Source organism: Muscardinus avellanarius (genome assembly GCF_963383645.1).
Source record: "Muscardinus avellanarius genome assembly, chromosome: 16".
NCBI classification, from domain to species: domain Eukaryota; kingdom Metazoa; phylum Chordata; class Mammalia; order Rodentia; family Gliridae; genus Muscardinus; species Muscardinus avellanarius.
The window spans coordinates 6307176-6376407 of NC_137802.1; the positions used below are offsets into that span (position 1 = coordinate 6307176).

Below are 69232 nucleotides of genomic sequence, written 5' to 3' on the forward strand. Positions count from 1 at the left end.
AGATGTTTCCAGGCAGGTGAAGGGTAATAGAAATGTAGGTTTCGTCAAAAGATGGAATCCTGTGTGGCAGTCACAAAACAAAACAACAAGGGGGAAAAAATGAGCCACGCACTTTTCTCCCCAAACACATCCTGGGTTGCCTCCTGCTGGCCAAAATCGAACCGGGCCGTGGGCGCCATCATTTGGTGAGTGGTAGACCATGCCGACTGCAGGAGCCAGGCCAGGCTCGCGTCTGAGGCCCGGCTGGGTACACGGGGCAGCTTCCCCAAGGAAATAAATGAAGGTACAGGGGACTCACCTTGGTGCCCTTCCCAGGATGCCTGGCATGGTTCTTTTTATTTATTTATTTATTTATTTATTTGCCGCTCTGGGGATGGGACCCAGGGGCATTCTACCTCCAAGCTACACCCCCAGCCCTATTTTTTTTTAATTTTTTATTTCAAAACAGGGTCTCACTGAGTTGCAAAGGGCCTCACTAAATAGCTGAGGCTGTCCTCGAACCGCGATCCTCCCGTCTCAGCCTCCCAAATGCTGGGACGACAGGCGTGCGCCACCACGCCCGGCTTAAAACAGGTGATATTTTATCAGAAGAAAGCAAGCGAGACCGCGTTACAAATGTGGCAGATGGCAGAGGGATGGAAGGAGAGACGAGGACTTTATGATCAGGGAAATTGCTGGCCTGTAACCGTCAGCTACTTCAGCACAGACACTGAAGGCGTGACTAGACACGTCACAGGACGGCTGGGAGCACCGGGAGAGAAACGCAGGATGGTCTTCCTCCGCCAGCGTCGCCTCCAATGCAGACAGTGGAGAGATGGCCCCCTCCTCTTTTTTTTTTTTTTTTTTCTTTTGGTGGTACTGGGGGTGGAACCCAGAGGCTTTCTACCTCTGTGCTATACTCCCAGACCTATTTTTTAAATATTTATTTATAGGCCAGGCGTGGTGGCGCACGCTTGTAATCCCCGCGCTTGGGAGGCTGACACAGGAGGATCGCACAGGTTTGAAGCCAGCCTCAGCTACTTAGTGAGACCCTGTCTGGGAGTATAGCCTGGAGGTAGAAAGCCTCTGGGTTCCACCCCCAGTGCCACCAAAAATAAATAAATAAATAAATAAATATTTATTTGTTTATTCATTCATTCATTCATTTATTTATTTATTTATTTTGTAGGTCTGGGGGTGGAATCCAGGGGCATTTGGCCTCCGAGCTACAACCCCTGCCCTATTTTTTATTCTTTACTTTGAAACAGGGTCTCACTGAGTCGCAGAGGGCCTCACTAAGTAGCTGAGGCTGTCTGCAAACCGCGATCCTCTGGTCTCAGCCTCCTAGATGCTGGGATTACAAACGTGCACCACCACGCCCGGCATATATATATATATTTATTTATTTATTTATTTATATATTGGTGGTACTGGGGTTCCTGGAAACCCTTCTACCTCCGGGCTACACTCCCAGACACCTATTTTTTATATTTTTATTTGGAAACAGGGTCTCTTAAGCCAGCGAGGCTGGCTTCGAACCTGCGCGATCCTCCTGTCTCCGCCTCCCAAGCGCGGGGATGACAAGCGTGCGCCACCACGCCCAGCCCAGCTTGTATTTTATTTGGAAACTGGGTCTCACTAAGTTGCTGAGAGCCTCACTAAGTAGCTGAGGCTGGCTTCGAACCTGTACGATCCTCCTGTCTCAGCCTCCCAGGTACTGAGGTTACAAGCATGTGCCACCACGCCAGGCGTAGGCCCCTCCTCTTGACGGATGGAGTTCTCTGATCCCATCTTTATGGAAGGCAGTTTGGCAGGATCTATAAAACTGTCACCTTGGAAAACTGCCCAACGAGTCCATTTCCATGTATTTACCCCACAGTGACACTTAGCCAAGAATTTAAAGAAGAGAGTAAGAGCCGGGCGTGGTGGCGCACGCTTGTCATCCCCGCGCTTGGGAGGCGGAGACAGGAGGATCGCGCAGGTTCGAAGCCAGCCTCGGCTACTTAGTGAGGCTCTCAGCAACTCAGTGAGACCCTGTTTCCAAAGAAAGTATAAATTAGGTTTGGGAGTATAGCCCGGAGGTAGAAAAGCCCCTGGATTCCATCCCCAGTACCACAAAAGAAAGAAAGAAAAAGAAAAAGAAAGAAAGAAAGAAAGAAGAGAGTAAAGTATGCTAATCACAATACCCAGAAAGATGACAGTGACTTAGAGACAATGGCCATGTCCTTCTGTTGGGGACTGGCCCAAAATGACAGCCTCAAAGAAGAGTGTGTGTGGTCCGGCTCTGGAGACTGGTAAAGAAACTTGCCCATGAGCAGGGCGCTCTGGTGCACACCTGTAATTCCAGGACTTGGGAGGTGGAGACAGGAGGATCACGCTGGTTCGGAGCCAGCCTCGCTGGCTTAAAAGACCCTGTTTCCAAATAAAAAAGAAATATAAAATAGCTCTGGGAGTGTAGCCCGGAGGTAGAAGGGCTTCCAGAAACCCTGGTACCACCAAAAATAAATAAATAAATTAATTAATTAATTAATTAAAAGTCATGAGGGAAAGTTATCATTCAAATATCTGGGAAATAATTGCTGCAGGGCAAGACACACACACAAGGAGATGCAGGGAGGAGGAGAAACAGAATTTTCTCAGCTGCCAAATATCCTCCCCCACCATCCCAGATATTATCAGTCACAAAGGGAAAAGTAATAACTTGGCAGCGGGGAAACCTGCCAGACGCCATGTTCACCAAGGGGCCGGTGATGACGTCATAGTGTGGTGACACCCGCCAACATCACGTGTCCCCCGGTTTGGAGGACAGACACCTCGCCCCTCTGCCGTGAGTTCACTCAGAGTCCGTCACCGAGAGCCAATGTGAGGAAATACCAGAGAAATTCAAACCCAGCAATGTTTTACAAACCACCGGCCAGTGTTGTCCAGATCTGTCAGCGTCATGAAAGATAAGGAAGGGCCGGCTCCGCGTCAAGCCCCGGGGATCCCAGGACTCAGGAGACCGAGGCAGGAGGTTGGTACATTGTGCAACTCAGCAACTGAGTGAGACCCTGTTTCAACATAAAACCTGAAATTAAAAAAAAAAAATAGGGCTGGAGTGTAGCCCCAAAAGTAAAAGGCCCCTGGGTTTAGTCCCAGTACCAAAAAAAAAAAAAAAAAAAAAAAGGAATGATAGAATGATAGTCTCAGAGATTGATAACTAAAAACAAAACCATCAGTCAGTACTGGGGATGGATCCCAGGGGCATTCTACCTCTGAGCTCCACCCCCTGCCCTAATTTTTATTCTTTACTTTGAAACCGGGTCTCACTGAGTTGCAAAGGGCCTAAGTAGCTGAGGCTGTCTGCAAACCGCCATCCTCCTGTCTCAGCCTCCCGAATGCTAGGATTACAAGCGTGCACCACCATGCCCGGCTTTTATTTTTAATTTAATTAATTAATTTATTTATTTTGGCGGTATTGGGGTTCCTGGAAGCCCTTCTACCTCCGGGCTACACTCCCAGACCTATTTTTATATTTTTTTAAATTTGGAAACAGGGTCTCTTAAGCCAGCGTGCCTGCTTCGAACTAGCGCGATCCTCCTGTCTCCGCCTCCCAAGCGCAGGTTTTACAAGGGTGCGCCACCACGCCCGGCTTTTATTTTTAATTTTGAAACAGGGTCTCACTGGGGTCCTGAGGGCGCCCTCGCTAAGTTGCTGAGGCTGGCCCTGAACCTGGGATCCTCCTGTCTCAGCCTGAAATCACAGGCGGGCGCCACTGTGCCTAGCTCCATTTATTCTTTTGAGTACGGAAGGCCAGAAGGCCAAAATGGACAGGCCGGGCTGTGTTTGAGGAAACCCTAGGGGACAATTCACACCCTGGCTTTCTTTAGCTTCGAGGGGCACCCGTGTTCCTTGGGCCATGCACTTTTACCCCCATCCCCAAAGCCAGTAGGTTAGGATCTTCAATCCTCCTCCTCCTCCTCTTTGTGATCACCCAGAGGACGGCAGGAGGGCGCCCTGACTCTGTCCACCTGCCGGACCCCGTACTCAGAGCCTAACGGAGAGACAGGCGCCCTGTGTCCAGAAGGTGCCCATCTTACAGGCGAGAAAACTGGGTCTCAGCTAGTTAAAGCCACACCAGTCAAAGTCACCTTGAGAGTAAGGGGCAGGGCTGATTTCCACGACCCTCCTGCTTTTTTTTTTTTTTTTCCAATACTGGAGACAGAACCCAAGGGTGTTCTACTGAGCTCCACACCCAGCCCTATTTTTTTACTCTTTATTTTGAAACAGGGTCTCACTGTTTCAAATCCTCCTGTCTCAGCCTCCCAAGTGCTGGGATGAGAAGTGTATGCACACACCCCACCTAACCTCTGCTTTTTCTTTTTTTCATGACCATGTGTCCCTATAAGTTGTACTTATCGTACTTTCCTTTTTATGCAAGACCCTCCCCCCAAAAAAAAAAAAAAAAAACTCAGACCAAAAACCCTGCCAAAGGTCTTGGTTGCACAATGCAATGCCTCATGCCCTCCCTGATCAGAGAAACAGACAAATCTCTGCCAGGTTGGTTCTTCCGGTAAGCACCCACAAAGATTTGGGGGTGGGAGGTGGGAAGGGGCACTTTCTCCGAGGGGAGGGGACAGGTCAGTATACATGCGAGCCCGGTGGGGATTCCCTCAAGACCCATGGCTGGGCTATTTATTTTCTTTCTCTTTTTTTTTGGGGGGGGGGTGCACTGGGGATGGAACCCAGGGAACATTCTACCTCTGAGCTACACCCCTGCCCTATTTTTTATTCTTTATCTGGAAACAGGGTCTCACTGAGTTGCAGAGGGCCTCGCTAAGTAGCTGAGGCTGTCCGCGAACCGCGATCCTCCGGTCTCAGCCTCCCGAATGCTGGGATGGCAAGCGTGCGCCACCACGCCCGGCCGGCCGGGCTATTTCTAGAGAGGCTTTTTATATCGGGAGCGCCGGGAGGATGGACACGGTTCTGTTTGTTTTTTCGTTTTCTTTCTTCTTCCCCAAGATGTGTTTGGCAAGAGCCCATGAGCCGCGTCATCCTCCCTCGAACCTCCCCCGGCACAGCGCGTCCCCAAGGACACCAGAGGTCACCAGACGCACGCAGGGCTGGGCTTAGCTCTGAGCCGGGCAGAGCACAATCGGGCTGACGTCACCGGCCCAGGTGCCCATCAGCACCAGGCCTGGCAGGGACCCGGGACATCCAATTCCCTGGGGCCCCGGGGCCCGCAGAGTGTGACCCCCAGCCTTTCCTTGCCGCAAACAGATGTTTGATTAGGACAGCTCGGAGCAAGAAACGCTGGTTTGGGCTGATGGTGTTCGAGGTTCCGGGGTCTGTTTTTCGGACATCAGTGGACCAATCCGTTGAATGGATGAGGTCAGAGCCCGTTCATTCACCCTGAACTAAAACCCACCCTGGGAGCCGGGGGTGGTGGCACGTGCCCGTCATCCCGGTACTTGGGAGGCAGAGACAGGGGGATCGTAGGTTAGACACCAGCCTCGGCAACTTAGTAAAATCCAAATAGGACAGATGAGAGAATCAGGAAAAGCGTCCCGGGGCCAACCAAAGCGGCCGGCACCTGCTTCCCCAACGACCTCTTCAGTCTTGTCTCCCTGGAATGTTTTTTTGTTTGTTTTTGGTCCTAAGGATTGAACCCAGGGGCCTTCTACTTCCGAGCTACATCCCCGGCTTGTTTTATTTATTTTTTTACTTTTTGCGGTACTGGGGATGGAACCCAGGGGACATTCTACCTCTGAGCTACACCCCTGCCCTATTTTTTTATTCTTTATTTTGAAACAGGGTCTCACTAAGTTGCTGAGAGCCTCACTAAGTAGCTGAGGCTGGCTTCGAACCTGTGCGATCCTCCTGTCTCAGCCTCCCAAGTGCAGGGATTACAAGCGTGCGCCACCACGCCCGGCTTCTATTTTATTTTTTAAGTTGAAACAGGGTCTCACTGAATTGCTGAGTCTGGCCTTCAACCTGCCAGCCTCCTGTCTCAGCCTCCCACGTACTGAGATTGTAGGCCTGCACCACCACTCCCAGCTCAGGGTCCTTTAAGTTCCCGGTTCGGGGAGCAGATGGCTTTGCCGGGCAGCCCGTGCCAACCTTGCTTTTTTCCTCTGCTAACCGCCTCTGTCCCCCAAGCCCATTTCAAGCGCATGATGTTAATTGAAAGGCGTCCACTGCCAAATCGCCCTCACGGCAGAGTGTGGAGAGGCGAGGTGGTGGGGATGGCGTGCCAGGGCCTGGGGCTCGGGGCACCCCAGAGGGAGGGCTCGGGGAGGATGCACCAGCCTCCTCCAGCGTCTCCCCGCGGCCCCCTCCCCAGGCTCCTTGTGGACAAGCGGAAGCTGGTTTTCCCTGGTCATAATTTTAAAACATCTGTTTGCTTTCGGGCTTCGTTGCTATTCTGGGCACTTGGGCCTTGTTTTCCGGAGGCTCCTGATAAATAATCTAGGAGGAGAGAGCCGCCTCATAGCCAGCTCCCCCGCCCGCCGCCGGGCCCAGGGGCCCGCCTGCCCCCGGGAATCATCCACTCCATCTTGCTGATTGATGGGGAGATTTGAAGCCTGCCCCTGCCCCGGTCTGGAACGAGCTTTTTAGATGGCCCTGGGTGGCCCTTCTGCTATCTTGGTTCTTTTTTTTTTTATTTTTATTTTTCTTGCAGTACAGGGGATGGAACCCAGGGGCATTCTACCTCCGAGCTACACCCCCAGCCTCATTTTTCATTCTTTATTTTGAAACAGGGTCTCGCTAAGTTACAGAGGGCCTCACTAAGTAGCTGAGGCTGGCCTTGAACCGCGATCCTCGGGTCTCACCCTCCAAAATGCTGAGATGACGAGCCTGCGCCACCATGCCCAGCTCCCGGGACCTTTTTCTGGAGGGAACAAAATCCTGACTCCGGGAGCCTCTCTTGAAGGCTCTGGGCCAAGTGTCCAGGTGGTTCAGAGAAGGGTGGGAGACTCCATGATAACCTGTGGCCCCCCACAAGCACCCCTGCCCACCCCCAAAGGGGGATCATTGCTGTGATGCTGTGATCTACTAAGGTACGGGCCGTCAGAACTAATGAGTGTGAAAACAGCCAGGCTCGGGCTCCAGCTGGCCGCTCCTGTCCCTGCGTATTTGGGGCCTCCATCTTGATTTTGTTTGTCCCGCATTTCGGTCAAAGACCTTACAAGCCTTTAGTTTTTAGGATCTATGGGTATCGTAGATTTTTTTTTTTTTTTTTTTTTTTTTGGTCCTGGGAATTGAACTCAGGGGCATGCTACCTCTGAGATAGACCTCCCAGCCCTATTTTCTTTTATTATTCTTTATTTTGAAACAGGGTCTCACTGAGTTGCAGAGGGCCTCACTAAGTAGCTGAGGCTGTCTGCAAACCACGATCCTCCTGTCTCAGCCTCCCGAATGCTGGGATTACAAGCTGCGCACCACCACGCCCGGGTCATTTTTTTTTACTGCCAGAGCAGAGGCGGGTCCCCTGAGCACCCTCCCGCTGAGCTCAGCAGGGGTTAATGGCTGCATCTGTCCCAGTGGGGTCAGGACCCACACAGGGGTGGAGGAGTCCGTAGTGACGACATCCGTTTACCAGCAGAGAGTCAATTCCTGCAAGGTCCCTGAGGATCCCCGGGAAAGGCCGCGGAACCACGACCCATCCTTCAGTCTCCCCCACTTTCAGCCCCTGGGACTTGGCTCGGCCATTCGTGGGCTTCTGGCCTGAGGCCCGGCTTTGCCTCTCGGGTGACTGACTGCGTCTCCCCTGGAAGACGGCCTGGCCTTGGGTTGTGGCGGAGGTTGATGTGGGACCTGGTGACATAGGGATCACCAGTGCCCATCAGCTGGGAGTCAGGATCCTTCGAAACCAGCCAGGCACCAGGGATTCCATTTGGACGAAATGTCCAAGCGGGTGCCCCGTGGGGACAAGGCCCAGCTTGGAGTTTGCCAGGGCCCGGGGAGGGCGCGGGGCGTGATGGCGAATGAAAACGGCTCTCCTTTGGGGATGAAGGAAATGTGGACGTCATAGAGACCACGTCACTGAGCTGCTCTCTGCAGAGCGGCTGGACGGGAACTTCATGTTGTTGGAGTTCAGATCTGGAACGTGTTCCGAAAGCCCATGTGGCAAAGGCTGGCCCTCCGTTTGGTGCCTTTGGAAGATGGTGGGCTCTTTAAGAGGCGGAGCTTCGTGGGAGCTTTTAGGTCATTGGGGGCGTGCCCTCAAAGGGGACGGCCCCTCCCTCTCTCTCTTGAGAGGTGAGCATGATGTTCTGGTTCGCCAAAAGCAACAGGGTCAACAGGCTGAAACTTCCAAAACCGGGAAGAAAAATAACCCTTTTTCTCACCAGGCCCAGTGGCGCACCCCTGTAATCCCAGTACTCGGAGGCTGAGGCAGGAGGATCACAGATTCTCAGATACTTAGCGTGGCCCTTCGCAACTCAGCGAGATCTTGTTTCAAAAATTAAAAAAAAAAAAAGACTAACAAACAGGGCTGGGGGTGTATCTTGGAGTTACAATGCCCCTGGGTTTTATTTAAATAAAAATAAAAAGGGCTGGGGATATAGCTTGGAGATAGAACATCCCTATTTTCAATCCCCAATGCCAAAAAGGACTAATAATTATAAAATGAAAAACAAACCTTTTATCTTTATAAACAGATCCTCTCAGATATTTGTTACAGTAAGGAAAAGCCAGCTGGCCCATGTTCATGTATATTTTCCATCTATTAAAAAAAATAGCCAGGCGTGGTGGCACACGCTTGTAATCCCCGCGCTTGGGAGGTGGAGACAGGAGGGTCGTGCAGGTTCGAAGCCAGCCGCACTGGCTTAAGAGACCCTGTTTCCAAATATAAAAAGGTATAAAAATAGGTCTGGGAGTGTAGCCCCGAGGAAGAAGGGCTTCCAGGAACCCCAGTAACACCAAAACAAAACAAAACAAAACAAACACTCCAGCCAGAAACTGACTAGTGTGGTCTTGAGAAACCATCTCTGTGGCCTAAAAGACACTGACCAGGGCGGAAGTTCTTTTTAATAGATGTAGCAGAACTTTTTTTTTTTTTTTTTAAGTACTGGGGATGGAACCCAGGGGGCATTCTACCTCCGAGCTATATCTTCAGCCCTATTTTTTAATTCTTTATTTTGAAACAGGGTCTCACTAAGTTTGCAGAGAGCCTCACTAAGTAACTGAGGCTGTCTACAAACCTGCGATCCTCCTGTCTCAGCCTCCCCAGGACTGGGATTACAAGCATGCACCATCATACCCGGCTTAATAGATGTATTTAAACTTTCGATTGACACTTAATAATCGTACATTCCAATACACGTACACAAGGCCTCAGGACCAGACCAAGGTAGCTGCTGAATTAATCAATTCTGACAACTATCATTTGTGTTGGGAGAATTAAAAATCCTCTGAGCTATACCCTTAGCCCTGTTTATTTTTTTGCTTGGAAACAGGGTCTCACTAAGTTGCTGAGGGTCTGTGTAGGTCTAACAAATGACCCTCCCGCCTCAGCCTCCCAAGTACTGGGATTACTGACGTGTGCTACTACGCTCAGCTTCTAGGTCACTTTTCAGCAAAAGCCTCACCGTTTCCTTTTGCGCTGGGGACCACAAATTATGCAGCCAACCCTCAGGGCTCATAGCAAGGCTTGCAGGTCAGCTGAGAGAATGAAGCCTCTTGGCTTGTGGCGGGAGGGGCCTCCCTACCTCTCTCCCCAGCTCTGCCTCGAGCAGCCGATCCCGCTGAGGCCCAGCCATCTTGGAAGAGAGGTGGTGTGAGGTAGGGATCTGTTCAGGAGTCCCAGGCACAAGGCAGGTCCCGGGGAGGAAGACCAGGCATGTCCTGCTCGCTAGCAGGGGAGGTGACTCTCTTATCCCATCCTGGAAGCGTCCCCCTCGGGGCCAGGCCTCAGAGGATGTGCCCAGGAAGTCCGGGGTACAGGGGTAAAGCCTTGGGGAAAGGCCAGGTCCACCCCAGGATATGAGCAGCCCGGGAAGGAGGAGGCCGGGCTTGGCAAAGGAGTAAGGAGAAAGTTTAGTGACGTCGCTCTTGCCGTCTTGTTTCCGTAAGAGACCCACGGGTATTGCAAAACTGGCTCCTCAGCCTGACTTCAGCTGCCGCAAAACAGCTGCACAGAGGCTGCTCCACGCCAGTTAAACGCAGTCCGCGGTCAGGACCCGAGGATGAGCTTCCCGGGCACACAGCAAGAATGACCAATGATATTCAAGCCAGAGCAGCGGCCCCCCAGAGGTGGACCCGCCCAGACGTCCACCGGAGGATGAAGCAGAAATCCAGTGAGGGGCACTGGGCCACCAGGTGCCATCAATCGTAAGAAGGGGTGGAGTCCTGCAGGCCGAGGTGGCCCATGCCTGTAATCCTAGTACTTGGGAGGCTGAAACAGGAGGTCACAGGTTCAAGGCCAGCCCTGGCAACTTTGTGAGGCTCTCGGCAACCTAGGGAGACCATGTTTCCAAATAAGAAAATCAGAGCCGGGCATGGTGGCGCACGCTTGTAATCCCGGTACTCGGGAAGCTGAGACAGGAGTTTCCAAGTTCGCAGCCAGACTCAGCTACTTAGTGAGGCCCTGCTTCAAAATAAAGAATAAAAAATATAGAGCCGGGCGTGGTGGCACACTTGTAATCCCAGCATTTGGGAGGCCGAGACAGAGGATCGCGGTTTGTGGCCAGCCTCAGCTACTTAGTGAGGCCCTTTGCAACTCAGTGAGACCTTATTTTAAAATAAAGAATAAAAAATAGGGCTGGGGGTGTAGCTCGGAGGTAGAAGGCCCTGGGTTCCATCCCCAGTACCACACACACACACACACACACACACACACACCACACACACACACACACACACACACACACACACACACAAAAGAAGTCTCTTCTACATGTCTGGCCTCTGTGTTGTGCAGATGTGGAAACTGAGGCTCAAGTGAGGCTGTGTGTCTATGAGCCTCGGTCTCCTCTTCTGAGGGGTGGGGGCCAGAGGAGGCCGGTGGAGGGCTCGGTGTCACGGGAGGGTTGAGCAGGGCCTGTGGGCAGCTGCTCACACCGTGAGCTGTCAGGGCACAGGTGAGGCTCAGACACAGGAGAGGTGGCCTGAGGGCCTCAGGGGTGCTGGGTGGGTGCAGGGCCCGGGGAGGGAGCTCAGCCTCCTTGGCCCTCCTCTCAAACCCGAGGGAGTCTACGCAGCGGGGAAATTACAGCAATTACCCCTGGAGCTGGGGAAATGGCTGTGGGGGACGGAGACAGCTGCAGATCCTGCGTGCAGGCCAGGGGCAGGAAGCCTCTCTCTCTTCCTCTCTCACATCAGAACCCCTTGGGGGGCTTGCTGAGACACACCCTGATTTCCCGGCAGCCCTGATCCTGCTGGCCCGGGCCCCTGAGCTCCCTTGTGCCAGGATCTGAGGCCTGGGCGGCTGCTCTGAAGAGATGTGCCCCCCCCCTAGCCCCACGGCAGGGATGGCGGGCAGGCAGGGGCCCTGGGACTGAGGGAGCCGGCAGCGGCAGGGACCTAACCACAGTTACCTGCAGAGCTCGGCAGCATGGCGGACCCAGAACGCCACTAAGAACTGCGCACACCTGTAATTCCCAGTACTAGGGAAGCTGAGACAGGAGGATGGCAGAGTGGAGGCCGGCACACAACTTAGTGGGGCCTTGTTTCAAAACAAGAAGGGCTAGGGGTGGAGCTCAGAAGTAGCACACTCCTGGGTTCAATCTCCAGACACGCGCACGTGCGCACGCGCGCGCACACACACACACACACACACACACACACACACACACCTGCTGCGACATTTTTTCCTCTTTCAGGAACAACGTCAATTAAGTAGAGCTCTTGACGACAGGACTTGGTTGAGGCCGTCCTTGTCTAATGGACTTCAAGCTGGGGCCTCTGGCGCTGACCACCTCATTAGTCCATCTTGAGCCTTTGGGCAGCCAGGGTCATTATTTCGGCAGCCGCCCACGACTGCTTTCACCTGGAAGCTTATCGGCTCAGATCAACAGCGGCACAGAAGACCCTCGCAGCCTCCGTCTCTGCTGCCCTCTGCAGACCTCTCTGGCTTCCTAGAGAAGCTGGTAAAAAGAAAGGTACACGGTTCTCATCCCAGTTCTTGGGAGGCTGAGACAGGAGGATCATGGTTTGCGGTCAGCCTCGGCTACTTAGTGAGGCCCTCTGCAACTCAGTGAGACCCTGTTTCAAAATAAAGAATAAAAAATAGGGCAGGGGGTGTGGTTCGGAGGCAGAATATCCCGGGGTTCCATCCCCAGGACTGCAAACGAAAAGAAATAGGATCTCGCAGGTTGCTAAGAGTCTCACTAAATTGCTGAGGTTGGCCTCTAGCTCCCATCCTCCTGTCTCAGCCTCCCAAGGACCAGGATAACAGGTGTGCGCCACCACACCCGGCTTGTGATCCGCACCAGCTCCCACCTCTTCCTCCTCAGTGGTCTCTGATTCTGTGCGGAGCGCCATGCTCAATTAAGATGTTCGTTCCTTTCTTTCTTTCTTTCTTTCTTTCTTTCTTTCTTTCTTTCTTTCTCTCTTTCTATTATTCTGTGAATATGAGGTGTTGTTACATTGGTCGGTTTTAGCAGACAGGACTGTCTTTTATTTTATTTTATTTTATTTTTTGCAGTACTGGGAACAGAACCCAGGGGATTCGACCTCCAAGCTACACCCCCAGCCCTATTTTTGATTCTTTATTTGGAAACTGGGTCTCGCTGAGTTGCAGAGGGCCTCCCTAAGTAGCTGAGGCTGCCCGCTAACCGCGATCCTCCGATCCTCCAGTCTCAGCCTCCCGAACGCTGGGACTGTCCTTGAATGCTGAGTCTAAATCCCACCTGGGCTTGGTGGATGTTCCTGCTAAAGGGCTCCTGAATTCATTTTGCTGGTATCTTGTTGAAGGTTTTTATATCAGTGTTCATTAGAGCCGCTGGCTGGCTGGCAGTATTCTAGCTTGGGACACCCTGGCTTTGGTCATCAGGGTTTGGCTAGCCTGCTGAGATGAATCAGGAAATATTTCTCCTCCTCCTCCTCCCCCCCCCTCCTGTATTTTGAAGGACTGATTTTTTTTTTTTTTTTTTTTTTTTGGTGGTACTGGGGTTCCTGGAAGCCCTTCTACCTCCGGGCTACACTCCCAGACCTATTTTTACATTTTTATTTGGAAACAGGGTCTCCTAAGCCAGCACGCGGCTGGCTTCGAACCTGCGCGATCCTCCTGTCTCTGCCTCCCGAGCGCGGGGATGACAAGCGTGCGCCACCACGCCCGGCTGAAGGACTGATTTTAATGTGTTAAATGTTTGACAGAATTCAGCAGAGGAGGCACCAGATCCAGGACTTTTTTTAGTCAGGAGGCTTTTTGTGTGTGTGTGAAAATTGATTTAATGTCCTTTCTAGTGAGAGGTCTATTCAGATTTTCTATTAGCGATTCAGTCTGGGTGGTTTGTGTGTTTCTGGGAATCTGTCCGCTTTGTACGGGTCATCCAGTTTGTTGGCATAAAAGTTCTTAGCATCCTCTTAGAACTCTTTCTGTGGAATCTGTACTAACGATGCCACCTTCATCGCTGATTTAGATAATGTAGGCCTTTTCTTTCTCTTTTTCTTAAGTCAGTGTAGGTCAAGGTTTGTCCATTTCCTTGATCTTTCTGAAGAAGTCATATTTGGCTTTATTTATTTCTGGTTTTTCTATTCTCTTATTTATCTTGGTTCTAATTTGTGTTTGTGTGGTACTGAGGGGTTGATCCCAGAGGCATTCTACCTCTGAGCTACACTCCCAGCACCATTTTATTTTTTCTTTTCTCTCTCTCTTTTTCTTTTTCTTTTTCTTTCTTTCTTTTCTTTTCTTTTCTTTTTTTTTTTTTTTGTGGAACTGAGGGGTTGAACCCAGGGGGCGTTCTACCTCTAAGCTACACCCCCAGCTGTATTTTTTCTTTTTTCTTTCTTTTTTATTGGTGACTTATAGTAATACATCATAATGGACTAAAAGATGGTAGAGGCATATATATACACACTTTATTTTTTATTTTGAAACAGGGTCTAAGTGGCAGAGGGCCCCACAAGTTGCTGAGGCTGACTGTAAACCTGCAATCCTCCTGGCTCAGCCTCCCAGGTACTGGGATTAAAAGTATGTGCCACCATGCCCGGCTAGTTTTTAAATTTTGAAACAGGGTCTTACTAAGTTCCTGAGGGGCCTCGCTAAATTGCTGAGAATGGCCTCGAACCTACAATCCTCCTGTTTCAGCCTCCCAAGTACTGGGATTACAGGCGCACGCCTCCCTGCCTGGCTGCTCTAATCTTTATTAAGTCCTTCCTTCTGTTACCGTGGGGTTCTAGTTATTTAAAAATCCGTCCCACTTCCTTAAGGTATAAAATTAAATCATTGATTTGAAATCATTCTTCTTAAAACTTGGCGTGGTGGCGCACGCTTGTCATCCCAGTACTTGGGACGCCGAGACAGGAAGATTGCAGTTCGCAGACAGCCTCAGCTACTTAGTGAGGCCCTCTGCAACTCAGTGAGACCCGGTTTCAAAATAAAGAATAAAAAACAGGGCAGGGGGTGTAGCTCGGAGGTCGAATGCCCCTGGGTTCCATCCCCAGACCCGCAAAAAAAAAAAAAAAAAAAAAAAGAGAATTATCTGAGCCGGGCGTGGTGGCGCACGCTTGTAATCCCAGCATTCGGGAGGCTGAGACCTGAGGATCGCAGTTCACGGACAGCCTCAGCTACTTAGTGAAGCCCTCTGCAACTCAGTGAGACCCGGTTTCAAAATAAAGAATAAAAACAGGGCTGGGGGTGGTGGTGCAGCCAGTACTGCAAAGAAAGAAAGAAAAAAGAAAGAAAGAGGGAAGGAAATAGAGAAAGAAAGAAGGAAGGAAGGAAGGAAGGAAGGAAGGAAGGAAGGAAAGAAAGAAAGAAAAAGAAAGAAAGAAAGAAAGAAAGAAAGAAAGAAAGAGAAAGAAAAAATTATTCTGCTTTAATAACATGAACATTTTCAGGTATGAATTTCTCACCAGGCATGATGGTTCATGCTTATAACCCCGCCTTCTCTGGAGGTTGGTGAACTGGAGTCAGCCAGACCAGTGTTCACAGCCCCCCACCACTGCTTCTTCAAAAGTTCAAAGCCAGCCGGGCGTGGCGCACACTTGTAATCCCGGCGCTTGGGAGGTGGAGACAGGAGGATCGCGCAGGTTCGAAGCCAGCCACGCTGGCTTACGAGACCCTGTTTCAAAAATATAAAATAGGTCTGGGAGTGTAGCCCGGAGGTAGAAGGGCTTCCAGGAACCCCAGTACCACCAAAAAAAAAAAAAAAAAAGTTCAAAGCCAGCTTCAGTGACTTAGCAAGACCCTACCTCAAAATAAAACTAGAAAGGCTGCAGATGTGGCTGGGCGATAGAATACCCCTAGATTCGATACCCTGTATTGAAAGAAAAAAAAAAGCTATTACTTTTCCTTCTAATACTGCTTTTGCTGCACCCTCTAGGTCTTGGTATTTTTTGTTTGTTTGTGTGGTGCTGGGGATTGAACCCCTGGGGCATTCCAACTTGGAGTTACACCCCCAGCCCTTTTTATTTTTTATTTTGAAATAGGATCCCACTACGTTGCTGAGGCTGGCCTCAAACCTCTGCTCTTCCTGTCTCATCCTCCCAAGTGCCGGGATTACAGGTGTGCACCCCCACAGCTTGCCAGGCCGTGTCTCTGCTTTGACTCCTCTTTTTAAAAAAAAATTTAGTCATTTGAAACGCTTTTTGGGTAGCTGCTTGTCATAGCTGCTGCAGTCAGAGCAGTAGTGCTGGGGTCTCCTCCCCACTCAGAGCAGTTAGTGCTGGGGTCTCCTCCCCCCTCAGACTCCCAGAATGAGCGGCAGCCTGGCCCTTGCAGAACAGTGTCAATGCCAATCCTCAACTGAGGGGGCCCTGGATGGCACTGTCCTTTGCCCAGACTGGGCTGAGTGTCCGATGGCATTTGGTGGCGCTCATTCCCCACTCCAGAGACCCCAGGAGCCCTGCCTGGCACCATCTGGGAGAGGCCAGCCTCCACTCCTGCCTCTCCATAGCCTCAGAGGCCTCTCCAGGGGTCTCTGGGGAACTGTTCTGCAAATCTCTTTAGTTCAGGACAGCCCGATACATGTGTTCATTTTTATTTATTTATTTATTTTTAGCAGTACTGGGGATGGGATCCAGAGGCATTCTACCTCCGAACGACACCTCCCAGCCCTACTTTTATATATTTGCGGGTCTGGGGATGGAACCCAGGGGCATTCTACCTCCGAGCTATACCCCTGCCCTATTTTTTATTCTTTATTTTGAAACTGGGTCTCACTGAGTTGCAGAGGGCCTCACTAAGTAGCTGAGGCTGTCCACGAACCGTGATCCTCCAGTCTCAGCCTCCCAAATGCTGGGATTCTAAGCGTGCGCCATTGCGCCCGGCTTGGTTGTGAATTTTTTTTAACGGGTCTGGGGATGGAACCCAGGGGCATTCTACCTCTGAGATATACCCCTGCCCTTTATTTTGAAACAGGTCCTCACTAAGTTGCAGAGGGCCAGCTTAGCCGCCAAGCAAGCGTGGCGCTCAGCAGCCTGAGCTCAGAGCCGGCGCACAAGGGTAAAGAGTCAAGTGACCCGCACCGGCACCTGGCGACCTGAAACCTTCAGGAGGAGAGAAAACAGATGCTTAAAGTTCACAACCGAGCCGGGCCTGGTGGCGCACACTGCAATCCCAGCATCCCGGAGGCTGAGACAGGAGAATCGAGGTTCACCAACAGCCTCGGCGACTTAGTGAGTCCCTCTGCAACTCAGTGAGACCCTGTTACCAAATAAAGAATAAAAAATAGGGCTTGGGTGTAGCTCGTAGGTAGAATGCGCCTGGGTTCCATCCCCAGTACTGCAAAAATAATAGTAATAATAATAATAATAATAAGCCATCTATCTTCCCCTGGCCTTGGTCACTGGGCGATGCCGGCCCGTCCTCCCTTCCCTCCCTGGCCCTAGCTCACAGTGAATGCCCAGGAGGCCAGCTGTCCCCAGGCCAGGCCGCCCGGGCCGGCAGAGCCCTGACCTGAGGACAGGCCTGAAATCAACAGTGAGTGAGGAGGGGTGCCGCTGGCTGTGTGGGGCATGGCTGAGCTTTGCTTAGTCAGAGGGCAAGGACCCAAATGTCACCAGGAGCCCTGGATGCAGCGCTGACAGACGTGCGAATGGGGCTGGGGACTGAATCCCAGAGGAAGATGGTCAGCCCAAAGTTCCATCCACTGCGGCTGGCGGGAGCAGCCGCCGGATGTGCTGGCCACACTCCCAGGGCCTGTGGGAGGACGGATAAGAGGACCCTGGGAGCCGGGCGTGGTGGCACAGCCTATCATCCCGTTGGGAGGCTGAGACAGGAGGATCGCAGGTTCAAGGACAGCCTCGGTGGCTAGTGAGACCCTCAGAAGCCTAGTGAGACAGATAAAAATGGCTGAGGGTGTAGCTCAGAGGTAGAATGCCCCGGGGTTCAATCTCCAGTATCACAAAAAGAAAAAGAAAAGAAAAAAAGTAATGTACCCTTTGGTAAAGGACAACACTGGGAACCAATAAGCCATGTGTCTACCTGGGAACCACTGGCCAGATGGACCACCGCGTCTTGAGCCCCTGAATTCTTCCCCACCGGCCTCGTCCTGGCCTCTCCTTGGAGGCCCCCAATGCCCCACAGAACAAGGTAATCCTAGGTGCCTTGCAGGGTCAGAAAAGTATGCTAGTGGGTGGGAACGCAGGCCAGAGCTGGGCTAGGGGGAGACTACTACGAGAGGGAGGCTCCCAGTAGTGGGAGGCAGGGAGGCCGCAGCAGCCAGAGCCCGTCCTCTGGCGCCACCCAGTGGCCACCTCTGTGAACGGCAGTTTCCTCACTCAGTCTCGATCCTAAAACAGACTTGTTTTAGGATGTTTAGTTTGGGTCGGTTTGTAATTGGTGTTGGAGATTGAACCCGGAGGCCTTTTACCTCCAAGCCACACTCCATTATTTATTTATTTATTTATTTATTTATTTATTTATTTATTTATTTATTTATTGGTGGTGCTGGGGTTCCTGGAAGCCCTTCTACCTCAGGGCTACACTCCCAGACCTATTTTATTTTTTGGAAACAGGGTCTCCTAAGCCAGTGAAGCTGGCTTCGAACCTGCGCGATCCTCCTGTCTCCGCCTCCCAAGCGCGGGGATTACAAGCGTGCACCACCACGCCCGGCTATTTATTTATTTGATTGACTGTTTACCGTGTATGTGTGTGTGTGTGTGTGTGTGTGTGTGTGTGTGTGTGTGGTATTGGGGATGGAACTCAGGGGCATTCTACCTCTCAGCCACACCCCCCCGCAGCCCTATTTTATATTTTATTTTTGAAACACGGCCTCACCAAGTTGCTGATGCCGGCTGCGAACCTGCGGTCCTCTGTCTCGGCCTCCCAAGCATTGGGATTACAGGTGTGCACCGCCGTTCCCGGCTCAGATTTGTTTTACGGGAAGAAAATATCTGGCCAGATTCAGCGAGCTGTGAGAGCCCTGGTTCCCACCCAAACTGCCAGCAGGGCAGGGACATTCTTTGGAAAGGCATTTGCTTACTGGTTTTACTCTTAAGAGTCATTTTGTGCTGGCGTCAAAAATGTGATCCTCCTGTCTCAGCCTCCCAAGTACCAGGATGACAGGCGCGCACCACCATGCCCGGCTTCCTCCAACTCTTTCTCATGGAAGCTGAACGACTCTTGTTTCCCACCGGGAAACAGGCTCAGGGAATGTCCGAGGTGTCTCCAGCCCCACTCTGCGATGCCCAGTCCCAGCCCGCGCTCCGCTGCAGGCTGAGGGCTGAAAGCCACCCCTGCCACGCCTGCCAGGGCTCTGCGGTCCTCATTCATGAAGAGGGACGCCCCGCCGGGCTCCTCAGCTAGGTCTGAAAGCCACCTGCGCAGCCTCACCCAGAGACCGTCCCGCCTCTCCTGCCGGGGGAAGCCCAGGTCCAGCCGCAGGGCCCGGCCTGCCTGCCTCTGGGGCCACTCGGACACAGTTATTCCTCCTCCTTGAAGCCGAGTGTGGAGACCTGGGCTCTGGGGCCGAGTGTCCAACTGGCCTGAACCTCAGGGTGGCGCTCCTTTCAAAGGGAAGGGCTGCCAAGGAGCCGTCTCCAGGATCCAGAGCACAGCTTGCTTTTTGGGCACTGGGGATTGAACCCCGGGGTGTTCCATCTCTGAGCTACACCCCCAGCCCTTTTTATTTTGAAACAGTGTTTTGCTAAGTTGCTGAGGGACTTGCTAAGTTGCTGAGGCTGGCCTTGAACCTGCAATCCTCTTGCCTCAGCCTCCCAAGAACTAGGATTACAGGCACGTACCATGTCTGGCTTACACTGTGGTTGTTATTATTAAATACTGGGGATTGAACCCAGGGGCATTCTACCTCTGAGCTGCACACCTAGCCCCTTTTATTTATTTATTTATTTATTTATTTATCCTGAAACAAGGTCTCATTAAACTGCTGAGGCTGGCCTCCAACCTGTGATCTTCCTTTCTCAGCCTCCCAAGTACTGGGATCACAGGCGTGCCTACCACAGCCAGTGACAGGACTAAGCAGAAGCCAGCCCTGGGCCCACCGCGCCCGACGCTGGCTCAGAGCGCCTCTCTGGTCCGTAGGAGCAGAGGGAGAGGCGGCCAGCCCTGCACCCAGAGACGACCCAGGTGGGCTCTGTGGAGGCTGCTCTCACATCCCCAGCACGAGGATGAGGTCTGCAGGAGCAGGCGTGGGCCCTGCCGCTCCCTGGGCAGGGGGCAGGGGGGAGAGGCCCGAGCACACAGGCCAGGCCAGGCGAGATGCTCCGCTCCTCAGCTTCTTCAGGGCGGCTGGCTGGAGCAGGTGCACGGGGAGGAGGAGGCAGGCGGGCAGGAGGACGGCAAAGGCCTGTCCTGTCGTTGTTGTCATCGTCGTCCGTGGCAGGAGTGGCTCCTTCCCAGGACACCCGAGGACTGGGCCCCATCTGGGACCACGTGACTCCGCCCCCGGTGCACCCCGAGTCAGAGCCACCCGACGAGCCCCAGCCCCAGGGGAGGGTGGCCAGGCTGCGCGCTGTGCTCAGCGGGTCTGACCAGGCCCAGGGGCGCGGGGCCCAGAGCACCTTTCCCCTCCAAGCCGGGGCAGCAGAGCCCGTGAGATCCTCGGGGCTTCTTAAAACCCTAAGTGTCAGGAAGCCAAAGTTCAGCCAAGTCCCGGTGTCCTTCCCTCCTGCCCACCCAGCCCAAAGAGCGCCAGGCACAGCGGCAGAAAGGCCCCAGGAGGACACGGGGGCAGATTAGGGACAAGGCCACCCAGTTCTCTTCCCCAGCCACCGCCAGTCCCCGCCAACCCCTCCCAGGGGTGCAAAAGGAAGCATGGCCAAGGCCAACCTCAGCGACCCTCAACGGGCGGGGGCCGTGGGGGGCCGGAGGCCGCCCAGCGCAGGGAGCCTCCTCGGCCTTGTCTGTGCGTGTGCGCGGACGGTGGGCCCCATGCTTCTGAGAAGGAGGCGCGACCTGAGGCCACAGAGAACAGCATTTATTTAATCTCGGCCCATCAGCAAGTGCTCAGCTGCTGGCTCTGCGGCCCCGAGCGTGGACGGGGACAGGGCCTTTCGGAACCCGCCGAATCATGGCCGGTCCTTGGGGCCAGGCGGTGGGCCGGGGTGCCGCCGTGAGCTGGCGAGGGGCCCTGGGAAGCAGCTGGCTGTCACGCTCCTGGCACACCTTGCTGATGAGGCCGCAGAGCCCGGCCCGGCGTCCCCCAATGCCTCGGTGAGCTTACCTAGGGGGCGGTGAGGGCTGCTGCCTCTGGACGGTCCCGGGCCCCGGCGCCTAGGGCCACTGTCTAGGATCAGCCCTGTCGAGGGCCCGCGGTGTGATGCCAGCTCTGCCCGGGATGGGCGGAGGCCTGGCAGGGCGGGCTCAGGCTCCGAGCCTTGCAGGCCTCAGCGGGGCCGCTTGCTGTCTAGGATGGCCTTCCAGTCGTCCGCCCACGAGTGCAGCCTGCGGCCGGGGGGCTGCAGCTGCACGTGCCGGTTGTGGCAGGAGGTGAAGAGGACGTGCTCCCAGCTGGGCCTCGGCTCCACCCCTGTGGGCAGGCGGGATGGCGGGAGGGAAGGAAGGAGGGCGGCTCAGAGCCCGCTCCTCTGCAGAGCGGGGCTTGAGGGCCGTCAGGATGCAAGAGGCACCCCGGGGCAGCAGGGCGGGGCAGCGCACCAGCTGCGGACCATGGCACCCTGAGCCCCCAGCCTCAATCCCCAGTGTCCACACTCTGGGCTGCTGGAGGTTACTGCCCCCTGGGGCAACTGTGGTTGGAAGAGGCTGGTCAGGCGATGCACCCTCGGGACCCAGCGGCTAGCCTATGGGTGAGCGAGCCTTCCAAGCCAGCTCCAACCGAGAGGGGAAAGAGAGTCTCTATTTTCTCTCAGGGTATCCAAAGGGACGGTGTGCAAACCTGCAACTACTAAATACTGCCAGGAGCCGGGCGTGGCGGCGCACAATTGTAATCCCAGTATTCGGGAGGCTGAGACTGGAGGATCATGGTTCGCAGACAGCCTCAGCTACTTAGTGAGGCCCTCTGCAACTCAGTGAGACCCAGTTTAAAAATAAAGAACAAAAAATAGGGCTGGGGGTGTAGCTCAGAGGTTGAATGTCCCTGGGTTCCATCCCAGACCCACAAAAAAAAAAAAAAAAAAAAAAAAGATGAAGTTTAAAAATCAGAGCTGTAGCCGGACATGGTGGCGCACGCCTGTAATTCCAGGGCTTGGTAGACTGAAACAGGATTGCAGGTTTGAGGCCAGCCTCAGCAACCGAATGAGAAAATTTTATTTTCCTAAATAAAAATTAAAAGCCGGGCGTGGTGGTGCACGCTTGTAATCCTTGAGCTTGGGAGGCTGAGACAGGAGGGTTGCACAGGTTCGAAGCCAGCCTCAGCTACTTAGTGAGGCTCTTAGCAACTTAGTGAGACCTTTTCCAAATAAAGTATAAAATAGATCTGGGAGTATAGCCTGGAGGTAGGAAGCCCCTGGGTTCCACCCCCAGTACCACCAAAAATATAAATAAATAAATAAATAAATATTAAAAATTAAACAGGGCTGAGGGTGGAGCTCAGAGGTAGAACGCCCCTGGGTCCAAGCCCTAGAACCCCTCCCCCAAAAATCAGATCCATGTCCGTATTCTACTGAGGATACTGAGGAGGGCGGAGGCTTCCAGGTGTAAAGCAACTTACCACGGCCGCCAGGCCGGACCCCCAGGGACACCGAGCCAGGTGCGCAGGGAGGGGACCTGTGTTCCCGATGGAGGGGACACCGGCCAGCCCTGGTGACGCCGTGCGCGGGTGGGGGAGTGGAGCAGCCGAGGGGTGACCCCGGGGAGGAGGGGAAGCGAGGCCCGAGCCCCTCGGCGCAGGCCACTTGCCTGTGATGTCCGGTCGGTCGTCAATGAGGAGGTCGGCAGAGACCACCGTTTTGTCCCTGGTCAGCACAATCTGCTCCAGAAAGTTGGGGCCGAAGTGCTTCTCCACCCAGGCGTACTGTGGAGGGGTGAGAGGAGGGTGAGGGGCAAGGGGGACCTCCAGGCCCTTCCCAGGGGCCCGCACTGCACAGGAGAGAAGGCCAGCGCCGTGCGGCCGGGAGCCGGTGCTCAGGGACAAGGGGATGGGGGACACGGTCTGAGCCACCGCTCAGGCCCAGCCTGGTGGCTACGCGCACCAGGCCACCGTCAGACCCTCCTTCCGCCATCAAAGCCAGGCAAGAAAATGTAAAGTGGTTAAGCTCCGTGTGTCCAGGCGTGTGTCAGAACGTTCTGCCTCGTTAGGCTCAGAAGTTATGACGCAGTTGGGTCTGGTGGCGCACCCTTGTCTTGCCAGGACTTGGGAGGCTGAGACGGGAGGATCACAGCCAGCCTCAGCTACTTAACGAGGCCCTCTGCGACTTGGTGAGACCCTGGTTCAAAACTAAATAGCCGGGCGCGATGGCGCACGCTTGTCATCCCAGTGTTTGGGAGGCTGAGACAGGTGGATCACGATTTGAGGCCAGCCTCGGCTACTTAGTGAGGCCCTTTGCAACCCAGTGAGACCCTGTTTCAAAATAAAGATTAAAAAATAGGGCTGGGGTATAGCTCGGAGGTCGAATGGCCCTGGGTTCCATCCCCAGTACTGAAAAAAAAAAAAAAAAAAAGTTCAACATCAACGGCCATCGGAGAGATGCAGGTGAAATGACGTGATACCATGGGCTCCGTGGCGACGGTGACACCCCAGCCCGGTGGCCCCGGCGGGTGGGATGTGGCGCCAAAGGGCAGGGCCGCTGAGCCACGGCGTGGCCGTGGGTTGTCGGCGCTGGGCTCGAACCCGGGCCCTGGTGCACGCGCCCCGGGCCTTAGGCTTTCCATTTTAAGGCGGTTTTCAACAAACAAATAAGCAATGCACTTTGCAGGGGCTGGGGTTGTGCCTGGTCGGGTCTGCCTCCCAGGGCCCTCGGAGGTCAGGCCACTCTGACCCGGGGCTTCTGTGGGGCGTCAGATGCTGCTCTGGAAGATAAGGTCAGCTCATTAGAGACAGCCACGCTTGTCATCCCCGCGCTTGGGAGGCTGGGACAGGAGGATCGCGCGGGTTCAAAGCCAGCCCCAGCTACTTAGTGAGGCTCTCAGCAACTTAGTGAGACCCTGTTTCCAAATAAAGTATAAAATAGGTCTGGGAGTGTAGCCCGGAGGTAGAAAGCCTCTGGGTTCCGCCCCCTGTGCCACCAAAAAAAAAGGGGGGGGCAAAGTATATTAAAATAAAAAGCCACAAAACATGGAGAATTACTGAAGAGAAAGTAAAATAAGTCAGTGTCCTTTCACGGATAATGGAATGCATTTTTCTATTTCATTTTAATGAAGTTTAAAATGGTTTACTATGCCAGGCGTGGTGGCACACACTTGTAATCCCCGCGCTTGGGAGGCAGAGACAGGAGGATCGCGCAGGTTCGAAGCCAGCCTCAGCTACTTAGTGAGGCTCTCAGAAATTTAATGAGACCCTATTTCCAAATAAAATATAAAATACGTCTGGGAGTCTAGCCCGGAGGTAGAAAAGCCCTGGGTTCCACCCCCAGTATCACAAGGGCGGGGGGGTGGAGGCAGGTTCATTATTGACCTCAGAACACAGGGGATTCAACAGCTCAGCCCAGCTGGATGTAAAGTTACCCACGCGTAAAACGGCTTCGCCATTTCTAAAGCAGAACTGGAAATACATGTCACAACCAGAATCCCAGACTCCGGGTGGCTGAAGAATTGCCAGAACAAACCCGACCTGGCGGCACACGCCTGGCACCCCAGGACCTGTGGGGATGGACGTCCACAGGGGGCTCGCAGGTTGGAGGACAGTGCGTGGACACTTAGCGGAACCCGGCTTTAAGACAAAAAAACGGAGCCCAGTGTGGGGGCGCACGCTTGTAACCCCAGCATTCGGGAGGCTGAGACCGGAGGATCGCAGTTTGCAGACGGCCTCAGCTACTTAGTGAGGCCCTCTGCAGCTCATAGTGAGACCCTGTTTCCAAATAGAGAATAAAAAATAGGGCTGGGGGTGTGGATCGGAGGTCGAATGCCCCTGGGTTCCATCTCCAGTATCATAAAAAATAAAAAATAAAAAGGGCTGGGGGTGCAGCCCAGAGGCAGAGCACCCTTGGGTCCCAACCCCAGTAGGACCCCCCTCAACACACACACTATATAGAAAGAATTGTTGCAAGGGGTCAGGGGAGCCCGGGGATACAGACAGGAAGACCGCGGGGCCCACCGCCTCCTGAGCCGGGAGGTCAGCAGCTGCAAGACAGGGAGGGACGGGGCTGGGAAGGCGGAGGAAGGCGGGGCCGCTGCCTGTCCCGCTCCCACGCTGTGCAGGCGCCAGGCCTGTGCCAAGCTCAGTCGTGGCATCTCCCAGCCACATGTGGCCCCTGCTGCGCAGACGCGGCGCGGGGCCCTCGCGAGTCCTGAGGCCCCGGCGCAGGCCTCAGGTCGGGGAGGGCGAGGGCAGGAGGCTGGCGCGAACTGAGAGCCCGCACACAAGGCCGAGAGGTTTCGGGGTGATGGGCTGACCCAGGGCCTTCAGAGGTCCCTGTTATGATGATAAAGAAGGGGATTCAGCCGGGGTGGGGGGGGGCAAGGAAACCCCAGCCATGTGAACAATCTTGTTTTAAATTTTCAGCACCCCATGATATATTCCCAGCCCTTTTATTTTTATTTTGAGACAGGGTCTTGCTAATCTTGCTGAGGGTGTCTGTGAGCGGCTGAGGCTGGGCTCCGACCTCAGATCCTCCCCTCTCTGCCTCTCAAGGACTGGGACGGCAGGCTGTGCCACCACGCCCGGCTCAAACATGTATTCTTAAAACCCAAGCTGATGGCAGGCGTGGTGGTGCACGCTTGTAATCCCAGCATTTGGGAGGCTGAGACCTGGAGGATCGCGGTTCGTGGACAACCTCAGCTACTTAGTGAGGTCCTCTGCAACTCAATGAGACCCGGTTTCAAAATAAAGAATAAAAAATAGTACAGGGGGTATAGCTCGGAGGTTAAATGCCCCTGGGTTCCATCCCCAGACCTGCAAAAAAAAACCCAAAAAAACAAAAATATAAAATAGGTCTGGGAGTGTAGCCCGGAGGTAGAAGAGCTTCCAGGAACCCCAGTACCACCAAAAAAAAAAAAAAAAAAAAAAAAAAAAAAAAAAAAAAAAAAAAAAAAAAACCCAAGCCGACTCTGGCAGATACACGGCCTGTCTCTGAATTCTGAGAACATGCTCGGCTTCACGCCCCAGTGCTGACTTAATTTGGCGCATGATTACTCCTCCTGTTGGGCTAGAAACAGAATTAACAGAACACTTGCGCCAAGAAACCACCATGGATTTTCTTTTCTTTTGTTTTTTAAAATCTCTCTTTGGTGGGGGAAGAAAGCAAAGCTCACGTCCCTTAAGTCGCAGGCTGGGGAGTGGGGAGGCGGGGCGGCCTTCTTCTTGGTGCCGACCCCAGACACGTGCCTCAGTTTCCCTACCTGTAAACTGGAGAGGAGCCCGCCCCTGCTACCTAGGCGACGGCAGGGAGCACCGCGATCCTCCGGTCCCAGCCTCCCAAGCGCCGGGATTACAAGCGTGCGCCACCACGCCCGGCTTTATTCTTTATTTATTTTTATTTTTTGGCAGTACTGGGGTTCCTGGAAGCCCTTCTATCTCCGGGCTACACTTCCAGACCTATTTTATATTTTTATTTGGAAACAGGGTCTCTTAAGCCAGCGCGGCTGGCTCCGAACCAGCGCGATCCTCCTGTCTCCGCCTCCCAAGCGCGGGGATTACAAGCGTGCGCCACCACGCCCGGCTTTTATTCTTTATTTTGAAACAGGGTCTCACTGAGTTGCAGAGGGCCTCACTAAGTAGCTGAGGCTGGCTGCGAACTGAGATCCCGCTGTCTCAGCCTCCCGAATGCTGGGATTACAAGCGTGCGCCACCACGCCCGGCTCCTTTTTGTTTTTTTTTTTTTTTTTGATGGTACTGGTTCCTGGAAACCCTTCTACCTCCGGGTCACATTCCCATACATACATACATACATACATATATATAATACACACACACACACACACACACACACACACACACACACATATATGTATTTTTTGAAACAGGGTCTCTTAAACCAGCGAGGCTGGCTTCAAACCTGCTCGATCCTCCTGTCTCCGCCTCCCAAGCTCAGGGATTACAAGGGTGTGCCACCACGCCCGGCCCACCTCCTTATTTTTTTTTTTTTATGTTAAAACAGAGTCTAAGTTGTTGAGGCTCTTGCTAATTTGCTGAGGCCATCCTCAAGCCTGTAGTCCTTCTGTCTCAGTCTCCCAAGTACTGGGATTATAGGCATGTGCCACCAGGCCCAGCTGCATTTTATCATTATTATCATTATTATTATCAATAATATTATCATTATTTTTGTGTTGAGCATTGAACCCCAGGGCATCCTACCTCTGAGCTGCAGTCCCAGCCCTTTTTGTTTTGAAAAGGGTGAGGCTCAGGGTGTCACTGAATGGTTGAGGATCCCACTCGGTGGCCAAGGCTGGCCTCCAGCCCGCGATGGTCCCGTCCAGCCTCAACCATTTCCCCTTCGGTCAGGCTTTTCCTGTAAAGATGTCCACAAGCCTTGGTCCCCTCCCCGGATGCAGTTCTCTCCCTGTGGCCTCCTCCACGAGCCTGACCAACGACATTACCACGAGCCAGGCTGGGGGTGCGCTCCCGTCATCCCAGTGCTGGGGAGGCTGAGGCAGGAGGATCGCAGGGTCGAGGCCAGCCTCAGCAAGTAGCGAGACTCTCATCAGCCCAGTGAGACCCTGTTTCAAAATAAAAGAGTAGGGCTGGGGGGGGGGGTGGCTCAGAGATAGAATGCCTTTGAGTTCAATCCCCAGAACCACACACACACAACACCGTGGGCCAGCCTCATGACCATGCTATGACGGGGCTCCATCGGTGCACTGGGGGCCAGGACGCCCCCGTCCCGGTGGCGCGGGTGAGGTCCTCGGCGCGCGGCCATGTCTTACCTTCTCGTAGGGACAGTACTTGAACTTCTTGATGGGGCTGGTGCAGATGAAGACGTCAGTGCTGAGGGAGGAGAGAGCTCAGTGAGCCGGCCCGGCCCTCACCGCAGCCCAGGGCCGCCCTGGAGAGGCCCCTGGCCACCGGGGCTCTGCAGCCGACCAGGGGAGCGCGGGGAGAAAGGGGCGCGAGTGGGGCCCGGGAGGCCGTGCCCCCACCAAGAGGGTGCAGACGGGCCTCCGGCCTTACAAAGAAGGAAAGAAACCCAGGACGGGATGGGAGGAGCCTGCGGGTCCTGGCCTGGAGCTGACCCGACCCTCCAGCAGGCCCCGGCCCGCTCCTCCCACCCGGGCCGGCCCAGATATCCTCCCGAAGCTGGCGCTGGCGCCTGCACTATGGCTTGTCACATGGAGCGGGGGTGGAGGCGGCTTTCAGACACTTCTCCGTGGGCAAAGGAGTCCCCTGTGTGGCCTGCGGGGCTGGGGCGCGGCCCGGCCCCTGGTCCCCGAAGGCTCCTCAGCCCGCGGCACCCCTCTGCCAGCTGGGCTGTGTGACACTCACCTCCTGCCTCGTGGAGGCCTCAGGGGGAGGTGAGGCAGGGCTCCTCCCAAGTCCTGAGTCCTGGGGTGCCTCCCCTGCCCCGGCCTGGCCTCTGCCTCAGTCGGGCGGAGCTCCACGCCTACACCCCCATCTCCCTCCATGTCGGGCCCCCCAACAGCTTGCCCTCGCTCAGGCCCGCAGCCTCATCAAGACGGCCTGCAGATCAGGCGCGCCGCCACCAGCCTGGCGTCCCTCCTCCAGGCCCCTCTTCCCTCCTCAAAGGTCTTCTGGCATCTCCCATCTTAAAATTATCCATGGATGCACCTGGCGCAGTGGCACACGCCTGGCATCCCGGTGCATGGGAAGCTAAGGCTGAGGACAGCAGGTTAGACACCTGCCTCAGCAACTTAGTGAGACCCTGTTTGAAAATAAAAAGGGCTGGTGGTATAGCTCAGAGGTAGAATGCACCTCTGGTTCAATCCCCAGTACCACCAAAAACCAACCAAACAAACACAAACCCTCCAAAACAAAACTATGTATGGCTGCTTCTCGTTTATGATAAGGTTGCCTCCTGATGGATCTGGTGTGATTGAAAATGTAAGTAGAAAATGCATGTACTACACCTGTCCTCCTGAATAGCACAGTATGGTTTCCACTGAATGGATCTCACCTTCTCCCCATGTCAAGTCACAAGAACTAAATCGGCCTGATCCCAGGACTTGAAGGCTGAGACATGAGGATCACAAGTTTAGGAACAGCCCCAGCAACTTAGCGAGGCCCTCTGCAACTTAGCGAGGCCTTCTGCAACTTAGCGAGGCCTGTTTCAAAATTTAAAAAAAAAAAAAAATTTTTTTTAAAGGGGCTGGGAGTGTATCTCAGAAGTAAAATGCCCCTAGGTACAATCCCTAGTATTTTTTTTTTTTAATCCTAAATCAGCCAGGCGTGGTGGCGCACGCTTGTAATTCCAGCGTTCAGGAGGCTGGGACAGGAGGATCTGGGTTTGAGGACAGCCTCGGCTACTTAGTGAGGCCCTCTGCAACTCAGTGAGACCCTGTTTCAAAATAAAGAATAAAAAAATAGGGCCGGGGGTGTAGCTCAGAGGTAAAATACTCCTGGGTTCCATTCCCAGTACCGCAAACAAACAAACAAACAAACAAACAAACAAACAAACAAACATATCCTAAGCCAGTCTCTGCCTAAGGCACACCCCGACCCAGTCCTTCCTCCAGTCACCGCCCACATCTCCGCTGGCTTTCTGGCAGAGCTGAGCTGTAAGAATATAATTCGGTCTTTTCTATCAAGAGAATAACTTGGCTTATGCTCCATTCTGTAAAACTGTCATCGTGTGGCCGTCTGCATTTTTGTAAAGATAGCATTTCCTGGAAATCGGGAGCGCCAACCTCTCCCGGGCATCCCCTTCAGCCAATGGCGTCAAGATGGACGCTCTGTGCGACCAATAGGAGCACAGCGCAGAATCCCCGCGGTGGGTTAGTCTCCCACCGGGCCCTCTGGGCGCCCGACCCACTGCTGGCGGGATCTCCTTTTGCAGGAAGTAAAAATTTCCTCGCTGAGTGTTTACAATGCTGTAGAAATTTATTTCTAACAGAACTACCTAGCACTTCCTCTGTGGCCTCTATTTCCTCCTCACCTCCTGTCCCATCCCCGCTGCAACCCCTCCAGTGGGTCCAGCCCCCCCCCCCCAGTTCCCCCTGCAGAAGGGGGAACTGCAGGTGCTAAGTCTGCGCCCCCCCCCCCGAGGATGCTGGGGTGTTGGTATGGTCCAACCCTCTCCAGGGCTCAAAGTCTCTTATGGTATTAAATAGCTCTCTGCTTGGAACCCCACGACCCCCAAAATGAGCATGCATCCCCCCACCCCCCACCTCTATTCCTAGCTGGTCTTCCTTCAGTTAATGGTGCTAATATATACAGTAGATTCAAGGTTTTGCTTAAGCAAAGATCCTGAAAACTCAGCTCTTTTTCTTTTCTCGAGGTACTAAGGATTGAACCCAGGGATGTTCTACCTCCAGGCTACACCACCAGACCTATTTCTTTTTTCTTTTGCGGTACTGGGGATGGAACCCAGGGGCATTCTACCTCCAAGATACACCCCCAGCCAAATTTTTTATTCTTTATTTTGAAACAGGGTCTCACTGAGTTACAAAGGGCCTCACTAAGTAGCTGAGGCTGTCTGTGAACTGCAATTCTCCTGTCTCAGCCTCCCAAATGCTGGGATTACAAGCGTGCGCCGCCATGCCCAGTTTATTTTATTTTATTTTTTTTAAATAGGGTAATATAGCCGGGCGTGGTGGCGCACGCTTGTAATCCCCGCGCTTGGGAGGCAGAGACAGGAGGATCGCGCAGGTTCGAAGCCAGGCGCGTGCGCTGGCTTAGGAGACCCTGTTTCCAAAAGAAAATGTAAAAATTAGGTCTGGGAGTGTAGCCCGGAGGTAGGGCTTCCAGGAACCCCAGTACCACCAAAAAAAAAAAAATAATAATAGGGTAATATTAGGTTGCTGAGACTGGCCTCGAACCTCTGGTTCTCCTGTCTCAGCATCCCGAGCACCAGGATTACAGCGTGCGTCACCACATCTGGCTTCACCCCGCTTTCCCGCCTTTCTCCACCCCAGATGTGACATCCATCAGCAGGTCCTCTTGGCTCTACCACTCAGCTCGGTCCATCAACCTTTCCCGGTGGTTGTCACCGCCCATCAAAGTGTCCGGCCCACCACCTACGACTCCTCAACCTCCTGTTCTGAACCCCCCGTGCCATCCTCTGTCCTGCAGCCAGACATTTTGGGGGGAGTGTGGGGTGGGCTCACTGTGCTGCCCCAGGCCAGCCTTGAACTCCTGGACTCAAACAATCGGCCCTCCTCAGCCTGCCCAGGGTGAGGACTAAAGGCGTGTCGCAGCACGCCTGGCACGACCCGTCCGTTTTAAACAGCCTTACTGAGGTCTAACTGGCACGCAATAAACTGCATGTATTAAAAGGAATCGATGTGATCAATCCTGGCACTTGGACACACCCACGGAACACAGATACTGATCACACCCTCCACCCGGGGCTCCAACCCGCACCGCCCCGGCCTTCCATCCCCGGCCTGAGCACCCGCCGATCTGCCACCTAGTGCCACAGATCGGGCTTCGTTTTCTAGAATTTTTACTTTTTTTGTACTAGGGTTTGAATCCAGAGACATTCTGCCTCTGAGATATACCTCCCGCCCTATTTTATATCTTGAGACAGGGTCTCCCTAGGTTGCCGAGAGTGTCACTAAATTGCTAAGGCTGGTCTCAAACCTTCGATCCTCCAGGCTCAGCCTCCCGAGTCCTGGGATTCCAGCTGTGCGCCACCATGCCCGGCTCTATAATTTTATGTAAGTGGAAATGAGTATGAGCTCTGCTTTTGTCTGCTCTAGGAATTGAAGTCCACAAGTATTCTGCCTCTGAGTTATGCTCCAGCCCTGTTTTATTTTCCAACGGTGTTTCAGCAAGTTGCTGAGGGTGGCCTCCAACCTGCAAACAGGCTCTCACCGAGTTGCAAAGGGCCTCACTAAGTAGCTGAGCCTGGCCGCCAATGGCGGTCCACCTGTCTCAGCCTCTTGGAAAGCTGGGATGCCAAGCGTGCACCACCACGCCCGGCTCACTGTGGTTTTGACGTGCACTCCCCAGTCGTGGATGCTATTGCTCACGTTTCCCTGCATTTACTGGCCATGTGTGTATCTTCTTTGGAAAAGTGTCTATCTACTTTCATTGTCTCTCCGGGCTTGTAATCCCCGCGCTTGGGAGGCTGAGACAGGAGGACAGCACAGGTTCAAAGCCAGCCTCAGCTACTTAGTGAGGCTCTCAGCAACTTAGTGAAACCCTGTTTCCAAATAAAATATAAAATAGGTCTGGGAGTGTAGTACATTTTAAAAGGCTGGGATCTGGTGTACAGTGGCACACAGCTGTCATCCCAGCTACTTGGGAGGCTGAGGCAGGAGGGCTGCAGGTTCGTGGCCCACTCCGCCCGCCTCTGACCACACCCCTGGCTCTGTCCAGACTTTGGGTGCTGACTGACCCAGGAAACTTCCACCGGGTTCTGAGCCCAGAGGGCCCGATGACCCTTGGATGTGGTCTGAACCTGCGTTCCCCAAACTGGAGTTTCTGTGAAAATGGAAATAGAAGCCGGGCGTGGTGGCTCATGGTTGTAATCCCAGGACTTGGGAGGCTGAGACAGGAGGATGATGGTTCAGCTACTTAGTGAGGTCTTCTACAACTTAGCAAGATCTTGTTTCAAAATGAAGAATTAAAAATAGGCCAGAGGGTATAGCTCGGAGGTAGAACACCCCTGGGTTCCATCACCACACACACACACACACACAAATAGGGAAGATAGCCAGGTATAGTGGCACACACCTGTAATCCCAATGCTTGAGAGCTGAGGCAGGACGATCACAGGTTCAAAGCCAGCCTCAGCAACTTAGCAAGACCTTGTTTTCAAAATAAATAAAAATAGGGCTGCTTGTGTCGTTCAGAACAGAACACCCTAGGGTTTAATCCCTAGTAGCAAAAAAGAAAAAGAAAAAAAAAGCAAATCTGTGACGAAAAGCCTTTCAGGCTGGGTCCCGTTGGATGTCAGGGGTTATCTCCTGTCCCGGCGGAGCGCTGCGGGGCACCTTGGGAAGCTCTACAGTGCAGGGCCCTGCAGGTCACGGCTCCCCAGGCTGGGCCGGGGAAAGCGCTTCTCCTGTGACACGTCTACTAAATCTCAGAGTAACAAGAGCAGCGATTAGCTGACTAGCCTTCGCAGCGCTGAGCACGCTCCCAGCATCTTTGCTTCCCAGATGGAGCGGTTGAGATCCAGGGGACTAATAACCCGAGAGGCGGATTCTCCAGAAGCCAGGACGTTGCCCCGGGGCAGCCCCGCTGCAGGCCTTCACTCTCGCCTCTGTGCCGTTTGTACGCAGAACACAGACGTGTGTCTGCATCCAGGGCGCCCGGGGCCAGGCAGGGCGGAGAGTGTTGAAAGGCTCAAGTGCTAATACAGCGTCCTGCAGTGTCCACCGAGGGCTGGCTCAAGCCCCTGCCCCTGGCAGGTGCCCAACACCTGCGATGCTCAAGTCCCTTATATAAAATGGCATAGAGCCGGGTGTGGCGGCGCACGCCTGTCATCCCAGCATTCGGGAGGCTGAGACAGGAGGATTGCGGTTCGCGGACAGCCTCAGCTACTTAGTGAGGCCCTCAGCAACTCAGTGAGACCCGGTTTCAAAATAAAGACTAAAAAATAGGGCAGGGGGTGTAGCTCGGAGGTCGAATGCCCCTGGGTTCCATCCCCAGACCCTCAAAAAATAAATAAATAAAAATAAATAAATAAAGACTAAAAAATAGGGCAGGGGGTGTAGCTCGGAGGTCGAATGCCTCTGGGTTCCATCCCCAGACCCGCAAAAAAAAAAAAGAAGAAGTCAAATGTCTTGGAGTGAAACAAAAGTAAAGTATAGCATTTTTATGTGACCCATGAACACCTTCCTGGACATTCTCAATGGTGCCTAGAGCACTATGGCACTAAACTCAATGTAAATGCTACATGCGGATTGTTGTTACACAGCATTGTTTAGGGAATGGTGACGCCAAGAAAAACATCTGTCCATGCTGGGCACAGGCAGCCGTCACCGGCTAGAGTCAGGAGCTGTGTTTGAGAAAGGCTGGGTGCCTGGTGCGCCGGACTGCTGGGTGGAGGTGGAACCCCTAAGAGGTGGCCTCGTGGGAGGGAGTCAGAGGGCTGGGGGGGTCCTCCCAGGGGGACAGGGACCCTGGACCACCTGTCTCTCTCCTCCTCTGCCACCTGCGGCTACCGGGATGTAGTGTGCTGCCACAGGCCCAAGACAGCGGGGCCAGGCAGCCATGGGCTGAAGCCTCTGAAAGTGTGAGACAAAGGGAACCTTTTTACTTTGTAAGTGTCTTATCTCTAGTATTTTGTGACAGCAATACAAAGCTAACAAAATAGGCCCAACAACACAGTACCTGTTTAGAAACAATGCAATGTTTTTTTCAAATATTTTTGACCTGAGTTTGGTTAGATTGATGGGGGTAGAGCCCGTGGATACAGAGTGCCAACTGTACACCATGCTTGGCCTCCTCAGACTATGAACCAAGTTGATAGTTCATATCATAAAACACAAATCATGTGTACCCTGCTGCCGGACCTGGACTCAAGTCCAGAGATAAATTACTGAGCAAATGAGGCCTACAATTCAACTCAAAACTGAAAGTACGTTTGTGTTTCACTGATGTCTGTCTCTATATTAGAATTTTCTTTTTTCAGTACTGGGGTTGAACCCAGGGGCAGTCTACCTTCGAGCTGCACCCCCTGCCCTATTTTTTATTCTTTATTTTGAAACAGGGTCTCACTGAGTTGCGGAGGGCCTCACTAAGAAGCTGAGGCTGTCCGCGAACCTGCGATCCTCCTGTCTCAGCCTCCCGAATGCTGGGATGACAAACGTGCTCCACCACGCCCGGCTTCAAGTACTAAGTAAGTCAGCCTCAGCAACTAAGAAAGACCCTCAGTAACTTAGCAAGACACTGTTTCAAACTGAAAAATAAAAAAAATTAAGGAGCCAGAAGGGTAGCTCAGAGGTAGAATGCCCCTAGGTTCAATCCCTAATACCACCAAAAAAAAATTGTCTTGAGTAGAAATAAACCCTTAGACAGTGATTCCTTCCTTCCTTCCTCCCTCCCTTTCTTTTTTTTGTGTGTTTTGTTGGTTTGTTTTGGTGTTGTGAAGCTGGAGCCCAGGGCCTTACACACGCTAGCAAGCACCCTCACTCTGAGCTGCACACCACCCCCAAGCTCAGGCCAGCTGATTGTAAACAAGGGTGCTAAGAAAACTCAAGGGGGAAATAAGTCCTTTCAACAAATAATTCTGGGATTACTGGGCTTCCACATGCAAAAGAATGAAGCAAGACCCCCTCCCCTGCGCATACACAAAAGTTAACTCAAAGTGGGTCACAGACCTTTATGTAAGAGTTAAAACTAAAGCTCTTAGAGAAAACACAGCGGTCCAACTCTGTGGCCTTAAGTTAAGCAACGGGTTCCAAGATGCGACACCAAAATACGAGTAAGAAAAAATGATAAATTGAACTACTTAGAAAACCTTTTTTTTTTTTTTTTTTGAAACCGGGTCTCACTGAGTTGCAGAGGGCCTCACTAAGTAGCTGAGGCTGGCCGCGAACCGTGATCCTCCGGTCTCAGCCTCCCCAAGTGCTGGGATGACCAGCGTGCGCCACCGCACCCGGTTCGAAATTAAAAACTTTTATGTTTCAAAGGACATAATTGAGAAAGTGAAACTACAGTCCATGGAATGAGAGCATATACTTGTAAATCTGATAAGGCACTCATATCTGTAATACAGAAAGAACTCATACAAGTTGACAATAAAAAAGGCTAATGAAGCTGGGTGTGGCGGCACCCTGATAATCCTGGAAACTCGGGAGGCCAAGGCCAGAGAATTACAAGTCGGAAGACAACTTACTGCGACCTTGTCTCAAAATATAAAACAAAAAGGGCTGGAGGGAGAACTGCCCCTGGGTGCAATGCCCAGACACACACACACACACACACACACACACACACACACACACACTCTCTCTCTCTCTCTCTCTCTCTCTCTCTCTCTCTCTCTCTCTCTCTCTCTCTAATGGACCTGAATAGGAATAAATATCTCTTGAAAGAAAGTATACAAATGGCCAGCAAGCACATTTGTATATACTTGAAAAGAGATTCAACATCATTTGCCATCCGAGAAATGCAAACCAAAACCACAATACCATTTTGCCCCCAACAGCATGGCCAAAAGAAAATAACAAGTGTTGGAAAGACGTGAAGAAACTGGAACTTTCCTACATTGCTAGCAGGAATGAAAAATGACACAGCTGCTTTGGAACAGTTTGGCAGTTTCTCAAAATATTATCCACAGGCCGGGCGTGGTGGCGCACGCTTGCAATCCCCGCGCTTGGGAGGCGGAGACAGGAGGATCGCGCAGGTTAGAAGCCAGCCTTGCTGGCTTAAGAGACCCTGTTTCCAAATAAAAGTATAAAATAGGTCTGGGAGTGTAGCCCGGAGGTAGAAGGGTTTCCAGGTGGCGCACACTTGTCATCCCAGCATTCGGGAGGCTGAGACAGGAGGATTGCGGATTGTAGCCAGCCTCATCTACTTAGCGAGGCCCTCTGCAACTCAGTGAGACCCTGTTTCAAAATAGAGACTAAAAAATAGAGCTGGGGGTGAAGCTCAAAGGTCGAATGCCCCTAGGTACTATCCCCATTACCGCATAAATAAAATTAATAAATAAGTAAGTAAAGAGGCTGGGGTGTAGCTGGGAGGTAGAATGCCCCTGGGTGGATGGATCCCCAGTACCACAAAAACAAACCACCAACAGAAGTTCCTAGAGCGCCCCTCTGCCGTCGGCCCTCTCTGGAGTCCTCCCTCCTTCCTAGTGACTCTCTGTGACCCCCAGGACCGGGCAGGCTTTGCTGGGGGGTGTCTGCCTACCCAGTGGGTGTCTACCAGGACGAGGGTGAGCGCAGGGCTGGGAGAGGTAGAGGCCGGCCTCGGCCTCGGCCTCGGCAGGAGGAGGAACTTACTTTTGCAGGCCGGCCATCTGCTTCACGGCTTCCACGGCCCCTGGCAGAGGCTCCAGCTCAAAGAAGAAATTCTTGGACTCCCAGATGCTAATGGCCTTCTCCTGACAGGGAGAGAAGCAGGTTACCTCCGGGGTTCTCCACATCTAGGTTGGGGGTCGAGCCCAGGGGCGTCCTCCATCCCAGCTATACCCCCAGCCCTTCTAGAACTTAATATTTTCTTTTGAAACAGGGTCTTGCTAAGTTGCTGAGGCTGGCCTTAACCCTGAGGTCCTCCTGTTTCAGCCTCCTAAGTACTGGGATTGCAAGTACGGGTCATCCTGGCTGGCTGCTGTGTGTGTGTGTGTGTGTGTGTGTGTGTGTGTGTGTGTGTGTGTGTGTTACTGGGGCATTCTACCTCTGAGCTACACCCCCCAGCCCTATTTTTTATTCTTTATTTTGAAACAGGGTTTCATTGAGTTGCAAAGGGCCTCAACAAGTAGCTGAGGCTGTCTGTGAACTGTGATTCTCCTGTCTCAGCCTCCCGGATGCTGGGATGACAAGCGTGTGCCACCACGCCCAGCTAGCTGGCTGCTTTTAAAGTTTGGAAGCAAACTTTAAAAGGCTCAGTGCGGGGAGGACAGCTGCCTGGCATCAGAGAACAGCGTCCAGCTGGGGACAGGGCGCCGCCTCTCCACTCCCCGGCTAACAACTCGCTACCATACACTGCTGGCCAAAGTTTGCAGAGGGCGGCACGGCTCTGGGGCCGGGCGAGGAGACAGTGACACGTGTCCAGCTCTGAGGAGTAGGAGTCTCAGGCCAGGTGTGGAGTGGGGAGCACCTCTGCGGAGTGGTGTGAGGGTCAGCGAGTGCGCCCTCCGTGCTGAGATACCTCCTGCTGTTTGAGTCTCGAGGCCCATGAAGACCAAGCATAGCTGTCCCCAGCTTATAGAGAAGAAATCAGGACTAATAATGGCTCAAGGTGGCACCGTCCAGACATGACGGAGTCAGAATGTGCGCCGCCATGCCCAGCCAACCTGGCCTGTGCCATGTTAACTCTGGGCTGAACCCCCGGCCCAGGAGCCTCTTCACATCTAGAGAGTGGAGACGGGAGCCCATCTCTTTGTTCCAGGGCCCTCGTGAGGATCTACCAGGCAGGTCCCCAGCAGGGGCAGTTTCTTGGTGCCCCTTCCCTCTCTGGGCTCAGTTCCTCTGTCCTGACTGCTGAAGAGTCTAAGTCAGTTCAAAAGAGCTCTCCTCCGCGCCTCTGTCGGCGACCCTCCCCGGGTATCGTGAAGAGCAAAGACAGAGTGCGGCTGGCCCTCTGTATCCGCGGATTCCACATCCACGGGTTCAACTAACCACAGACTGAAAAAATGGGGGGAAGCCGGGCGTGGTGGCGCACGCTTGTAATCCCAGCGCTTGGGAGGCTGAGACAGGAGGATCGCGCGGGTTCGAAGCCAGCCTCGGCTACTTAGTGAGGCTCTCAGCAACTTAGTGAGACTCTGTTTCCAAATAAAATATAAAATAGGCCTGGGAGTGTAGCCTGGGAGTAGAAAAGCCCCTGGGTTCCACCCCCAGTACCGAACACACACACAAAAAAATTGAGGACATAAAAGGTTGCACCTGTACTAAACGCATATAGACACAGACGCCGTCCCTGTTCCTTAAGCGAGGAAAAGCAACTACTTGCAATGCGTTTACCCCGTAGCCAGTAGCCATCCAAAGACGATGTAACGTGAGTGGGAGGCTGCTCGCAGGCCACACGCTAACGCTACACTGCTGACGTAAGGGGCTGGAGCACCTGTCCGTTTTGATCTCCACCGGGGTCCTGAAGCCAGTCCGCCCAGGGCACCAAGGGACGAGTGTATTCTATAAAGTAGAAACGCACTGTCCAGCGCTTGGCTCTACATCTAAATATCCTGGCTTCTTTCTTTTGTTTTCACAGGTGCTTGGCTCACTTGGGCGCAGAGGGACCCAGGGGTGTCCTGCACTGAGGGAAACAGCAGGAGAGCCCAGCCGGTCCCTCTTGGAGAGGGTCCCTGCCTCCCATTTCCATGTGGTCGCTCCTTCACTCTGTTCCTGGAAGTCGGGAATTTGTCTCCTCGGACCCGGAGCCTAGATCTCTGTAGGAATGGAAAAGCCGTTACACCTTTCAGAGTTGGTGGTGGACTCGGTTTCGTCCCATTAATACGCTCCAGGGAGGAGATAAGGTACCCCGAAATCCAGAGCTGGTCACACATCTACGAAAGGACACCCACACGGCGCGGTGGCCGGCCACTGAGGCCACGGGGATAACACGGGCGTCTCCCCCGCCGGTCCTTCCTGACCTACCACCTCCACGTTCTCAGGAAATCTAGACTCTTACAGTTAGAGTAAGCTGGCTCATCTGTGAAAATTGCCTGTTTTAAGGTTTACGAGCACTGGCGGCCTAGACAACGTTATTTTCTGATTAGCTACGGCAAAGGGAGAGGTATCTTAAGGAACCCACAATACAGGCACATTCCGGATATCATCTACACTGGAGAAACATGGCGGCCTGAAGGTCCTGGAAGAAGATCAGACCACCAAGTGACAGCCAGGCTGGTGGTGTTCCCACACGCCTTCCCGTGCCCACTCCTCACCGTTGCCTTTAAAAGAAGCTCATCAGGCTGAGTATGGTGGCACAATCCTAGTGCTTTGGGAGGCTGGGACGGGAGGATCGCAGGTTCGAGGACAGCCTCGGTGACTTTGCAAGTCACTCAGCAACTTAAAGAGACACTGTTTCGAAATAAAATAGGTCTGGGGGTATAGCTCAGGAGTAGAATGCGCCTGGGTTTAATCCCCAGTACTAAAAAAATAAAAGGATCCGAGATGCCAAAAAGCGCTTTCTGCTCTGCGTCACAAATGTCTAACAAATATCTATCTTCACCTTTGCTTTCTAATAAAATTCCTCTGCTCAAACCTGAAAATACTTTTCTGTGATGTGCCAAGAGCCGGGAGGGTCTGAGGAGAGGTCTCCTCTGCTTCTGAAGAGACCCCCAAAGCCTCCTTAGGGCACCACCGGAATCAAGAGAAATGGCCAAGAGCTCCTCCACAACACTCCCACTTCAGGAATGTTTTTGGCCACATGAGCAAGGAGGCCTGCCCGGCTCAGGTCTGCCCTGGGAGCGCACGCTGGCCCCCTTTCTGGTTCTTCCCCTTCTGGGGCATCCATGCTGGGTGGGTGGCAGCTGCCTCTCGAAACGATCCGGAGGGCCAAGGTCAGCGCGGACCCCGAGCTGGCGCTCCTCTGCCCCCCAAATGCTTGTGGGACAAAGCGGATTCTTGTGGCATCAGAAGGGATGCCACTTGCTGGGGAGAGGGTGACGGAGAACAGGACTGCGGGGTGGTAACAACTAAATGTGCTTGGCAGGCAGACACTGGGGGTGAATCCTTCCCCGGGGCCCCTTAGAATCATGGGACTGGGGCAGGTTTCCTCATCTGCAAAATGGAGATGGCAACATCTGTCTGCAGGCGAGAGCTGGCCGTGAACTTGGGATCACCTAACGGGCTCTCTATTATCCTCCTCACACCCTCTGGCAGCGACCACAGGTGGCCAATCAAAGGATGCCAGCAAACTCCCGGCCTCTGTAAGTAATTTCTTGCATGGAGAATCTCCAAATCCTTTCATAAAAGTTTCTACAAACCACGTTTCCTCTTCCCTCTTTCCCTCCCTCCCTCCCTCCTTCCTTCCTTTCTTGTATGTGATACTGGAAATTGAACCCAGGAGCACTCTACCACTGAGCTACGCACCCAGTCCTGTTTATATTTTGAAACAGGGTCTCACTAAATCGCCGAGGCTGGCCTCGATCCTGTGATCTTCCTGCCTCAGCCTCCCAAGTACTGGGATTACAAGCCTGCACCACCAAGCTTTGTTCACAAACCAACCACTCTGTCTGCAAACATTCCTGGATATGTCTGTCTACCCATGATAACTCAGGGGGCAGAGCACAGTGTGTGTGTGTTGGGGAGGGGGGCACAGGCTAGTTTAGCAAGGTAACCCTGAAGGAGACAGGCCAAGAGATAAGTTCCACCCCACCTGACTCCCTGTGTAACACCCTGAAAGTCACTTGACCTCTCTGGACCTCCAATATCACTAACACCTACACTTTTTGTGTGTGTGAACAAGGGAAAAAAAGAGGATAAAGACACTGGTTGAATTCATGGGGAGAAAGAGGTCTCTTCTGCCTCCAGAGAGACCCCCTAAAACCTGCTTATGGTGACAGTTTGAATCAAGAGACATAGCACCTGACTTCCATTTCACGGCTGGTGACTGCAGGAGAGGTGAATACGGACTTAATTTATAACGTTTAGTTTGTTTTATTTACTTATTTGTGGTCCTGGAGATTGGACTCAGAGGCATTCTACCTACAAGCTATACCCTCAACCTTTTTATTTATTATTTATTTTATTTATTATTTGGTGGTACTGGGGGCAGAACCCAGGGGCTTTCTACCTCCGGGCTATACTCCCAGACCTATTTTATACTTTATTTGGAAACAGGGTCTCACTAAGTTGCTGAGAGCCTCACTAAGTAGCCGAGGCTGGCTTCGAACCTGCGCGATCCTCCTGTCTCAGCCTCCCAAGCGCGGGGATTACACGCCCGGCTTTATTTTTTATTTTGAAACAAAGTTTCTCCCAAAGTTGCCGAGCATCTAAATTGCAGAGTCTAGCCTCGAACCCGCCATCCTCCTGTCTCCACCTCCTCAGCACTGGCATTACAGGAAAGCACCACCATGCCCAGCTCCTTTTTTTTTTTTTTTTAAAGAAATTTAACAAACACTCTGCATCTAGCATAATCGGGTGTACTTAAAGATTGAAAAGTCAGCTGAAGACGGGCAGTTGGGGCGTACCATCCTTAGGAGCCCCAGGACAGCCAGCAATAAGGGGCGGGGGCTGCCCAGGAGGGCGCTGCGGGCCCCGCCTCCCCAGGGCCCTCGGTCCCCCCGGGCCCACCCCAGGCCAGGGCGGTGACCCCTAGCCCAGGGCCCCGGGGTGGCCTCAGTTTCCCCTGCGGCCCCGGGGGCGGGGGGGCGGTGCTCACGCTCAGCCCGGGATGCAGGCGGCCGTACTGCTCCGACACCCAGAAGCCGCGCCGGTCCTCCAGCGCGACGAAGGGCAGGTCGGGGAAGCGCGCGCGGAACTTCTTGAGGAATCCGCCCTCGAAGTCGGCCAGCACGCCGTCCATGTCCACCAGCACCCGCAGGGCGCGGCGCGGGCCGCCCGCCGCCGGGCGCCGCTCGGCCGCCCAGGGCGCGCACCGGCCGCCCAGCCGCAGCATGGCCCTCCGCCGCCGCCGCCGCCAGCGCGCAGGCTCCGGCCCAGAGCGAGGCCCGCGCGGCCCGCAGCGCCGCTCGCCGCCCTTGACAGCGCCCGCGCCGCGGGGGCGGGCCCGGGGGCGGGGCCTACAATCTCGTTGGAAGTTGGGGCTCGAGGGGCGTGGCCTCGAGATCGCATTGGGTGCTGGGCTCGAGGGGCGTGGCCTCGAGATAGCGACGGTGCCCGGGCTCGAGGGGCGTGGCTTTGAGATGGCATTGGGTGCTGGGGCTCCAGGGGCGTGGCCTCGAGATAGCGGGGGTCCGGGCTCGAGGGGCGTGGCTTTGAGATGGCATTGGGTGCTGGGACTCCGGGGGCGTGGCCTCGAGATAGCGACGGTGCCCGGGCTCGAGGGGCGTGGCTTTGAGATGGCATTGGGTGCTGGGGCTCCGGGGGCGTGGCTTCGAGATAGCATCGGGTGCTGGGAATTTGAGGGGCGTGGTTTTGAGATGGCATTGGATGTTGAGGGGGGCTGAGGGGCGTGGTTTCGAGCTAGCAATGGGTGCCCGGGCTCTAGGGGCGTGGCTTTGAGATGCCTGGGTGTTGGGAGCTCGAGGGGCGTGGCTTCGAGGTGGCTAAGCTGGTAGGTGCCCTTAGGATGCGCAAACTCCCTAAGCAGCCTACTTGGGCATCTTTTTCGCAGAACCTACCTGGCGTCTTGCTCCCTCTGCAGCAGCACAGGCCGGGGAGACCAGCACAGGGAGGCAGCGAGACTGTGCCTTAAGATATTTCTGAACACTTGCTGTGTCGTTCTGTGAGCTAAATAGACAAGGTCCCACCGTCCTGGAATTTGGGATTTAGAAGGGGAGACTGAGGCCGGGAGTGGTGAAGCACACCTGTCATCCTTAGGGAGCTGAGACAGGAGGATTGCAGTTCGAGGCCAGCCGCAGCAAGTTAGTGAGATTCTCAGCCACTTAGACCGTTTCAAAATAAAATAGGCCGGGCGTGATGGTGCACGCTTGTAATCCCAAGGCCAGCCTCAGCAATTTAGTGAAGCCTTCCGCAATTTAGTGAGACCTTGTTTCAAAATAAAAGAATAAATTAGGGCTGGGAGTATAGTTCAGAGGTAGAGCACCTCCAGTGCCAAAAAACAAACAGAAAATTCCAGTGAATCAAGATAAGGATCACGATCTCTATCACATACGGGCGGGTGGGGGTGGGGGGGGACTTTAAAAAGTTGGCTTGAAGCTGGGCGTGGTAGCGCTCGCTTGTAATTCCAGCATTGGGGAGGCTGAGACAGGAGGATCCCGGTTCCTAGGCAGCCTCAGCTACTTAGTGAGGCCCTTTGCAACTCAGTGAGACCCTGTTTCAAAGTAAAAAGAATAAAAAATAGGGTTGGGGTGCAGCTCAGAGGTAGAATGCCCCTGGGTTCCATCCCCAGTACTACCAAAAAAAAAAAAAAAAAAAAAAGAAAGAAAGAAAGAAAGAAAGAAAAAGAAAAAAAAAGAAAGAAAAGATGCTCTCTTTGCCTGTGTTTCTGGGAGTTCAGACTCCCAATAATCACTTTTAATTTTGGCCTTTGGAGTTTGCAACAACAGAGACAAGATAGATGAAATAAAGACCAGAGAGACACACACAGACACAGAGACAAGCCCACTTAATTGCCCTAGCATCTGGTAATCAGTTCTTGCCCCATCAGAGATACCCAAAGGCTCCTGCCAGAGAAAGAAAAAGGAACTTGGGGCCTGGCACCTGCCCTTACTGCACAGAACCTGAACATTGGATCAAAGACTGCCCTAAATCAGATATATCTGTGCCTGGGTTGTGTCTCCCCCTGCAACGAAGAAAAACATTGGAAGCATAATTGCCCTCACCTCTGAAGGGAAGTGGGATCATCTGCTCCCATCATGGCTGCCCTCAAAGACTGAGGATGCTCCAGGCTCAGCGAGGTCCCCTCTGGTCATTCCTCTAACCAGCTGGACATCACAAGAGAGGAGCCTGGGTGACTCTTGATGTGCAGAATATCAGAGGATGATGGTTCAGCAGCCAGCAAAAAGACCTGACTGCCCCATATCTCCTTTAGATTAGTCAGGAGGAGACTTTTGGTCCCTGGATAGGCGGGGCCAACACCCACTTTTCAGCCAAAAAGAAGTTACAGAAAATGGAACTCCACCCTTCAACAAACCTTAAGATTAAGGGACCAGAGTATGGGGGAGGGGATGGAGGGAGGGAAATGAAGGAGGAGGAGGAGGAGGAGGAGGAGGAGGAGGAGGAGGAGGAGGAAGAGAAATAAAAATTTAGGTAGAAATGAGAGATTGGGAAGGAAAGAAAAATATGATTTTAAAATCTGAAATCATTAGCTTTAACAGAGTTTGGTTATTTAAAAAAGAAAGCCAGGCCCATACTTTTAAATCAGAATGGGCTGGCTCCATACTGGAAATTCCTGAGGCTATTAAACCTGAGAGAGCTTCACCTATTGTCAGAGTTCCATTTGCCTGAGGAGATCCATAAAAAGTTACACTTTTTGTTAAAGAGTCCCGCACCAGGGCTTCATATGACTGCTCCCTAGAATTTTTATCTTAAAAAATAATTTTTTTTCAAAGAAGGAACCCACCATCCCATATGCCCCCGGCCACCCCCTCTCTAGTGGGCCCTATAAAGAAGGATAGATCTGGGGAGTTCTTTGCAGCTCTTGACCACTCTGGACGGCTCCTTGCAGCCTCTTGGCCACTCTCATGCTCTGGAAATGGCCTGTGGTTTCTCTTGAACGTGTGTCTTTACTTGAATTAAACCTCTGCGTTTATCTCTGACTGGCAAAAAAATAAAGAAGGCCGGGCGTGGTGGCGCACGCTTGTAATCCCCGCGCTTGGGAGGCAGAGACAGGAGGATCGCGCAGATTTGAAGCCAGCCACGCGCTGGCTTAGGAGACCCTGTTTCCAAATAAAAATGTAAAAATAGGTCTGGGAGTGTAGCCCGGAGGTAGAAGGACTTCCGGGAACCCCAGTACCACCAAAATAAATAAATAAATAAATAAATAAATAAATAAATAAATAAAGGGATGGGGTGTAGCTCAAAGGTAGAATGCCACTGGGCTCCATCCCCAGTACTGCCAAAAAAAGTAAACAAAGTGGAATCTTCTTATGGGGGGGGGCATTTGACCTCCAAGTTAGACTCCCAGCCTTCTTATTTTTAAATTTTGAAATAAGGTCTTACTAAATCGTGTGGGGTCTCACTAAGTTGCTGAGGCTGGCCTCAAACCTGCGATCCTCCTGTCTCAGCCTCCCAAGTACTGGGATTAGAGGCGTGTGTGCCACCACACCCAGCCGGGATCCTTCCCCACGCAGTCTTCCCAATTTGACATTTGCAGTAGAGCCTTCCTAATCCGTGTTCCCTCCCATTAAAAAGAGAAAAAAAAAAAAAAAGAGGGCTGGGGCTGGAGCTCAGAGGTAGAACATCCCCTGTGTCCAACCCCGGTACCTCCCTACATACAGACAGACATAAGATTGGAGGGTCTTTCCCTTGGGAAGACCGCGGAACGATGGTGACCACGGCGTTCCTCTTGATGGCAGTATTGCGCCACCAACGCCAGCCTTCCCAGCCCCGCGCCCTCTGTCCCAGGGGTCGGGCGGGCTCCGTGACTGCCTTGGGCAGCGCAGTGCCCGCCACCCCGGGTCTCCCCCACATGGCCACTCTGTCCCGCGGGGCCGGACCCCGGAGGGTCCTCTTTACAGCTGCCTCGGGGGCAAAATGGGAAGGCCACCCCAGCGGGGCGTCCCTGGGGACCTGGACACCTGGGCGCATCCCGGCTCCACCTCTGGGCCCAGGCGCCTTGAGGAGCCTCGGGCAAGGAACGGGCAGGGGCACAGGGCTTGAGTCATGCCCAGCGCCTGGCGGGGCCCACTGGACAGCAAAAGGCCTTTATGACCTTGAGCAAAAGGCCCAAGGTCGCCTTTCTTCAGGGTATGGAGAAACAGCGATGGTTGGCCCTGTTCCTCTTCAGTGGTGTAGTCCCCACCCCTCCCCGGCTCCAGGCAACGGTGGTCACAGCGCAGGGGACCCCAGTGCCACTCAAGAGACGCATTCCCACCTCGCGCGCTGGGGTAGGGGGTATTGGGAATTGAAATTGAACCCAGAGAGCTTTTACCTCTGAGCTACACCCCCAGTTCTTTTTTTTTTTTTTTTTTTTTTTTTTTTTTTGTGGTACTGGGGTTCCTGGAAGCCCTTCTACCTCCGGGCTACACTCCCAGACCTATTTTATATTTTTGAAACAGGGTCTCTTACGCCAGCGCGGCCCTCCTGTCTCTGCCTCCCAAGTGCGGGGATTACAAGCGTGCGCCACCACGCCCGGCTCACCCCCAGTTCTTTTATTTTTTACTTTGAAACATGATCTCACTGAGCTGCTGAGGGTTTCACTAAATTTCCAGGACTGGCCTCAAACCTTTGACCATCCTGTCTTAGCCGCTCATGTACTGGGATCAAAGGCATATAACACCATGCCTGGCTAAAACAGATGTCTTCAAAATATAAAAATCTAAGTCAGGCATGGTGGCTCACACTTGTTACCCCAGTACTTAGAAGGCTGAGACAGTAGGATCTCAGGTTCGCGGCCAACCTCAGCAACTTAGTGAGACCCTTTTACAAAATAATTAAAAATAGGGCTGGGGGTATAGCTCAGAGGTAGAATGTCCCTGGGCTCCATCCCCAGATCTGGGGGATGGGGGTTCTTAAAACAGGCATGATGGCTCACACTTGTAATCCCAGTATTTGGGAGGCTGAGACAGGAGGATCCCAGGTTTGTAGCTAGCCTCAGCAATTTATCGAGACCTATTTCAAAGGAAAAAATAAAATAGGGCTGGCATGTAACTCAGAGGTAGAATGCCCTTGAGTTCAACCCCAGTAAAGCTCCACAGGACTGCCCCTTTGGCTCCCAGACCCAGAACACAGACTGATTGAATTCCAGAAGTGAAGCCAGGCGTGGCGGCACTGCCTGTAATCCCAGTACTTGGGAGGCTGAGATGGGAGGATCGCAGGTTCAAGGCCAGCCTCAGCAATTTAGCAAGACCCTCAACAACTGAAGGAGATCCGGTTTCGAAATAAAAACTAAAGAGGGCTGGGGGTGATATATCAGAGATAACACGCCCCTGGGTTCAATCTGGTACCAAAAAGAAAAGGAATTTTGTGACCTCGTTTCAGTTTTGTGCCTACGGGCTATTTGAAATCCTTTCGGATTATCAAAGCGCTCTAGGCCCACCCGGCAGAGAGACGTTTTCTCCATCCCTTACGGATTAATACTGAAAAGCAGCAGCGGAGAAGAAAATGCTTACACTTTCTATTTTAAGAGGAAGAAAAAGGTGGCAGGGAAAAAAAAAAAAGATAAAATGTATACATGGAGTTGAAAGCGAGGGATATTTCCTTCAGCCTTTACTTGGACCTGGTCCACCTCCCCCAGGCAGCCGTGTGGCTGGTCGCTGCTTGTGTAACCTCCCAGAGATGTTTTTTTATGAATGCACGAACTTATTTACATACGTGTAAACGTATCTTATTTACACAGCCGCATGTATGCATACACATGCGCAGACACCCTGTGGCGCCGTGATACAGGCTGGTGGCCATTCCACTTACTGAGCACACGGCTGGAAGCCCTTGGCGTGTCCAGAGTATCTCTTTGCTGAGGACCGACCGCCAGGGTCCCTGGATGGGACTCGGGCTTCTTGTCTTTTTGGCAATGGTTATTCTAACTGTGAATTTCATGGCACTGTTCGGTGAGATAGTGTAGCCCGGGTGTCCTGGTCACAGCTAGAGAGTTTGAAATGAAGCACACTCCCCAGAACATCCCTAACACCCAGGAAAAAGCCAATCTGTGTGTGAGTGTGAGTGTGTGTGTGTGTGTGTGTGTGTGTGTGTGTGTGTTACTAGGGTTAAACCAAGGGGCATTCCACCTCTGAGTTCTACCCCCTTGGTTTTTGTTTTGTTTTAAAACGGGGTCTCACCAAGTTGCTGAGTCTGGCCTTGAAACTGTAATCCTCCTGTTTTAGCCTCCCATGTACTGGGATTACAAGCAAAGAACATTTCCTTAAGAGTGTGTGTGTGTGTGTGTGTGTGTGTGTGTGTGTGTGTGTGTGACAGACAGACAGAGAGACAGACAGAGAGACAGAGAGAGACAGAGAGAGAGACAGAGAGTTACTAGTGATTTAACTCGGGGATATTCTACCTCCAAGCTACACCCCTAGCCCTATTTTTTATTTATTTATTTATTTATTTATTTATTTATTTATTTACTTACTTACTTACTTATTTAGTTAGCAGGCCTGGGGATTGAACCCAGGGCCTTCTATCTCTGAGCTACACCGCCAGCCCTATTTTTGATTCTTTATTTTGAAACCGGGTCTCACTGAGTTGCAGAGGGCCTCGCTAAGTAGCCGAGGCTGGCCGCGAACCGCGATCCTCCGGTCTCAGCCTCCCAAGTACCGAGATTACAGGTGTGCACCACCACTCCTGGCTTAATATGTTAATCTTTAACCTGTTTGTTTGTGAACCCTTTCAAGTTAATGGCCAAACACATGCCTCCTCACGCACAACACGTTCCTGACCGTATGAAGGCTTGGCACACAGACCCTCCTACCACCGCCAAGAGATACGGGTCAACGGGAAATTCCCAAGAGCTCAGAATAGCATCCTGTACAGCGGGGCTTGTTTTTGTTTTGTTTTGTTTGTTTTTGGGTGCTGGGGGTTGAACCCGGGGTGATGTCACCCCCAGCCCTTTTTATTTTCTGTTTGGAAACAGGGTCTCGCTAACTAGCTGAGGCTAGCCTCGAACGCACAATTCTCCTTCTCAGACTCCCAAGGACTGAGATTCCAGGCATGTGCCGCCATGCTTGGCTGACCACGTGGTTTTTAGCGCCATCTAAAGACAGCTGGTTTCTCGTTGCCGAGGTTACATTAGACACTCTTTGGGACATTGAAAAAAGCAAGGTTGGCCGTGTCACGCAGAAGGATTTGCCTTTGAGATCTGAGTTTTCATCCTGACTTCCAGAGCTGAGAGACAAGAATTTAGCCGAGCCTCTCACGCATAAACCTTCATTGTGAAATAAGGGTAATAATACCCGCCCTGCCTCTGATGTCACATCTCCAGCAATTCTTAGCGGTCCAACTGAAATCTTAGTGGTCCAACCAAGAATGTTACCCGCTAGCACATCCAACCAGCCCAAAGTGTCTGATAATTCCGTGTTGAGGGTGAGATTCCTAGGACTTGGGGCATCGCTTATGGTTTTTGATGGTTTGGGGGAGCTGTGCTTTGCTCTAATGTGGCTCAACTGAGCTCTCAGACCATCCATTCTCTTCTTGGGACCTGGAGGTCAGAACACCTCTCTCCTGAGGTTGCCATGGAAACCATCGAGCCTAGCATTCACGAATCCAGCCGAAAGGAAAAGTGACGAGGACCTGCCCCTTCGTCGCATGTATTTTAGAACCTCGGGGGATAAAATTGGAAAAGTAAGACTGGCGTGTTATTGAGCGCCTATTTGTAGGCAGCAATTTATCCTTGATTACGACTTATGAAATTTCTTCCATGTAGGCATTTTCGGTTGATGATGGTTTCTTCATAAATGGTTGGATTCGGTCCCTCCTTGGGGACTCTGTTCTCTTCATGGGCCTGTAAAAATACTCATGCTAATATATCTAGGAAGAATGAGACCTGATTCATTTTGCTGAGTTATTCTTGAACCCCTGACCCTGTTTCTTATTCTGTTTTCTTTTTTTTTTTTTTGGCGGGGGGGTGGGGAGAAGAGTAGGAGGAGCTCTTGGGATTGAACCCAGGGTCATTCTACCTTTGAGATCCACTCCTAGCCCTTTTTTATTTTGAAACAGGATCTTGCTAAGTTGCTGAGGGACTCACTAAGTTGTAGAGGCTGGCTTTGAGCCTGCTACCCTCCCTCCTGTCTCAGCCTTCCAAGCACTGGAATTACAGGTGTGCGCCACCATGCCTCGCTTGACCCTGCTTCTTGGAAATCTAACAGGCAGGTGGGGGCCTCCGCCCGGCTGCCACCTCTTTCCCTGCTCCGGGGAGAAGCCTTCTCAAGCAGCTAAGCCACAGCAAAGACAGGGTGGTCAATGCTACAACTAATTTTATTTTTATTTTTATTTTTTTATTTTATTTTATTTTATTTTTTGCGGGTCTGGGGATGGAACCCAGGGGCATTCGACCTCCGAGCTATACCCCCTGCCCTATTTTTTATTCTTTCTTTTAAAACCGGGTCTCACTGAGTTGCAGAGGGCCTCACTAAGTAGCTGAGGCTGTCCGTGAACCGCGATCCTCCAGGTTTCAGCCTCCCAAATGCTGGGATGACAAGCGTGCGCCACCACGCCCAGCTTACAACTAGTTTTAGACATGATCATATCAAAGTATTTCGCTCCTTGAGTCCCCGAGGGGACATTCAGTGAACCGTGAAGACCAGAATACAGTAGTCAAAATACATCAGCCACTAGAGAGCTATGAAAAATGTATTCTGTATTATCTGTCTGTAGAAAAAAAATAACCGAGTCAAACTGGGAATACCGTCGCAGGTTCAAGGCCAGCCTCTATTTTAGTGAGACCCTGTGTCAAATTAGAAAATAAAATTGGGCTGAGGTGTAGGTCAAGTGTAGAATGCCCTTGGGTTCCATCCCCAGCACAAATAAGCATCAAGGAAAACAAAACCCCAGGAATACTTATTTGTATTAATGTTACATTAATGTATTAATGAAACAGCTAAAGCCCTACTGAACGTGTCAGCCCTGAAGTCAGTGATGCTGGGTGATCGTGAGGCAGGATCAAAGAAATAAAAGAAGGGAGACATAAAAGGAGAACAAGAAAAATGTCACTTTAAACGCAACCTGTGACTTTTCTTTTTCGGTATTGGGGATGAAACCCAGGGGTGTTCTACCTCCGAGCTATACCCCCAGCCCCATTTTTTATTCTTTATTCTGAAACAAGGTCTCACTGAGTTGCAAAGGGCCTCGCTAAGTAGCACCTGAGGCTGGCCATGAACCCAAGATCCTCCTGTCTCAGCCTCCCGAATGCTGGGATGACAAGCGTGCGCCGCCACGCCCGGCTCTGACAACATTTGCCAACACCCTTACTCCTCAGCCAGACCTGTTGGTCCCAGATTTCTGGGGAATTTACACGTTTGAATTACTCTGAGCATGGTTGATATTCTCAAAAGAGACATCTATTGATCTGACAACAGAAACCCCGCAAAAGATGTGGAAAGGCAGCCACACACGGCTGCACTGGAAACTCAGGAACAGAGCACTTGAACTGGCTGGGCGTGGCGGCCACACCTGGAACCCTAGTATGTGGGAGGCTGAGACGGGAGGATCGCAGGTTCTCAGCCAGCCTCAGCAACTTGTGAGGCCCTCTGTAACTTAGTGAGACCCTGCTTCCAAATAAAGAATAAAATAGGGCTGGGGATAGATAACTCAGAGGTAGACCACCTCTGGGTTCAATCCCCAGTAACACGCGTGCACGCACACATGCACACACACACACCTTGAAAGAAGCATTCTTGGCGCTGAAAAAAAAAAAGCAGTTGAAGTTAAAACCACGTAGCTTGGCTTTTACACTGGAAATCAATGTGTCTCTTGATCCATCTGCGCTGCTATAACGAAATATCTGGGATTGATTTATTTATAAGCAACAGAAATGGTCCCTCTGTAGTCAGCGAGACCCTGTTTCCAAATAAAGAATAAAAAATAGGGCTAGGTGCTAGCTAGGAGGTTGAATGCCCCTGGGTTTCTTCCCCAGTGCGGACAAAAATTAATTAATTAATTAATTAATTAATTAATAGGGGTGGGGGCATATCTTGGAGGTAGAGTGCCCCTGGTTTCAATCCCCAATACCAAAATAAATAAAATGAATAAATAAAAAAGCTGGGGTGCATATCTGTGGTAGGGAGCCCTGGGTATCATCCTCCGTTTGGCAAAAATAAATTGATTAGTCAAAGAAATTATAACCTTTTTTTTTTTTTTTTTTGCGGGTCTGGGGATGGAACCCAGGGGCATTTAACCTCCAAGCTACATCCCCTGCCCTATTTTTTATTCTTTATTCTGAATCAGGGTCTCGCTGAGTTGCAGAGGGCCTCACTAAGTAGCTGAGGCTGTCCGTGAACCGCCATCCTCCTGTCTCAGCCTCCCGAATGCTGGGATCACAGCCGTGCACTCACGCCGGGCTGGGTGTTTGTTTCTTACTGTCTGTGTGATATCAGCCTGGCTCATGTGCGCGAGCGTGTGTGGCTTTTCACACTTCGGGCTTAGGGAGAATGAAGTCCTGGGTATTTTAAACCCCGTCTCCCGTGCTGCCATCTGGCCCTGCTTCTAGCTGTGTTTATTTACATATGACACCATGACACGCGCTTAAAGGAGACTTTGGTGAAACCATTGAAATTGCAAAGTTACATGAAGTGAAACGTGTGTATTTACGGGTATGTGATTGTTGTGAAATTTTAAATCATGCTAACAACAAACACGGCACAGCCACCAGCTACACGTTAAAATAGTCTAGTTGAAGCTGGGTGCAGTGGCGCACGCCTATCATCCCAGCACTTGGGAGGCCGAGACAGGAGGATCTTAGGTTTGAGACCAGCCTCAGTAACTTAGAGAGACCCTGTTTCAAAATACAAAATAAGGATCCAGCCATGGTGGCGCACACTTGTAATCCCAGCATTTGGGAGGCTGAGACAAAAGGATCCGGGTTCGCAGACAGCCTCAGCTACTTAGTGAGGCCCTTTGCAACTCAGTGAGCCCCTATTTCAAAATAAAGATTAAAAAATAGGGCTGGGGATGTAGGTTGGAGGTAGAATGTCCCTGGGTTCCATCCCTAGTATCAAAAAAAAAAAAAAATTGAAACAGGGTCTTGTTGAGTTTCTGGGGGTCTCACCAAGTTGTTGAGAGTCTCACTAAGCTGCTGAGGCTGGCCTCGAACTTGTGGAGCCTCCTGTCTCAGCCTCTCAAGTTTTGAGATTACAGGCTTGGGCCACCACGCTTAGCTCTAGGGATAATTCTGCTCTACGCCTTTGTGTATTTAATCTTCAGTTAAGTCCTAGGATTCACACCAGTCCTATAGAAGAAATTCCAAGGGAAAGACCCTCCCCTCTTTTTTTTTTTTTTTTTTTTTTTTTTTTGGTGGTACTGGGGTTCCTGGAAGCCCTTCTACCCCCGGGCTACACTCCCAGATCTATTTTTATACTTTTAAAATTTGGAAACAGGGTCTCCTAAGCCAGCGCGTGCGGCTGGCTTCGAACCCGCTTGATCCTCCTGTCTCCGCCTCCCAAGCGCGGGGATGATAAGCGTGCGCCACCACGCCCGGCTTCGGGCCTCCCTTCTATTTGAGAGGTTTTGCTAAGTGACCTGCTTGGAGCAGCTCTTCTCACGCTGATCTCCACCCCAGCGAACTGCAAGCTGTGTTTTTCCCCCTTCCCATCATAAGTTTCAAGTGAAAGAGAGTCATAAATGAAACAATAGTGCTTTAAACTGCTGCTGGATGTTATTTTGTTGCAACTGTTTGTTGCAACTGTAGCGAGATGGAATTTTGTTGCAACTGTTTATGGCAAGTGTAGCGAGATGGACTTTTGTTGCAACTGTAGCGAGATGGAATTTTGTTGCAACTGTTTGCTGCAACTGTAGCGAGATTCTTCCACTCTGAAGGTCTTTATTATTATTATTATTATTATTATTATTATTATTATTATTGTTATTTTTGGTGGTACTGGGGTTCCTGGAAGCCCTTCTACCTCCGGGCTACACTCCCAGACCTATTTTTTACATTTTTATTTGGAAACAGGGTCTCCTAAGCCAGCACGCGCGGCCGGCTTCCAACCTGCGCGATCCTCCCGTCTCCGCCTCCCGAGCGCGGGGATGACAAGCGTGCGCCCCCACGCCCGGCCCACTCTGAAGGTTTTGAAGACCAGATAGAAGCCAGGCGCGTGAGAGCTCTAGGCACAGACATCCCTACCTTTGTATTTGCAAGCGCTTTCTGCAGATGGTGATGTTGGTGGCAGAAAATGAGCTGGCGGTCACGTTCCTTGCTTCATGACTCTCTGGGGGACCGCGGGGCTGTCACCAAGCACGGCATTTTGCTGAAAATGAGTTTGACAGAGTTGAATTTCCCCGATTCCCCGGCTTTCCAAACCCTTACTTTTGTCAATCAAAAAAAACCAAACGGTACGGCGATTCTCACGGGGCTGGTTCCTGAAGCTATTAGTGACGGGTCGGAAGGGTAAACTGGCCCGGCTCTCGTTCTGTTTGGTGGAAACGCGAGGATTATTTGCTGAGTGTCAGGGTGGAGTGTGTCCCGAGGAATGTAATACTATTCTAGAAGTGTATATTTTGCCGCCCACAGCCTGCATCTCATTACACAGTGAAATGTGGCGCCTATCCCAAGGGAACCGCAAATAAACAAGATCGCACAGACCCAGGCCTGACGGTTGAAAGAACAGATCGGGAAATTTACTCTGAAAATGCCCTGCTCACCACGCATGGGCACGCACGCCTGCCAAGTACTGGGATCACGGGCGAGCACAACCGTGCATCATCCCCCCCCAAAAACAACAACAACAACAACAACAACAACAACAACACAGTGTCTCAAGAGGTAGCTGAGGGTCTCACGAGTCGATGATGCCGTCCTGGATCTGCCTGTCTCTGCCTCTCAAGGGCCGGGATGCCAGGAGTGCGCCACCGCACCCAGTTCAAGGGGAAGTTTTTAAAGGTAAAAAAGGGGACTGTGACATCAGGTGTTTTGGAACAACAATCCTTGGCCACGGGGATTAGTAACGAGGGTGGCATCAGCCCAGACCTGAACAGATGGCTCCCTGGCAGGTTCCCTGAAGAAAAAGGAAGGGCGCTCTGTGTAGGACTGAGGTAGGCTCTGTGCAAAGGTGTTGGCTCTGGCCGAGGATTATTATGTGAATAGCTTTTTTTTTTTTTTTTTTTTTTTTTTGGTAGTACTAAGGGTTGAACCCAGATGAGCTATACCCCTAATTTTTATTTTTTATTTTTTTGATGTGGCACTGGGGAATTGAGCCTAGATGCATTCTACCTCTGAACTAAACCCCCAGCCCAATTTTACTTCTTATTTTTAAAAAGGGTCTCGCCAGCGGGGCGTGGTGGCGCAGGCTTGTCATCCCCGCGCTTGGGAGGCGGAGACAGGAGGATCGCGCAGGGTCGAAGCCAGCCTCGCTGGCTTAAGAGACCCTGTTTCCAAGTAAAAAATATAAAATAGGTCTGGGAGCGTAGCCCAGATATAGTAGGGTTCCATCCCCACTACCACACACAAAAAAAGGGGGTCTCACTATATTGTGAAGGGCCTCACTAAGGAGCTGAGGCTGGCTTTTGAACCAGCGATCCTCCTGTCTCAGCCTCCCAAGCACTGGGATTACAAGCGTGCACCACCACGCCCGGCTACCCAGGGCCCTTTTTAAAATTTATTTTTGCCAGATGTGGTAGCGCACGCCTATAATCCCGGAGATCGAGACGGGAGGATCACAGGTTCAACACCAGCCTCGGCAATCCAGCAACAGCCAGTTTCAAAATAAAATAAATAAATAAGCCGGGCGTGGTGGCGCACGCTTGTAATCCCTGCGCCACCAGGCCCAGGCTGAGTTTCAAAATAGAGAATAAAAAATACGGCTGGGGGTGTAGCTCAGAGGTAGAACGCCCCTGGTTACAGGCCATAGCATTTCACACCCACTAAGACAGCTATGATTTTTTTTTTTTTAATGGAAAATAACAAGTGCTGGCAAGGATGTGGAGAAACTGGAAGCTTTATGCGTTACTGGTAGGAATAGGAAATGGTGCAGCTGCCCTGGGCAGAGTCTCAAAAAGCTGAACAGAATTACCATGTGCGCCAGCATCGCTGCTCCGGGCTCCCAGCCCCAACCAACGAGAAGCAGGCACTGGGCGCTCGGAGCCATCTTCAGAATAGCCCAAAGGTGGCCCCGACTCCAGTGCCCGGCCACAGATGCACGGGCAAGGACATGGCGTGAGCGTCCTGCGAGTGATAATCCAGCCATGAAAAAGAAGAAGCGGAAAAAGAAGAAGCGACCGTCCAGACCGCAGCAGAAGCGGGTGCTGAGAGCCAACGCCGGGCAGGACGAGCCAGCCGCGGTGCCACCGCCATCGGCGCACTTACATGGGAGGACGGGGTCGGGCAAACTGTCGCTGCTCAGTACCACCAAATTCTTGTTGTTACCGCTGTTGTTGGTACCGGGGATTGGACCCAGAGGCATTCTACCTCCAGGTTATCCCCCCCCCGCTCCCCCCCACACCTATTTCTTTTTATTATTTTAAATTTGGAAACAGAGTCTCACTGAATTCCTGAGGCTGGCCTCGAAAATTGCTGAGGCTGGACTTGAAATCTTCAATCCTCCTGTCTCAGCCTCCCAAGGACTGGGCTTATAGGTGTGCACCGCTGTATCCAGCTAAATGCTACTGAATTTTTGTTTTTTTGGGGGGGACACTGGAGGTTGAACCCAGACACATTCTACCTCTGAGCTATATCCCCAACTCCTATTGTTTGTTTGTTTGTTTATTTATTTATTTTGGTGGTACTGGGGGTGGAACCCAGAGGCTTTCTACCTCCGGGCTATGCTCCCAGACCTATTTTCTATTTTATTTGGAAACAGGGTCTCACTAAGTTGCTGAGAGCCTCACTAAAGTAGCTGAGGCTGGCTTCGAACCTGTGCTATCCTCCTGTCTCAGCCTCCCAAGCGATGGGATTACAAGTGTGCGCCACCACGCCTGGCTCCAACCCCTATTTTTAAAAATTTTTATTTGGAAACAGGGTCTCCCTGGGTTGATGAGAATCTCGCTAATTGCTGAGACTGTCCTCGAACCTGTGGTCCTCCTGCCTCAGCCTCCCAAGTACTAGGATTACAAACATGCGCCATGATACCCCGCTCATGCTATGGTATTGTAAAAAGGAATGAATTTTTTAGGCATGGTGGTGCACACCTATAACCCCAGATCTGTGCGACCGGGGTAAGCACAGGTCTTCCAGGGTGTGTCCACCCCCCTTCCCACCGCTTCCCTTCCCAAGAAATGCTGCCCGGATCCAAGCAGAGGTCACGGGATGGCTCTGGGAGCATCGTGAGCCAGGTCTATCCCCAGGCGTCTCTCCCAGTGGGACAGTGATATGATTCATCAACCAGCCACCACCCGCGTCAGACACAGATGGTCTCATCCCTCTGCGTCCTGGTCTCCTCTGCGGACGAGGACACCAGTCAGCTTGGACCAGGACCCATCCGCCAACCTCAGTCACCTTGCGAAGGCCTTCTCTCCAAACAGTCACAGTTGGAGACACGGAGGACAGTCTTCCATCGGTGAACCTGGAGGGGGGCCGGGTCAGCCGCAGCCGGGGGCAGACATGTTCCCATGGCCCCAGGCCAGCCCACGAGGACCGTGGGGGAGCGCCCTTTGTTATGTGGGGGGCGCTTTGGGTGGAAAGGACAGAGAAGGCGACTCAGGAAGTTGGGCAGTGTGGCGCCTGGCACCACGGCCTCGAGCTCCCTCTCTCTGTACCCTCTGCGGGATGGTGGCTCACCTCCCCTCCCGGTCTCCTGACCCTGCACCCTCCTGCTCACTCAGTACCTGGGGTCTCCACATCTCCTGCTCCATGGTGGACTCCATAACTCATCCCCCCCCCACCCCGCCATCAATGCCCCGTCTGCTCCCCTTCCAGGCGAGGGCACCAATTTCTGTCTCTGCTGAGCCTGCTTCCAAGTAAGAGGCTGAGCCTGCTGGATAAACTCCCACGAGACGGCAGCTGATACCACTGTAGACCTGTGGCCTGAAAACCACTGGTCAGCTCCAGTACTACCCGGAAATAACCATCTGCCCCTCCATTCTCCACCTGTTCATCATACAGACACGCATATATATATATATATATATATATATATATATATATATATATATATATATATATATATATATATATATCTACCCCATCCATCCACCCACCTCTCCACCCATCCATCCATCCATCCATCCATCCATCATCCACCCATCCAACCCACCCATACACCCACCCATCCATTCATCCATCTTTCCATCCATCTATCCATCCACCCATCCTTACATTCATCCATCCATCCACCTACCCACCCACCCACCCATCCATCCATTCACCCACCCATTCATTCATCCATTGACCCATCCACATACCCATCCAATCACCTATACCTCCACCCATCTACCCACCTGTTCATCCACTCCCCCATCCACCCATTCACCAACCCACCCATCTGCCCATCCACCCATCCACTCACCACTTCACCTGTCCATTCACCCATCTATCCATATAGTCATCCAGTCAGCTAGCCACCCACCCACCCATGCATTCATTCACTCTCCCTCATATCCATCCATTCATTCATCCATCCACCCATCCACCCACCCACTCACCCATCCATCCATCCATCCATCCACTCACCCATTTATTCACCATTCACCCACCCATCCATCTACCCACCTAACCATCTATCCACCCACCCATTCACCTACCCATCTATCCACCCATCCACTCATCCGCTCATCCACCCATATACCCACCCCTCCATCCACCCATTCATGTATAAATCCCAACACCCACCATCTACCGATCCATCCATCCATCCATCCCTCCATCCACTCATTACAAATAAATTATTTGAATGCCTTCCTTGTTAGACTGTGTCAGTGTACCAAATGGATAAGGCTGGCTGCTTTTCAGAGCTTACATCAGAAGTTGCTAGATTTTTTTTTCTATACATGGTAAGATATTAAATATTCTAAGCTTTGCAGACTATGTGGTTTCTTTCAACAATACTAAGTTTTGCCACAATGTGTACAGAAGCAGCCACTGACCAACCATAAAAGAATGACTGTGGTTCTTTCTGCTCCAAAGAACACTGACATTGGGGCTTATATCATGTTCATGCATCATGAATATTATGCTTGCTAGGTGTACTGGTGCGCACCTGTAAACCCAGTACTTGGGGGGCTGAGATAGGAGGATCCCAGGTTCAAGGCCAGCCTCAACAACTTAGTGAGATCCTTTTTCAAAAAAAATAATAATAATAATAAAAGAAAGAGCTGGAGGTATATATCAGAGATAAAATGCTCCTGGGTTCAATCCTCAGTACTACTAATAATACTAATACTAATATTAATACTAAGCCAGGCATGGTGGTATACACTTTTAATCCCAGTACTTGGGAGGCTGAGACAGGAGTATGACAGGTTCATTGCCAGCCTCCTCAGCTCCTTAGTGAGACTTTGTTTCAAAATAAAAAATAAAATAGGACTCGGAGATAGAATGCCGTTGGTTTCTACCAAAATCACACACACACACACACACACACACACACACGCACACACACATATACACACACACACAGATTATATTTCATTAAGAGAAATATAATATGGGTCTGTTTACCCCGAAGACCCATGTTCTGTGTTTTCTGCAGGTCACATGTGCTTTCATGGCTTCAACACACAGCGAGGTAGGTCTCCTTTGCTCATTTCAGTGGGAATACTTTTTGTTTAAGTTCCCTTGTTAAAAAGAAAAAAATGGCCGGGCGTGGTGGCGCACGCTTGTAATCCCCGTGCTTGGGAGACGGAGACAGGAGGATCGCGATGGTTTGAAGCCAGCCTCAGCTACTGAGTGAGGCTCACAGCAACTTAGTGAGGCCCTGTTTCCAAATAAAATAGAAAATAGGTCTGGGAGTATAGCCCGGAGGTAGAAAAGCCCCTGAGTTCCATCTCTAGTACCACACACAAAATAAATAAATAAAGATGCTGGTCTAATTCACATGTATCACCTAGTCTTATTGAATTTGGAGTCTTAAAAATTAAAGGTGAGCCAGGCATGGTGGCTGGCGGCGCACGCTTGTCATCCCAGCATCTGGGAGGCTGAAATAGGAGGATCGCGGTTCCTGGCCAGCCTCAGCTACTTAGTGAGGCCCTCTGCAACTCAGTAAAACCCTGTTTCAAAATAAAGAATCAAAAATAGGGCTGGGGGTGTAGCTCGAAGGTAGAATGCCCCTGGGTTCCATCCCCAGTATCACACACACACACACACACACACACACACACACACACACACACAATTAAAGGTGCATAGCAGGGCATAGTGGCACATGTCTGTAATCCTAGTACTTGGGAGTCAGGAATAGGAGGATCACAGGTTCGAGGCCAGCCTTGGTAACTTACTGAGAGTCTCAGAAACTTAGTGAGACTCTGCTTCAAATTAAAAAGGGCTAGGGGTGTAGCTCAGAGGGAGAAAGGCCCTGGGTTCAAAGCCCAGTACTACAAAAAAATTAAAATTAAGGGTACATTTTTAAACGTTTACCTATATAAATATATATACCGTGTTTGAGGTAACCATTTAATGCTTGCATGTTTGATATCAATGAGCAGATATTTAATTGTTGCCAGTGAGTCGGGCCGGGCATGGTGGCCCATGCCCTGTAATTCCAGCCCTGGAAAGGCTGACACAGGGGGATCCCAGGTTTAAGGCCCCCAATCTAGAGAGACTTTGTTTCAAGACAAAAAGTAAACAGGTCTGGGAATGTAGCTTGGAGGTAGAATGCCCCTGGGTTTACTCCTCAATTTCAAAACAAAACAAAACAAAACAAATAAAAACTGTTACCTGTAGTTATAGGAAGAAACTATGTTGCTAGCAGCATTAGCAACAGTTGTAACTAGTTGATAAACATTTATTTATTTTTATTTATTTATTTATTTATTTTGGTGGTACTGGGGATGGAACCCAGGGGTCTTCTACCTCCGGGCTACACTCCCAGACCTATTTTATATTTGATTTGGAGACAGGGTCTCTTAAGCCAGCTGAGGCTGGCTTTGAACCTGCGCGATCCTCTTGTCTCTACCTCCCAAGCATGGGGATTACAAGCGTGCGCAACCACGCCCGCTCAGCGCTTTTTATTTTTTATTTTGAGACAGCATCTCACTAAATTGCTGGGTTTGGCCTCAAATCTGCAGTCCTCCTTCCTGTCTCGGCCTCCCAAGTACTGAAATTACAGGCGTAAACTACCATGCCCTGCTACTCTCTATAATTATCAAGCACCAATAAAAGTTTAAAACAGACCAAAGGGATGTATGGGCCTGCTACAGGGCCTGGAGATACACTGTTAACCAGATACCGAAGAACCACAAAGAACTCTGGAATGCCCACGTTATTACTGAGTGGTGCAATCCAGTGGCTGGTGTTTTTCTGCCCCCTACTGGTTCCAACCAGAATTCCTTCTTTAGAACTATCCCAAGAAAGAGGCTGCAGGGTAGAATTTCAATGAATTTCCCCTTAAATACAAAGCAAAAGAAAATAAAAGCCTGAAAAGCTAGATATGTGCTCCTTGTCAAATAGTCAAAGAGCAGAAATTATTCTGATTGTATAGAAGGTCTTTTTGTGTGTGAGGGGGTTTTGAACACAGGGACATTCTAACTCTGAGCTGTACCACAGCCCTATTTCTTTTCTTTCTTTCTTTCTTTCTTTCTTTCTTTCTTTCTTTCTTTCTTTCTTTCTTTCTTTCTTTCTTTTTTGGTACTGGGGAATTGAACCCAGGAGCATTCTGCCTCAGAGCTACACCCCCAACCCCATTTAATTTTTGTTTTGTAACAGGGTCTTACTAGGTTGACGAGAGTCTCACTACTTGCTGAGGCTGTCCTCAAACTTGTGATCCTCCTGTTTCAGCCTCCTAAGTACTGGGATGACAGATCTGACCCTTGGAAGGTTCTCAAAACTGCAACATGTTCCCCCAGAGTCTTAGAACAGTTAAACATAGAGTTCAATAATGGCCGCTTTGGGCAGTGGCGTCCCCCCTGCGCTCCCGCATCTCCACGCCCTCAGAGAAGCCCTTTGCTAAGGCGGAAAAGATGTCAACACGCCACCCAAGCCAACATAAGTGCCAGCGTCTCAATAGTTCAGATACTTCTTCTGTGACTTTGTCTGTGTAGGCACCAGGATTTTTCCACTGGTGAAATCGGGGCATTTTTGCTAGCTCAGTAAACTGGTAACACACACACACACACACACACACACACACACACACACACACACACCAGGACACACACAGGAGGACGTCTCCCAGGACCCGCTCCTGACTCAGGCGGATCTGTCACCCCTCAATGATAAGGCTCGTGGGCCGTGAGTTCTCCTCCCAGCCCCTTTTCTCCTCGGATGCTGGGATGCTCGGCTACCCTGAGCGTTCTCCAACTTGGAATGGTGCAGCTGTGAGCAGATGTGCTGACAGCCATGCCTCCTGGCCAGGGACACCTGTTCCCACCTCCATCTCTTGGGTTCTGTCTCCCAGCGGGGCGTGCACCGAGCCCAATGGAAGCTGAAGCCGCTGCTGGGGCCTGGGATTTCGGCTCGGAGTCAGCCTCTATGCGTCACTGAGCGGAGGCTCTCTAGCCCTGTCCCCACCTCTGGACAGGTGCTGGGGGGCACTCGAAGGTGCATGCACTTCATATGGATCCCTGGGGCCACCTGGCAGGGTGGACAGAGATAGTAGCCTTGCCTCTGACGTTCAGTGCAGGGTTCAAGAAAGGACCCCAGCCCAGCCCTGTAGCCCCAACGGCCTCAGAAACTAAGGAGAGCGGGGTGGGGCTGGGGGTGGGCCTATTATTCCAGCACTTGGGAGGCTGAGACAGGAGGATTGCAGGCTCAAGGACAGCCTCAGAAAGAAGTGAGACTCTCGTCAATGTAGCGAGATCCTGTTTTGAAAAATTAAAAAAAAAACAAACTCTGGTGTAGCTTGGAGGTAGAATGTCTCTGGGTCCAATCCCCAGTACAAGAAAAAAGGAGAAAGAAAGAAAGAAAGAAAGAAAGAAAGAAAGAAAGAAAGAAAGAAAGAAAGAAAGAAAGAAAGAGAGAGAGAAGAAAGAAAGAAAGAAAGAAAGAAAGAAAGAAAGAAAGAAACCACATGTAGTGGTTTTGTAATCCCAGCGTTTGAGAGGCTGAGACAGGAGGATCATGGTTCTCAAACAGCCTCAGCTACTTAGCGAGGCCCTCTGTAACTTAGTGAGACCCTGTTTCAAATAAAGATTTAAAATAGGGCTGGGGGTGGAACTTGGAGGTAGAATGCCCCTGGGTTCAATCTCCAGTACTGAAAAAAAAAAAAAAATTGAAAAAGGTTCTTAAGCCAGGCATGGTGGCACATGCTTGTAATCAGTACTTAGAAGGCTGAGACAGGAGGATCACAGGTTCTCAGACAGCCTCAGCTACTTAGTGAGGCCCTCTGCAACTCAGTGAGACTGTTTCAAAATTAAGAATAAATAATAAGGCTGGAGCAAGGCCAGAGCTGGGGCCTCCGAGGCCGGGATTGGAGCCTACCAAGGGGTGAGGCCGGTGCCAGGGCCAGCTAGGCCAGGATCAGAGCCTGCCATGAGGCAAGGCCGGTGCTGGGGCCTCGGAAGTTGGGATCAAAGCCTGCCAAGGGGTGAGGCCGGTGCTGGAGCCAGTGAGGCCAAGATCGGGGCCTGCCATGAGGCAAGGCCAGTGCTGGGGCCTCCGAGGCTGGGATTGGAGCCTGCCGAGGGGTGAGGCCATTGCCAGGGCCAGTGAGGCCGGGATTGGAGCCTTCTGTGAGACAAGGCCAGTGCTGGGGCCTCCAAGGCTGGGATCAGAGCCTGCTGAGGGGTGAGGCTGGTGCCAGGGCCAGCGAGGCAGGGATTGAAGCCTGCCATTAGGCAAGGCTGGTGCTGGGGCCTCAGAGGCCGGGACCAGAGCCTGCCGAGGGGTTAGGCCGGTGCTGGGGCCATCATGGTTGGGATCAGAGTCAGCCGTGAGGCAATCCCAGTGCTTGGGCCTCTGAGGACAGTATTGGAACCAGCCAAGGGGTAAGGCCAGTGCTGGGGCCAGTGAGGTTGGGATCAGGGCCTGCCATGAGGCAAGGCCAGTGCTGGGGCCTCCAAGGCTGGGATTGGAGCCTGCCGAGGGGTGAGGCCATTGCCAGGGACAATGAGGCTGGGATTCGGGCCTGCCATGAGGCATGGCCGGTGCTAAGGCCTCCAAGGCTGGGATCGGAGCCTGCCTTGTGGTGAGGCTGGTGCTAGGGCCAGCAAGGCCAGGATCGGTGCCTGCCATGTGGTGAGGCCATAGCTGGAGCCAACAAGGCCAGGATAGGAGCTTGCCTTAAGGAAAGGCCTATGCTGGGGCCTCTGAGGCCTGGATAGAGCCCGCCATGGGGCAAGGCCAGTACTGGAGCAAGCGAGACCGGGATTAGAGTCTGCCGGGTGGCCAGGCTGGTGCCGGGGCCTTCAAGAGTGAGATCAGTACTTGCAATGTGGCATACACAGAGAAATATCACAGAAAACAAATAAAAAATCAGATGCTTTCCCTAATATGCAAAAACTAGGAAGAAATGGGTAATAGGAAGAAATCTGATTGAAGAAGGGGCCCTATGGAGGAGCAATTAAGGTGACCAATCAAAGAGGATGGGATGGGGGAAGATGGAATCTCTTTAAAACACATGATGTATGTAAACAAATATATCAAAGTTAATCACTAAATCAAGCATGGGATTGAGGGGGGGAAGGGAGCGGGATGGGGATTGGATAAGGGCCAATTGGATGATGTGTGCTTGGATATCCTCACAAGTCTTGTATTCCATTGTGATGTTTGACTACAATGCACCAATAAAAATATATTTTAAGCCGGGCGTGGTGGCACACACTTGTAATCCCTGTGCTTGGGAGGCTGAGACAGGAGGATCGTACAGGTTCGAAGCCAGCCTCAGCTACTTAGTGAGACCCTGTTTCCAAATAAAATATAAAATAGGTCTGGGAGTATAGTTCGGGGGTAGAAAGCCTCTGGGTTCCACCAAAATAAATAAATAAATAAATAAATAAATAAATAAGTAAAATAAAAACTCTCTTAAAAAATATATTTTTTTTAAAAATAGGGCTGGAGGTGGAACTCGGAGACAGAATGCCCCAGGTTCAAATCCCTAATACCACAAAATAATAAAATAATAATAATAATAATAATATATAATAATATTATATAATAATAATATTATTATTATTATTAATAGAGTAGGCTGGGGGTAGCTCAATGTTAGAATCTCCTGAGTCCATCCCCAGCACCGCCCCCTCCCAGACACAGCTGTTTGCGATCGCACCTTTATGCATTCACTTTGTGGCAACTGCCTTTCAACAAAATGGGTTTGCTTTGAAGCTGCATGTATTTCGTTCTTTTTATGTTATGTCTTTCAAAATGTTATTCTGAAAGGAGACCAAACACAGCACAGGACTTTATTTATTTATTCACTTATTTTTGGCAACTAATACTTTGGTACCGGGAACATTCTAGAAACAGGGTCTGGCTAAGTTGCCGAGGGCCTCGCCGGCTCCGCCTGCCCTTTCCCGCTGACGAGCCGCCTCTTTGGAAGGTGAGCCGCTGGGCGCTGGGGCCTGGTGGGAACCAGCCCGGGGGACTCCTGCCCACACAGGGCCCGGCCTTCATTTCCACTCCTCGGCCTCCCCGGGCCTTCATCCCAGCATCACTGTCTCTGGAGTGTCACCCTCCATAACAGGCACCTCCGTTCCTCCCTGTTCACCATGTGAACCAGGACTCGGAAGGACCGAGCACTCAGTACCCAGGAGATGCCCCCAAACCCTTGTCTGCCAAGAACCCTGGGAGTTAAGAGTCTGTGCGGGTCTTGTTGTCAGGAGGGGCCCGGGGCCCAGCTGCAGGTTTGGGTGAGAACAGAGGCCGCTGGGGACCAGGGACAGGGCCGGGGAAGACCCAGGAGAGGGTAGCCCCTCTGCAAAGCCGCAGCCCCGGGGGTACTGGGAGGGAAGGGGCGGGGCTGCACGGTGACCCTGAGCCGCCTTGGAACAGGGATCCATAGCCCAAAGGTATTGAAAGCATCTATGGTGCACGTCTGTCATCTCAATCTCTGTGAGGCTGAGAGACAGGATGATCACAAATTTGAGGCCAGCCTCGACCTTTTTAATTTTTTATTTAATTTTTAATTAATTAATTTGTTTATTTGTTTGTTTGTTTATTTTGGTGGTACTGGGGATGGAACCCTTCCACCTCCGGGATATACTCCCAGACCTATTTTATATTTTTATTTGGAAACCGAGTCTCACTGAGGTACTGAGAGCCTCGCTAAGTAGCTAAGGCTGGCTTTGAACTGTGCGATCCTCCTGTCTCAACCTCCCATGTACTGGGATGACAAGCGTGCGCCACCATGCCCGGCTCCTAACTGGATTCTTAGCGGGGCCCGCTTCACCCCTGGGGAGGCAGGGAGCGCTGAGGAACCGGGGTGTATGGGGCACGCTGTGTCTCTCTCTGACATGGGCACCTGCAACCTCCCCGCTGCCCAGGAATAAGAGGAGTGCTGCCCAAGAAAAGATGCTTTCTAGCCGGGCGTGGTGGCGCACGCTTGTAATCCCCGTCCTTGGGAGGCTGAGACAGGAGGATCGCACAGGTTCGAAGCCAGCCTCCGCTACTAAGCGAGGCTCTCAGCAACTTAGTGAGACCCTGTTTCCAAATAAAATATAAAATAGGTCTGGAGGTGTAACACACACACACACATATATATATATATAGTAGTACTAGAGATTGAACCCCAAAGGCATTCTACCCCTGAGCTCTACCCCCAGCGCGCTCTCTCTCTCTCTCTCTCTCTCTCTCTCTCTCTCTCTCCCCTCTCTCTTTTTCTTTGTGATACTGGGGATGGAACCCAGGGGCATTCTACCTCCAAGCTACACCCTCAGCCCTATTTTTTATTCTTTATTTGGAAACAGGGTCTCACTGAGTTGCAGAGAGTCTCACTAAGTAGCTGGGGCTGTCCGCGAACCGCGATCCTCCTGTCTCAGCCTCCCAATTTATTATTATTAATTTATTAATTAATTAATTTTGCATGTCTGGGGATGGAACCCAAGGGCATTCAACCTCTGAGCTATAACCCCTGCCCTACTTTTTTTATTCTTTATTTTGAAACCGGGTCTCACTGAGTTACAGAGGGTCTCACTAAGTAGCTGAGGCTGTGAACTGCGATCCTCCGGTCTCTGCTTCACGAATGCTGGGATGACAAGCGCAGCACCACTACGCCCGGCTCCTATTCTTTAAAACACAGCCTCACCAGGCATGGTGGTGCAGGCTTGTAATCCCCGCGCTTGGGAGGCAGAGACAGGAGGATCGCGCAGGTTCGAAGCCAGCCGCGCACGCTGGCTTAGGAGACCCTGTTTCCAAATAAAAATGTAAAAATAGGTCTGGGAGTGTAGCCCGGAGGTAGAAGGGCTTCCAGGAACCCCAGTACCACCAAAAAAATAAAGAAATAAATAAAAATTAAAAATTAAAAAAAATTAAACACAGCCTCACTAAGGAGCTGAGGCCGGCCGCCATCACTCGCTCTTTTCAACAAACCTCGGAGCTGGCCACTGTTACGAATCCCCTCTGTCCGGATGGGGAGGAAAGGCACCTCAGGGGCCCCAGTGAGCGAGTGGCCGAGAGGGTGGACCAGAGACTCCTAGAGTTCACACAGCGCAAAGATTAAACTAGAAATGGCACCAGCTGGGCCTGTGCTACTGGTCAGTGTTGAGAGACAGCCTGGGGGCCGGGGCCAAAGGGCAGGCCGCAGTGCCGTCCCCAGTGACCTGGAAGGGGGTTCCCGGTGGACTTCAGGGTCAGGAGAGATCAGGCCCCCACTAGACCCTCCAGAAGCCCCACACCCACCCCTGTGCACAGAGCCCACGATCAATACGTGGAGAATGGCCTCAGAGAACAAGGGTCCCCTTCACTGAAGCAGAGGGTGGAGAGTTTATGGGGCAGAAATGACTTAGGCAAAGAAGGGGTTCACAGAAAAGTCTGTGCAACCCCTGCCGTCTGGGAACGAGGCTGCCCCTCCTGGGGCCACCTGTCCCTCCCAGGGAGCACTAGGAGAATCCCTGCCCCTGGCACACACCTGCACGCGGCAGGTGTAGAAAGGAGGTGTGGGTCAAGGAAACTGAGGCAGCTGCCCAGGCGTGGCAGGGAAACAGAGGCCACATCCCACCCCGAGCCCGGCGGCCCCCATTGCGGGGACAGAGGCAGGGGACCCGTCGGGCGCCCAACAGCCAGGCCCGCGCGGCCAGACACACGTGTCCACACGCAAAGAGATCAAAATGCATTTATTATAGTCTAGTCCCATCCCCTACATCTGTTACATACCGCTATGTCTCGAAAATAACACAAAAACTCTCAGATTTCTCCATTTAAAATAGATTCGACGTTTTGTGACCTCGCGCGGAGCGGACGGTGGCTCCTTCCCACACCCCCCAGGCCCCTCGCTTGGGCAGGGGCAGGCGGGCCAGCACCAGCAGGGTTCGGGGTTACTGCACACAGACACGGACACACACACCCCAGGACCCGCACGCACCACATACACACACACACACACACACACACACACACACACACACACACACGGCTGGGCGTTCACACGGACAGACAAGGCCACAGCCCCTGCCACGGCCGGGCACAGGTGCTCAGCCCCACTGCAGGGGGGCCAGGATTGATACCCAGGGCCGGCGTCCCATCTACGTGGCGGGCGCCCATCCTTGGGTGGAGAGACATACCCAGACCACCTACACTCACGCACACCAGTCCACTGGGCACAGCCGTCCTTTGAACCCAGAGTCACACACATAGACGCAGCCAGGAGTGCACATTTGCACAACTCACACACACACCAGCCCGCCCCCGCCCATCCCCTCCCACGGCCGGGGGCGAAGTCCTCCCTGATCCCCACACCAGCACCCTGGTGCCTCACGCCCCCATCTGGCCTCCCGTGTCAAGCACAGTAAAGAGGGGGCACTATTTTGGTCTTTAGCACAAGCAATAAATAAACAAACACAGGGAAGGGGGCACCGGCCAGCGTGGTGGCGTAGGCTCGTCATCCCAGGACTTGGGAAGCTGAGACAGGAGGATCGCAGGTTCGAGGCCAGCCTCAGCAACTTAACAAGACCCTTTTTCAAAAATAAAATAAAATGAAATAGGGCTGGGGGTCTAGCTCAGAGGTAGAATGCCCCTGGGTTTAATCCCGAGTAGCAAAATAATAATCAATAAATAGAGGAAAGGGGGTGCTAGGGGAGGGGACGGGGCAGAAGAATTTTGAGACATAGGATCTGCCTCCCTCTGGGGAGAGAAGAAAGGTCACGCTGGACCATTGTCCCAAAGAGCCCAGGGGCTGGGCCATGATGGCTGGTGCGGGCCTGGGAGGTGGACAGGCCCCGGCCTCCGGGATGACGAGGGAGCCGCCTCCAGGGACCTGGAGCCTCTGGGCTCTGCCCTGGCTGAGG

The 69232-nt window shown here is 52.1% G+C and overlaps 1 protein-coding gene across 1 annotated transcript; it reads right to left on the reverse strand.

Moving 5' to 3' along the window:
• Positions 1-20913: 20913 nt before the first annotated feature.
• On the reverse strand, positions 20914-45706 carry NT5M (5',3'-nucleotidase, mitochondrial; the record flags this gene model as incomplete). The annotated part of the gene is made up of 6 exons (XM_080713930.1): positions 20914-21056; positions 22385-22499; positions 27506-27566; positions 36653-36753; positions 41694-42054; positions 45435-45706. The coding sequence occupies 6 exons, from the start codon at positions 45704-45706 to the stop codon at positions 20914-20916; spliced, it is 1053 nt and encodes a 350-aa protein (XP_080570056.1).
• Positions 45707-69232: the final 23526 nt, after the last annotated feature.